Source organism: Parus major, chromosome 1, assembly GCF_001522545.3.
Source record: "Parus major isolate Abel chromosome 1, Parus_major1.1, whole genome shotgun sequence".
Taxonomy (NCBI): domain Eukaryota; kingdom Metazoa; phylum Chordata; class Aves; order Passeriformes; family Paridae; genus Parus; species Parus major.
This window is the reverse complement of record NC_031768.1, coordinates 58,190,243-58,262,331: the sequence shown is the minus strand read 5'-3', so window position 1 is coordinate 58,262,331 and position 72,089 is coordinate 58,190,243. Positions and strand designations below refer to the sequence as shown.

The following is a 72,089-nucleotide window of genomic DNA, read 5'->3' as shown; positions in this document are numbered from 1 at the left end:
CCATTAGTCATATTAACATCAATCATTCTTTCAGCTCACTGTGAGGATACAACCATGGAAATGTTTCTTTTACTGTGGGGGTTATTTTCCTTTGAAAATCCACTGGACTTTTGTATCTTGGATAACTTAAATATCCCTCTCTGCTGCTAGGTCAGGTATGACCCTGGCTAAACAAGGGCAGACTACAAAATATCAAAGGTCCCTTCCTCCACCTCTCTGAAGCAAACATCAGCAGATGTAGACAAGATTTTAATAGCTACAAAAAGAGAAATGCATGACAACCTCATTAAGGGAACTATAATAGGCTGTCAGAATATCTCCAAGAGGACAATATATCAATGTCTAGTTTGTTGCAGCATTGCTAACTATGGTAGTTTGCCCCTCTCATAATCTTTCATTCATCCTCTATTGGTCTGATTTCCAATAATACTTCACCACCACATGCATCCACTCTCCTTTTCAGCTGCCTCACAATTGCTGACATAACTCTTTAAGTACAGAAGAATCAGGACTGGTAAGTGACAGTAATAAAAAAGCAGTTAGTGGTCCACCCCACTGATAGCCCTGATACGGTACATTAGAAGGGTTTTCTTTTTCTTTCCCTTTCTACCATCCTGAGGACCATTTTGTCCCATCCCAACATCTGCAGGAGGTCAAGGTCCAAAGGGCCCAGGGATTTTACACCATCTGCCACCAAAAAAAAAAAAAAAGAAAAAAAAGAGGGAAAGGCAGGCCCTAAACATTGCTCTAAGTAGCTATTTAAAGTTATTTATCACTGTAATGGCAAACCAATCATTATTAATTGTATACGCCCATTGTCTTTCATGTATACTGCAAGGCCATGAGACATTATTAAAATAGATTTAAGCCACTGCAGTTGGAATTCTTCCCCCCTACCCTTTCACCTTCCCCGACCCTTTGGGAAGATAAAATGGAGTCTGGTGATTTTGTTTCTTTTCTTTCACAGTGAAGCTAGCTTTCCTGTTCTGTTGGGGATCCAGCATTCATCTGAACTAGGAGTTCTCTGTAAGGGTTGTGAGACATCTCACCCTAGTCTGTGGGAGTTGTTGAAACTGCTTCTGAAGCTGGACTGGAAACACAAGCAGAAACTCACACCAGAGACACCATAGCATTACTTTCTCCTGTATATTTAAAGGTTTTTTTCCCCTACCTGCCTAGGAAATGTCATTCCCAGTCAAAAGGCAAGAAGACAGCAATGGATTTTGTGGCTGTTCTGTTCGTGTGTCAGTAAACAGCACTTTTGGTGAACCTGGCTTTGTATACGTTAGGCAGCTGTGGTTACAATAATGTGTCTTGAATGAAATGTGCCAATTGGAGGAAATTGTCAACTCATTATTGTGGCTAACAACTGAGATACAAATGTTTCAGTCAGAGCAGGAGGCGATTTTGTAAACAAGGAGAATTCCTGAGGGGATTTTTTTTGCTAAAATCCATATGAAGTAGACCTGAAATAATTGTAGTGACAAAGGGTACAGCTCTGCTCCAGCTGGAGTTCATGACAAACCTCCATCTGATTTCCACAGGGCCAGGATCATGCCTTTTGGGGAAACACACCTAGCACTGGTTTGTGCTCTGCAGGGTTGCTGACATGTGCCCAGCATGAACCTGGAGTTCAGCTCAGCCAATTTAAACTAGCTGGTTAGATGGCCCAGTGCCCACATGGATGCTGCATTTCCTCTACTGGTCCAAACACACTTCCAGCAGCAACCCCCTACTGCTTGATGGCTGTGACAGCTCGAGGCACAGACCTGAACTCTGCTGTCCAGTTATCCCAGTGCTCAGACACTGCCTGACCTACTTTCAGACTCTACAGTGCTGTTTTAGAGATGCCTCTTCTTTTGGCTTCCATTATATTTGTGAGCACATGTGCATGACTCCCTGGAAAGCTACTCTGACACTGGTGTCCTTGTGCTGGCAAAGGAGACTGGGGTGTGTTTGTATGGGATGGTGAGAAGGAGAACAGGAGGAATGGGAAGTTTGAGTCACCAAGAGACTACAGTTGCCTCTGGAGAGAAGCTGAGAAAGGCCAGGCAGGAGGAAGGAGCTGTGGCAGCCCTGAGCACAGAGAAGGCCAACAGAGAGTTTAACACTGTCTGCATGCTGCTTGCCACAGTAAAAGGGACATTGATCTTTGTTATCTGAAGGCTTATATTCTCTTGGGTCTCTCATACAGCTGAAGAACCTTGGTCCAAAACAGGGGCAAAGGGTGGAGTGGGATTAGTCAGGGGCACAATGTCTTTGCAGGGGCTTCACTGTTGTCCTGGAAAGTGGTGGAAGAAGGGCTTCTCAAAGCACAAACCAACAAAAATCTTGCTGAAGCCAGAGAGTGAGAAGGAACAAAAATGAAATTGAGGCCTGTAATCTCTTTGCAGTTCAGCTGGGATAAAAAATATTATAGAATTGTAGAATCATAGGATGGCTTGGATTGGAAGCGACTTTAAAGATAATCTAGTTTCAAACCCTCAGTCATGGGCAGGGGCACCTTCCACTAAAGCAGGTTGCTGCTTTAGTGGAAAACCCCATCTGTCCTGGCTTTGCACATTTCTCTGGGTAACCTGTGCAAGTGCTTCATCAGAAAAAAAAATAAACTCTTGTCTGTTCCCTCAGAGCCCTTCTCCCTCTGTTTGGCCTTAAGAGAGTGACTGCATGTGTAATGATGCAGTAAGGAAGATAAAAGGTTCCTGGTTTATGATGAAATAATGTACATTTCATCATTTTACAAAACAAAAAATACTGGAATGAGTAACCTTGAGTTATCATAAATAACAGGTTTTCAAGTAAGGCAAGCAAAAAATTAATTTCTAGTTGCAAATCTCCATGTATAACACTCAAGAAGTACTTTGCATAAATACTGTTGCTTCAGAATTCATCCATAGCCTATGAAATATTTAAAGTAATCTTGGCCAGCAACCCAGTAACTGGTAATTAGTATTCCATGAGTTGCAGAACAACCCAAATGTAAACAGGTAAATGCTGGATACTTTGTTTTTACTTGTCCAAGGCCAAAATAGATCATTTGCACATTGGAAAGTTTGCAATTGGTACTTATCACAAAGTGAATCACGTTTCAGTGTTTGAGCACATAGGTTCCTCCACCCAACCTGTGCTGCTATTTGGGGAATGCACACGCAGCACTGGAGCTTTCAGGCACCCCTGCACTGAAGGGTGTTTTTCACTGGCTGCAGCAGCAGATGCTGAAGCTCCCCAAAAGCAGGAGAAATGTCACCAGGGACAGTGCACTATCACATGTGGTATCCAAGCCTCTGCTAAGAGAGAGCTGGCAGAGACATTGAATCTTGGTAGCTGGACAAGCAAATTCTGGGATGTGCCTGGGGGCAGGGATAGTGATAGAGGGACGTGACTGTGGAAAGTTGTCTCAGTGATGGCAGCTCCCAGAGAACAAGTCTGATCTCCCACAAAGTAGACATTACTGTCCCACTAAGCAACAAACATGCCAGGGAGTGACTTGGCACAGATCAATGAATCCTTTTGTGTAACAACTCAAACTGAGACCACAAGCTCTGATAAAGGTCACATGTGCCTTTTCTAGTGAAACAGCAATTTCAACCTGTCTGCATCAGCAGAATCTGTCCTCTGAGGTAGGAGTGAACGCACAATATTTCCAGTGGCACACCTAAGGGAAGACAGATTTGGGATTACAGCCATCATATTAACAAAAAATTTATGCCCTTCCCTCCACTGCCTTCTCCTTAGCAGTACAGATGACTATGTTCTTCCCTCACCTTTTGCACCCCCTTCCCTTTTAGTGGTCCACTTGCCCCAGAATATCCTGTCCATGCAGTGAGATATTTGCAGGATGCATACAAAGAAACTGAGGCTGTGGTATCATGTAACATACAATATTTTCACACAGCAGCTTGCTGTTGTCAAATGGTGAGCTTTCTGTAGCTCCTTTGCTCTCATGCCTGGTTTCTTTGTCTCTGCTCCTATTCACCAGACCCTTCCCATTGCCAGTCTAAATTGCTGAAATTATCAAAACTTCTTAATTTTATTTTGGATTTCTTCTCTGCCATTTTAATGAGTTAGTTCAGCTTCTACAGGGACCCTGCAAGTAACAAACTGGATAAGTGAGAAGGGACTTTTCTTATAGGGCTGAACAGTCACATTGACTGTCCAACCTTCTAAAAAATCATTTTGAAACAAAATGAATGTCAAAACTCAGTTGCCAAGATGTTGAGCAACTGGCATTCTTTGCTGAAGCCACTTGTGTTCTGGTGCTGGTTCTGTGGGAGATACTTCATGCAGCGAGTTCCCAGACCTTGGCACTGAGGGCAGGCAGTTGCATGCACACCATTTATAGAGAATCACAGAATGGAAAGCATCAGCAGACCTGACTTTTCCTTTTATAGAACTATACACACACCTGGATACACAATGGCTTGGTGAATGGCTCATAACAGGTGTTCTGAAATAAAATGGAGATGAGTGTTTTCAGCTCAGGCACCTGGCAAAAATAATGTGTGTGATGTGGGGAATAAACAGTAGCCCTCAAATCATGTGCAGTAGAGGTGGCTGTGAGTTCATAATTTGTTTTCATCCACAAAAGGATGAACAGCTACATCTGGGCAAAGTGAAAAAAATTGTGATGAAAAGCTTGACACCTAGCCAGTTGAAAAATCTGGTCTAACTTTTCAGGACAGGATTCATCTCTACCATGTGAATGTATACAAGCAAATACAGTAGTTCTCCTACTCCATAGGAGTTCATTCCATGTATGAACATAAAAATAGCAGAAAATGACTGCTTGTTTTGTACTTGTTTTCCCCCACCTAAATTACAACCTACCTTCTCTCCTTCTGGGCAGTTCAGTATTCCTGTTTCCTTCATGTGTACTTCTAGTTCAAAGGAAGACAGTACAGTCTTTGTGGTTATAAGCAGGCACATGTATGCTGAGATTGTACCTTCTTGCTTCCTGGAGGGCTCAAGCAGATGGTGCCTTACAGAGTAGGTGGAGGAGGCTGCTCTGACCAAGGTAGGGCTCTCTGCATTGTCCTGTGGTTCTCACCAATGAAGAGCTTCAAAAAGCCACAGATGTGGTTTACAGCCCTATTCTGACCCATATTTTTTGCCTCACTTATTCAAGACAAAGCACAGACCCTTATTTTCAGATATGATAAAATGCTCTATTTTAAAAAAATATTTCATTCTATTTGATCTGTCATTTTAAGGATGGAACTGTTTTTTTCCAGTTCAGGAACATTTTGTTCTTTTTTAAAGCTCAGTGTTATACTGAAACTATTTGAGAAGATGCACCAAAGAGAGAACTACAGACCTTGAGAGGAGATTCATTGTGTGAAAATATTGATTTTTATCTATCTCACCTGCAGTGAGTGAACAAAATTGTTCCACTTGTATAAAATGTAATTCCTATTGAAATCAGTCTTCTGGACCTGAACTGAACAATTAAAAATCTGAAATGAAATAACTTCCATTAATTTTAGTGGTTTTGCTGGTCAGCTTCATTATTTGTTTTTTGCAACTATCACTCTTCTATCAGGCCTCCCTTATTTCACATGGTATGAAGGGTGTTAAATATTTTCAGCTTAAAGGCTGTCAGTATTAGAAGAGTTTTTGGTTAATATGAGTATTTATTGCTCTTCACTAAAGACATAGGGTAATAAAGAAACCTATTTTCTTCAGATACTAATTATACAGGTGCATAATTAAACATCTTAAATAATGAAATAGATGCTCTGTTAAAGGCTAAAAATATGTGGCCATAAATTAGTAATTTAGACTATATTAATAAATAAGTCCTGGATGTCAGTTTACAAAGATTTCCTTTCTGTAATCTGACCACTGGTATGTGCATGGCAAACACATCAGACTCCCCATCTAGACACTGCTCAGTTGCATTTCTTTGTGTTCCTGGATCACTGCGCCTCACAGAGCTGGAGGGCTTTGTGTACATTTTGAGTCTGATGTGATTCTTGTACGGACAATGGTTTTGTGCAGAGGGGTAGGGTGGCTGTGTCTGTGGAGGATGCATATGAGGCTGTGCAGAAAACCCTTCCAAGTGCTGACCTGCCTGGGTGTCAGTGAGTGGGATTTTGTCCCCAAAGCCATCTGAGAAATCTCCGTGCTTGCCTGCCATTGCATTAATTCTTAAGGAGCTAATTCCCTTTGCTTCTTCATTCACCTTTGCAGAGTGAAGATTATGTGTACATAAACTACCCAAATGAGCTGCTCTGTGGACTCAAAAACTGATATTCATACAGGACCAGGAAGAGTTCACGCTCCAAAGAAATGCTAGTGGTTACTCTTAGCCAGGCTTCCTAAGGAAATTATATATAGTTTATAGTTTATAGTCAATGTTTACCTTACTGTTGTATTCTCTTTAACAACAATTGAAACGTCCATTTTAAGCAAATCCAACACAGCAGTAAAGGCTCTAGGACATTGTGGCACTGCAACTTCTGTGAAAACAAGTAGGTAAGTAGAGGAAAGACAAACAGGTTAGTGCTGCTACCAAAGGAAAACCTGTAGAGAGAACAGAGCCAAGTAGCAGGCACTAGAGAATCCACTTAGAAAAGAGAACATGGCCACTGGAAAAGCTGTGGAATAGGATCACAGTTTATAAAACAAAGAAGTCACTCAAACTGTAAGCACCCTTGCATGGGAAGGTACTTGTTTAATTTGGTTAACTGAAATGATAGGGAAAGGGCAAATTGTTTTTGGAAGAGAAAAATCCACCCCACTTCTTCACTGGCCATTTTCCCTTTTCTAAATCCTTGCTCAAACTGAATCTTTGTGAAGGGTCTGAAATATTTAGTTACTCCCTATCCTTATTTTTCACATTTTTTTTCTTGTGTATTTCTGGACTGTGGCCAGAATGGAAACAGATTGCTGAATACAGCAAAAAAAAGCTGTTCTCAAGGTACTCCCATGCCATCTGAAAGCTAGAAATGCCGTAAATCTTGAGCTAACCTGCACTTGAAACCTTGAAACTTGCTGACAGTGCACTTCATCTGACTGTTCTCATATTAGCAGGTCTCATCTTACCAGGGCTGGCCTGCAGGTATCAAGGTAATACTGCTGTTCTGTGTGGTACCAGACAACTGTAACATCATTCAGTGCTGCTACATTGCAATGCACACTCCTAGCGTCAGCCAGGCTCTCTGCTGCATTGCCTGTGCTCTGCTCTTGTCTCTGTCCATTTTATCCTCTGCTGTCTTAGAGCTGAAATGGCACTTGCCTGCAGGCTCCTATAAAATCCACTTTGAGAACAGGAGATGGACTCCTTCTCCTACTTCTCTGTATCCCGTCTCAGAGCAAAGAGGCGCAGAAAAGCAGAGCTGCTCTGTCTGTGAAACTAGTGCAGGACTATGTCTGTGTTCAGGACATGGTTGGAAGAGTGTCTTATAAACCCCTGCAGAGGCATGGAAGTTCCTGTGATGCTACTCTGTGTTGCAAGCTCTATCACTGTGTCCTAGAGACTGGTCTTTGCTTCTGTTGTCCAGCAGGATCAGGTGAGCTGAGGTAGAAAGAATTGTTCTGCAAATGTCCCAGCAAACTCTTCATCTTCCCAGTGCTAGCAATATGTCATTGTACTACATTACAGTACTTGGTGATATTGCATTGCTTTTTCTTGAGTGTTATGAAACTTCCAATCAATACTGCCTAAAGTCTCTTATTCCTTCTGCTTGTTTGGTATGGCTTTGTCTTGCTTTGATTTAAACATTCAAGATACAGGCTGTGCCTTTGCTAGGTTATTCATCCTCAGAATAACATATCCCTGATGACTCTCAGGATCTCAAGAAACTTGTATAAGACAGACAAGGAACAATGTTTTTATTAAAACTTCAGATTTTCTAGTCAGCTTTCAAGATCATGCAAATAAAAATACCTTAGATAACTCTCAGAAAGTTCCAGTTTCATCATACCCTAAATAGGCATATTTTCCATAAGTATTTGATTTGTTTGTTTTGTTTTGTTTTGTTTTTTTGCAAGCATAACCAAATTCAGCAAAGAAAAATGATTAATGTTTTTGCATCTATTTAATGAAAAATAGTGAACTACTAGAGAGTGCAAATTGATTCCAAACATGTTTGCTAAGAAAAGCACTTAGCAAGTTCTAAGAAAGTTATTTTGTTCTGGATTTTATTCTCCTGGACATTTAGTCTCATAAGAGACAGTCTTTACTTGCACAGATAAGTATTCACATGAGAACTCCATTGCTTTCCTGGAAAACAGCCTAGGGAAGTAAGTCCTGCCACTTCTGCTGAGCACTTAGCAGATGTGTAAATGGCAATAAACATAAGTAAGGTATGTTCTACTCAGGTCTGTATCATCTATTCGTTTGGAGTGCCACTTGTCGATGTGAGTGTCAGCAGATCTCAGAGAGCATGTGAAAACATGACACAGAAAACTCTAAAGAGACCTTTTTTCTCTTTGATTATGAAGGAGGAACAAACCATTTATTTCATTTGATGGTTGGTAGAGACAGAGGAAGAAGAAAGGGCTGTTCAGACACCTTGAGAAAGCCACTCATGAAGAGTCCAGTTTAGTTATTCGGTCTAAGGTTGATTGGTATTTGTACCTTTGCTGAGCCCAGTGTACCTTCTTAACAGCCACAGACCCTTCATAGGCTGACAAAGCATTTGATATTCTTGTATTTGATCATTTCTGCAACTATGATTCTGAAGATCAATGCCCTGCTGATGAAGCACCCTGCACATGAAGCACTTCCTGTCCCAAGTAATTATCTCTTCTAGAGAAGCAGACAAAGGATAGGTTTGGGTCACTTTATTTTTCCCTGAGGTGAGGAACTGGACATAAGAGAGATAGCTGGCTTTCAAAGCTTAAAAAGGAAGTCTGTGTCCAAGCCAGGAACTGGTTTTGTGTTTCCTGAATCCCAAACTGCAGTTTTAATTATCCTTTCCTCTCAAGTAAATGGAAACATTTATGAATTAGTGATGCTGGTGACGTTATATAGCTGTATTATGGGCACAGGCCAGTGAGTGAGTGAGTGAGGATTTATAAGGAAGGGCACCAACATAAACTATACTTATGACTGAATAATCTTTATCCATATATCAAAATTGTGTTCTTCCTGACAAGAAAAGATGTATGCCTGATTTTTTTCTTTACAGTCTTTCAGTAAATATGGTTTGAAAGTTTATTTCTCATCTTTAAGGTATATGTGTTAATATCTACAGTCCAATCATGTATCTTTTTGAGTTGAAATAATGTTGGGGGAATTATATGAATTCAGGTGAAATCTCAAATTCTTAAGAGTAAAATTTGTTACCATCTGTTGCCTGTCCCTGAACTTTGTGAGAAGAAAGGTTTCAAAGGAGGGACGACACAGTGGAGATCTTCTCAGTATAGAAATTTTATGGATGGAATAATTATGGATGGAAAAAAAACCAGAAAAGACATCACTTGTGCCAAACATACTGCAAATTTTCGCATGATTTCGGTAAATGAATTACATTAGAAGACACAACCATTTAAAGTTATGCAAAATCAATATGCTGTGGATATGAACATGTCTCAAGGACAATTTCATTTCCACAGAGGAGGTTGATGGTAGTTGGGAAGTACATGTTGGAGTTAACCCAGAAGAGCATAGTACCTATGAATAGCATTGAAGTCCAGTAGGTGAAAGATGTTCATAGGGGTAATCTAGGAGTAATAGAGGTTTTCCTCCACATCCATGAATTTTCACATAGCCTTGTTTCTTTTCTTTTTAACAAAATAGCATCACGTTAATCTGAGAACCCTCACAAACATTTAATTATCTTTACATTTCATGCCAATACAATGTGAAGCATTCCATGTGGTAAGGTCATCCTGATCTGGTGGTTATGTTTCAAAGCTGCAAGGTATTCAGAGGAGCTGAATTTTCATAGGCATGGAATGATTGGAAATCAGGGCTGGCTCAACCTCTGCTGTAAATGTGTGCCACTGTCTCTTACTGCTCACAGGGTAATACAGGTTCTTACCAACAACAAGGCTGGAATATATGGTGCCTGCTCACTGTTTGCATTTCCACCTGGTGGAACAACACTTTTTTGAATCCCAAAATCAAACAAATCTGCATCTTAACATATCCTTTTATTGGTACAAAGCCTTTTTTTCTTTCTCATGAACAAAAGCCATCCCAAACCCACCTCAACAATCCTTGCATGAAGATATCCTAAGTAACATTGGATTTACTTCCTGAAGTGTTAAGTGGGAGTATAGACTATTTAAATTTCATTCATTGCCATTTTTTAAAGGAAAATGAGCGTCACAGAAAACAACATTGGAGAAAATGAGGTTCTGGCAGCTTGGCATCTCTTTCATACTATTGTGGTAAGTATCATGCCAAACATTTTCTTTGTCTAAGCCACAGTCTTATAAAGTAGAGACAAAACCTGATATTGGATGGAGATAGTAAAGCTGAGTTATGATGGAAAGGAATTTGGTAGATTCATAAGTTTGAGTATGTTTGAATAAAGGAACCTGGAATGTCAGGAATTTGGTAGGAAGCAGGAAAGAAAATGTCAATGTTCTTGATCATCTTGTCTCACCTGGCCTAATAAGAATGTTTTTCAAGGAAAATGAGGAGCCATATGCAAGCAAATCTTTGATCTCAGTGAATAATTGCCAGTTTTGTGAAAATGGGGTGACAGCATTTTGTATGATGACGTTGCTGCTCCACATTCCACATTCCCTTGCTGCTGTGTATATTTTTATGGGTTCTTCACAAAAGTAAAATTGATGGGGAAAGTCAGCCTTGTCCCACAAAAATTGCCATGTTAAACTATGACTTGGGTAGTCAGTGGATGGATTTTTCTTCCATTTTGAGTAAATCCTACTTGGTTGCTCTTTAATATGCAATAGATTTTTTTGTTTATATAAGTTTGTAGCTTTTTAGAACAGCAGCCCTGTGAATGGCTTACAGAAGCATCACAAAATTTTTCCAAATCAGAATCCCAGGCAGGAATTTCCAATTCAAGTCAGCAGTGCAGTTACATCCACAGTCCTTTTTGGTCATTGTCTAGTACCACCATGGTGGTCTGAGTGCAGGGAGGGTCTGCTATACAAGCAAAACATGCTCATAGAAATTCCTTCCTATTTGTATCTGTCAGTAGATTTCTAGCCTGTATCATGAACCAACAGTGATTTTTGGCCTCTTTCCTAATTCTGTCTGTTGTAATTGCAGGAGCTGGTACTATTTGGACAAGTCTAGGGTCGTTTAAAAATCATCCAACTACTGTCTTTGATAGCTGTCTTCTGATATGTAGTGGCTGTTTTAATTTAGGTGGACAATTAATTCACAATTTGTATTTCCCTGTATACTTTGGTGGTTTATATTTTTATATGGTGTCATTTCTTATTAATTTCCTTCCAGAATTAAACTTCCCTAACATTTTCTACTGGCTTTATACAGTTTTTTCCTCTACTTTAAATAGTCTTTGTGATATAGCAAAGCACTGACAAGGTTCTACAAGTCTCCTGTGAGACCTTATCTGGAGTACCTTGTGTAACTTCTGGTTGGGAACTGACAGACTTATGCACAAGTGGTTGGGGAAAGGGAGGAGATTATCATGTGAGAGAAAAATAGAATATCATAGCTTGTTTTCCTTCAAAAACTGAAGACTGAGGGAGGATATAACTGCTGTATGTGGAGCAGAGGGTAAAACACCATCAATGAAAAAAGAATTTTTAATGCAAAAGCTGATATTGGCATAAGAATCACATGGGTATAGACTTGCTGTGGATGTATTAAGCCTTGGAGTTATGAGAATGTTCCTAATGGTTGGCACAGTGAGATTCTGCAATGATCTTTCCATCAGAGGGGGAAGGGCTAACTGCTTCCAGGATGGCTATGAAGGAGTAAAGCACAATGTAGTGCCTGAGGTTATAAAGGATCAAAGTCAGTGAATTCACAGATTAATTCCAGTTTTTCTGTCTGGAATTCCCAGCTCCGAACAGTAGGTTTGGATTTCTAGAAGAGTCTTAAGTGTTTTGTCTCCCATTATATTCCACAGAGAATGGAGAACAATCCATTCAGCCAAATGTAAATATGAGCATTTGATCAGTCTCCACTTACTGTAATGAATAGGCACCTACTTTTAGATACCTCAATTTAGATGTTAGCACTGGAATTTCACTGTGCTCTGAGTTAATTAACTGCATAGCCCATGGGGGTTTGACTCAGATGGCTCAAAGAAGTGTCTTGTCCCATCTGAGAGGCCAGTGGGAAATCTGAAGAGACAGGCAGATATGGCATAGGAATGGCAGAAAACCTGTTCTCTTCTGAAGGAGCATCAGGGGCTTCAGCAGACATGAGGGTAACTTAGAAAGCACAAACTGCCTATATTTTGGCAACTGGATTTGATCTCACAGAGGGAACAGTGAATCCAAAGTCATTACCTTGATAACTTTCTCTCCTTTCCTCTACTTGTCCCCTCTTGCCTTCCTCTGATTTTCTGTTGTATTTGTTTAATTTGGTTACTGAAGCTACATATTTCAGAACAGACTCCAGAATCTTGAAAAGCAAAAAAGAATGATGCATATTCAAACTAAAAAGATATCAACTAAGAATGTAACTTTCTTTCCCAAGTAAAGGCTTCCCTGTGCAATGGGCATGTGGATTACCTTTGTTTTAGCCCCAAACCTTCTGCTGATTTTTCACTAATGTTTTCAGCACGGTAAACCGAGCATTTTAACATTTACTACCAGGTTTCTCAATGACACCAGTGAGTTTCTTCTTAGCCAGCAGAAGTCTTTTCATAATGTAGGGCAAAAAAGAACTTTAAGGAAGGGCAAACAGCACCAAAAGGTAAAGCGATGGTTCCCTGCAGGATCCTGGTTGCCAACCATTATTAATATGCTCATTTTTGGATTTGTCTTTGGGGCTTTCCTTGCACTGTGACATTAAAAGTCTTGGCAGATGTTTAAAGTAAACAAAATCTGCAGTGTTTTTTGCCTCACTGAATGGAAGGAAGGTGTGACTGATCACTGCCTTGCAACCCCTTGATAAGAACAATTGGTGTTACTGAGGCACGTGGAAGGAAAGAAATCCAAACCAGACTGTTGTGAGGGCTACATGAGGGAGCAAGAAGGGAAAGAGAATAAAACAGAAGATTTAAGAGGAGACAAGAGATTATGCAAATATGAGCTGTGAATAACATTCTGGCGGTACAACCCCTCCAGAGATAACTTGCCACCTGCATTTCTCTAACAGGCATCTCCAAGTCAGTGAGAAAAATAGAGCATCTTTTGAACAGAAAGGGAAGGGGTAGAAATCACAATCAGACTAAGTGCTCTTTAATTCTAGCCACGTTAAACTCTAAATGCTGCCAAAAAGCTGGTAATAAAATTTAATTCTTTCTGAGGACATGACGATCAGTCATCCGACCAAAAATCAAAGTCTCCTGGGAGTGTTTCTTCCATTGCAGGGCCTGAGTAGGCTTGACCCTCTCAGCATTTCATATTTCATAATTGAATTCAATGTCCCTCACACTTTTAACATCTACCTAGATTAAAAGAGAGCATTAATCACTCTCGCCTTGGAGCAGCTCTGAAGAGGGAAGTAGGACATCAAGGAGCAGTTTAGAGAGGCCTGGGGGATTAAGGTGATCAGCGTCTCTGTGCATGTGTTAGAGTGTGTCCATGTCTGTGTCACAAACAAACAACAAACTCTCCAATAATTGCTACAATATATATGATCTATCACCACCTCAATAGTTTTGCAAAATTGAGTACCATGCTTCTGTGGCTTATCTCTGGAGAAATATAAAAAAAAAAAAATTTAACAAGCGCTTTTTAACTGGGTGCTTTGTTATGATTTATACATTTCCTTTTTGAATAGCCGGGGTTTATCTCTTTCAGCTGCAGGAACTTAGAGCAAATGATAAACGAAAACATCAAGCCAGAGCCTGCGCTAATGTCTGACACAAACATGTCATTCGATATTTAAGTATTTATTTATTCATTTATGTTTTTGTAGTCTCTTTTTAGGCGCAGAACCTTTGTATTTATTGTAATAATGGTGACAAAATGTGGGAATGGGGCGGGGGTGGGGGGGGGGTGGGGGGAAGAATGAAGGGTAAAGGAAGGGAAAAAAAGGAACCAGCTACACCAGAGACAGAGGACCGGTCCCGCAGAGGTGGGTCAGCGGCTCCCCCTCCTTGTTTTTGGTTGAAGTGAGGAAAACCCAGCTGGGGAGCGGGCTGCACCCCACATCCGAGGGGGGAGCAAGGTCGAGAGGGCATTTCGGGTCCTGGCCAGGCGGGGAGACTGAGGGAGCGGGGCCGGCCCGAGGGCCCCGAGGCAGCGGCGGCCTCTGAGGGGGCGAGGCCGTGTCCCACGGCCCTGGAGGGGCCCGGGCCCCATGGCGGGGTGGTCCTGCCACCAGCACGGCTACAAATTGCCGTGGCTGCGGGCCCGGGAGACGGAGAGCGCGGGGCCCCGGGCACGGAGGGGCCCCTCACGCCTGGACGGTCTGCAGGGAAGCCACGGGGCCAGGGGTGCGGTGGAGCGAGGAGGGGACAAAAGAGGTGCCTGGGGCCGGTTGCCGGAGAGGGGTGCTCGGCTGAAATCCTTCACAGCTCCGGGACACAAAACCTCCTAAATCTTCATCAGAAAGTCATTAGAAATCTGTTGGCGGGGCCGGGCGCAGATTGCCAGGGGAGGGGACTCCAAAGCCCCTCCGGGCTCCACAATACCTGAAATGAACTGGAAGGGATGGGGTGGGGCTGGGAAGCAGATTTCCTGCCATAACTAAAGACCCCTTTCAGCCTGCTCTGCAACAGTTTTACGATGTGTTAGAATTTACATTCACGTGTTGTTAACCATTCTTTGGTGCAATGAAACGTTTTATCTGTCTGACCTCAACCTTTGCCATATGCTGGTGCAAACTGTTCAACTTAAGCCTGGACGAGTTCAAGAAAAGGAGGTGAAAAAAAAAAACAACAAAACCAAGAGGGGGAGAAAAAGGAGGCTCCAAAAAGCACATTGCTGGGTAGCCTGTGTTGTTGCTTGTGATAGCTGCCTTCCTCTCAGTTTTCCATGGAAACGTTTTGAAAGCCACCTCCAAAAAAAAAAGAAAAAAAAAAATCCATGCCAAATAATGAATAGGGGTTCAGAACATGCCAGCTCTTCACTAATTGTCCACTTTACTTATGCTACTTCATGTCTGGCAATTCTTTTTATATTGTGGAGAGATGACAATGAAACCTCATTGTGCTGGGTGGAGAGGTGTATGGAATACATTTGAAAATGATCAGAAAGAGTTTTGTAAGGTTTTTATGTATTTTATTCTAATTTCCTGTTTTCTTTCTCAACCCAGTTGTTTTGAAAGAATAGGAGATATAGACAGTGGAAGGAGAGTGATAGTTGTGTGAGATAGCCTGGTAATTCTGTAATGAAGGATCTCATTTTATGCTTTTGAAGATGTGCCTGGTTAACTTGTGAATTTGACCTTATTTTTCTCAGAGACCTGCACTGTGGCAATGCCTCAGGCTTGCAATTCTTTCCCTCTGAAACTGTGGGTATAGATTTGTCTCTACAGCTTACCTACAGTGTTTAGATGTGGTTAGGTATTTCTCACCTTATGTTTTGGATGTACTAAACAACCCAGGTGCACTCTCTAATATCTGGTGTGTTATAAATTTTTATTATGATATTGGCTTTCGCAGATGAATATTATATGTTAAATACTTTTTAGCTATGTATGTACCTTTTTCTTGCTAACAAGTTTTAAGTTTAAAGGAATTTCCTAGGTACAAGGCAAGGAAACCCCAGAGGGCAAGGACACTGGGGCCCAGGCTGTTATCAGGAGAACAATAGAAGCCAAACTGTTATCAGCAGAAGGTATGAAGACCCGCTACCCTCAGGAAAAGGTTGAGGGGCCCGGATAGTTATCTGCCCTGACCATCTGCAGAAGAAAGGAAACCAAACTCCAGAATAATGCTGACCAGCAAAATAAATGCTGACCAGCAGAAAATAAAAATTGTACAAAAACATGATCTAAGAGGGTGGAACCAGGGAGGGGATGCTTTGAATATTCATTGGACCTTCATAGCAGGGGGGAATAAAAGGGAGAGTTCCTGGGATACCAGGTGTGTTCCTGGCAACCCCACCAGGGGCACCCGGCCGTTTTAACCCTTTGCTTTATTTCTTTTGTCTCCTAATTGTCTTTTTATTTATATTAAATTCTTTTTATAATTTATTAAGTGAATCTCGTTTTTAAGATGGTGTGATAGATTTTCATGGTTATTTCTATTCTGAGAAACATCAGATTTCCTTCATCTCACAAATGCCTCCGGAATCTAGTAAGAATAGTCTTGGATAGGTCCCTCAGGAGGATGTCCACAAAGATGTTGTAATGTTGTCATGTTCAGCAGCAGGGGGACTTTGGGATCAAAAATCCTTGAGTTCAGCCATTAAGCTGTGAAGCCCATGCCTGCAGAAGGTTTGTTTGCACACATATGAAGTTGTTTATGACAAGGCTTTGAATACTTGAGGATATTAGATTATTTAGGAGTTAAGCAAGTCCTTAGTAACTCAACTGGTAGCACGTATGTTCCTGGAAGGCCCCTGTTGTTTTGTGAGCCTCCCTCTGTAAAACCATGTTGATGCTTGGGGGCATCCAGGTAAGAGAACTCATGGCTGGATAAGGCTCATATACTCACCATCATAATCCCCAAATGAATTTAATGAATCCCCAAATTCATTAAATTCAACCTAATTAGATGTGTTAGCATTGATACAGCCCATCAGTAATCCCAATCCTGGCCCAATCATTGCTGCAGTCTCTTGCAGTATATATTTTTGCATTTCTTGGTATGCGACAGGGTTCTCAGGGAAATAAAAATCATTGTTGCTTTCTGTGAAACCTTGCTACATTTTTATAAGTAATTTCCATTCTGTTATGGTCTATTACACATAATGTTTTGAAAGAGTGAGAAAGAGTTAAGCAAAATGAAGACCATTATCAATATTTCATTTGTCACAGCTGAAAAACTACATTTATAGGTCAGTCCTTTTCAATCCGTTCATTGATTTCAGTACTCAAAGCCCTTCAGGGAGTGTCTAAAATCCACTGATGTTTCAGAGTGCTAAGTTTTGTGTTTGGATTTCTGATAAAACTGAAAGATGTGTCAAAACCATGTAACAAGCTCTGGATCTGATTTACCATTGTACACTTTCAGTCTCTACTGGTGTTAACTCCAGTGATTTCATCGGAATGGAGCTGGTATTGATTTAATTCTTATGTCGATGTGACCCTCCTGAGACATACTTCTCTGCTCTTATTCCCACTGACTTCAGTTCAGAATATAATCAGGATCATAATTAGAAATGATGACCTGATTCAGTCAGGCATAAAAATACAAGTCAGTCTTCAAGTTTCTCAGTAATGCTACCTACTGCAGTGGCACTGCTTTCTTACTTAAAATCAAGTGTGTGCTTACATCCCTTGCAGATTGTAACCTATGTATTTAGGTTCTCTCGAATTCTCTGAAAGTGGAAGTCTTTTGACTGGCTATAACAAGCTTTGGAACAAGTCTATAAATAGAAGAAACTTGGTAAGAGATTTAAGGAGACTTGGGATCAAAACTGCAGTTGCTCCTGTATCCCCATCTATGCAATTCCATTTGCTTCAATTAGCTTTTATGTTTGCAACTGGAATGCTTGGAATTTGATCAAAATCCCTTTCAAAACATATTCATGGTATTGTCTACAAACTTATTCCTCTAAGAAAGCAAAGTAGGATAATGCATTTCTTTCTGCAGATTGTGCTGTCTATTCTAGGTACCATTTAAATATCTGGTGCCTCAACAAGCATACCCAGTAGGATTCAAATGCCTTTGTTTATATGTGTTTTTCAGTCAAAAAATTTGCCAAACTGCAGTCGCAGGCTTCTGGGGAGGGATCTTGGCTTGGAATTAAATACTCTGGAAGTGGACTGGATCCAAGAATAAATAAAATCATAGTTGAGGTGGAAACACCTAATTACAATCATTGTCCAAAAATTCAATGTAAAAATAATAAAAATATTACTCATCACATGAAAAGGTGAATTTTTCTAGTTCCATTAGGAGATTTTAAAATCAGCCAAAATATCAAAAACTAAACGATCTAAGTATCCATTATCAATATTTATATTCAAGTGAAAGAGAAGAGGACTGAGGCAATGAAATTTAGAAATGCACGTATTATAATTTGATTTGAACAGTCAACATTGGTAAAAAGCCTAACTGTTTACTAGAAGATTACTTTCTGATTCAGCATTTCCATGCAGATCTACATCTGTTACTCTTCATTTCAATACTTAAATTACCTCTAATCTAATTAAAAATAGAAGGCAAGCAGGAGCTTGCTGTCCTTTGAAAGTCCTCAAACTTGTTAAAGCTAAAAGTAATTCAACAATTTAAAGGAATTAATTGGATTAATTAATCAGGGGCTAGATTCTGGCTAGTGAGCTCCAGCTGGAAAGGTAGCTGTGAGGAATGAGATTTTTGATGCAATAAACACCAACAATGTACTTATTGCTTGTTGGCATCAAATAAATACCTGTTATATACCTAAGTTACCTTTGGAACCACTAAATTGACCTACATTGCCTTTAAAGTGGCTGATTTGTGTTGGTCTTTTGGCAGCAGCACCGGGCTCAGTGTGGCTTGGTTCATCTTATACTGCAGGAGACTGATTTCAGGTATAACTGTAGGCTGGCTTAGATCTACAGATTCTCTCTTGAAGAAGTAAGGGGTTAGGTGACAGGAAGAGAAGGCAAATTCAGGTAGGCTGGATTGTGTCTTGCCTGGTGTCACTTTCCTTTTCTTGCAGATCTTTAAACTGTGACCTAAAAAGAACTTGCGTTGGAATTTCCCCTCCAGTATAGTAAAAGCATTATTTCTCTTAAGTACATTAGATTGCCTCTAAAAAGTTAATATAGCATCCTAGCAGTAACCTTTTTTTTTTTTCCCTTGTAGTAATAATTTGCTTTGAAAAGCCTCCTGTTCCTGAATAGCTATGAAAACAAACACAGGCCAGGAACAGGGTAAGATTTTCTGAGTATTACATCTTATGATAAGTGACTAAGTAAAATAGGCAGAAACATAGTATTCATGTAACATTTTATATTCCTGTTCAAGGTCTCCACTTTCTGTAACTACAAGAGGACATTGTTTTGTCTTTTTTAATATGGAGATGAGAGTATAATGAATGTCTTATTTGTTCCTGGTCTTCTAGTAAGTCTTGCTGAATTGCTTTGCAAATTTCAGATGAGATTCATTTCACCCTATTTTAGCTCTTCACAAAAACCAGTGATCTTTAGTAAGCACCAAGAAATACTTCTTCACGGTGACTCTGGAGGAGGAAGCCCAGGGAGCAAGTGGCTTACATCAAATGCTTCATTCCTTGGCAGCTAGAGTTAGCTGAGATAAAGCTCTCCCATTATGGTGCTGTTGCATGTCTGTGAAAGGGAAAAACATTCCAGTTGGTGATTTTAGTAGACCAGATGTAGATTGTTAGATGGAGATTTGGTAAGGTGAATTCTCTCTCTGGCATTCCTGGAAGAAGATCTTAATTTCTTATTGCCCTTTTAGGGAGTGGTCATGGTGCATCACAGCAATTTGTTGTTCAGCATTCACGTATCCTAAGTTTCCCTCATTTGTCTCACGACCATTGCAAGATCCTGAAGACCCCTAGAGACATTGTACAGGGGTTCTGGCCTGGTTGAGGTGGATGCTGGCTAAGTGATTGTTTGCAGGGGTGCTTGCTGTGCTGCCACGGTACATTGCTTTCATTCCTGCTGGTGAGCAGGACTTGTGCAAAGCGGCCTGTTCTGTACCTTACACCTGCTTCCCAAAGCAATGAGTCTCATCACAATAGCCTATAAATCTCCCCACCTCTTGGCCAGCTGCCCCTTGCTTTTGAAACAGACTATAAAAGTGACTTTCTAAGTCACTTTCTTTGAGATCTCCCCACGGAAGAAGACCCCGGCGACCCTGTCTCATCCATTGGTAGCTATAACTCCCCCTTCTCTCTCTCTTTACTTTGTTTTCTTTATCTCTCTCTCTCTCTCCCTCTCCTCTATACCATAACCCCCGTTGTTGGCACTAAAATAAAGGTGCACTATTGCTGTGATTTAAACTGAAATCCCTTTGTGTCTTTTTGCACTCTGAGTTCAAATGAACCTCTCACGACTCCTGCTTTTATTAGTGGATTGTGACAATGTGTCATGTCTGGATGCCATATCACAAGTGGGGTCAGTGGGTGGTTGGCTGCTACAAGGAGCTGTAAACCTGTAAGTACAGCCTAGGGCACCTAAGGCACCCTACTGTCACAAGCAAGGAAGTGTGGTGTGCCATAGTGTTTGCCAAAGGTAGAGGCTTGCAGGATCTCTGAGAGAAGCCATTTGGGTAGGACTGATGTGGGACATACTGTAAATGTGGCTGCTCTGCAAATGTCTTTTTTTCAAAAATGTTGAGCACCTTGACCTAATTCCCCAGATAAATTATTTACCATTAATATTAGATTGTCCTTTTGGAAAGAGTCAAAACAGAAAGGTTTAATACTACAGGGGTAACTTTCAAAGGGTTCAGGCCCAATTATTTTAAAATATGGCATAGGATTCATCTCACCTGCCTCTAGAAGTCTGCAGTTTAAACGACGTCTATTTGTGAGCTTGTGCTACTAAAGGGCATGTTTTCAACACCTGCTCCATGAGAGATGACTTGCCCAACTACAAATGCTTAACTCTTACCATTGACTAGGCTAGCCTGGAGCAGTGAGCTCAGATGAGACACCTTGAGTTTCGACATTCAGCATTAAGAGGGATGAATCCCGTTCTTAGTCTGTAGGTACTGCTATTTAAAAATGACAGACAAAATTAATGGAAAAGTTGCTGCTGATTTGCATGGGAAATGTGACCTTCCAGCCCCATGGGACTTAATCATGTGAGTAAAACCCATGTGACTATTTAATTGCTTGCAGGATCTAAGCCATGCTTACTACTGTTTAAATAAAAATAAGTCTCAGTTTATTTTAACTGGTATCATGTTACAATCCCAGAATAGATCCTTCCTCAGTATAACCTATTGTGTACCAGTATGAGTTTTCTAGTTTGATACTGGTATTTCCAGAGCACTTACAGGAAGATTCCAAAGTCTCCATTGCAGACACGGAGTGCAGCTGTAGACAGCAGGTAGCCTTACAGTACCTGTGTGGCATCCTCTGGCAGGTGCTCTCTGTGCAGCTGGGGGCTGCCCTGCTGTGGCTGAAATTCGAGATCTGCTTCAACCCTACACACATGGGATGTGTTTCTTGCTGAGTCCTATTGCTGCCTGCTCCCGTCTGCTCTCCAGCAGTCCCTCTGGCTCCTGCTGCTGTGCAGGCAGCAGGCCAGGATGTCAGAGGTGGCTTCAGGTGCTGAGGATTGTGATGTGTGTATGATAAAGAAATGGTGCAAACTGTCTGTTGCTAACAGCCTCACCCTCTTCTCTGATATTACCCCTTGGCGTCCTGTTGCTTCTGCTGCTGCCTGCTTTGACCTGCCAGCAGTGATTGATCTGTGTGGCCAGAGGAACATGCAAGAAACCAAAGAGTGAAAAATACAGAAAGATGGCAGTATCAGAAGGCTAGAAGTCTTGTTACTCACACACAGCATGTCTCCTGCTTACACACCTGGTGTAAATATCTGTCTCTCACTGTCCTTGTGCTGCTGAGTCCAGAAGTTCGTTTGCACCAGTGGTCATACTATTTTTGTAATCTCTTTCATGAAGATTGGCAGAATACAATGAAGAAAGGGAATTGTTTTGCCATTTTGGGATTTCAGGGCATATGTCTCCCTTCATTCACCTCCTGATGTCCTTCAGGGAGTGTAGGGAAATTAACCCCATTCACAATAGAAGAGCTTGTAATTAGAATTCTCATTCACTCTTAATAATCACTAGTATCCATCAAAGGCTTGATTTCCAGGTCTGTTGCATAGTGCAGTGAAAAGGAAAAGAGCTGAAAGGTACTAAGCTTGTTGGCAGAATGAGGGGAGCTGCTCTATTGGCTCTGAGAGCAGACTTGAGAAGACCCAGCTATGCTTGACATACCCCAGGGTGCTGTGTGGTCTGGAAAAGACAGTCAGAGGAGTGAGAGTGGGGCTTTTAACAGCATTTTATTAGACACTAGGGGCAGGCCAGGAATGAGTTTATAATCTGTTGTCATGGCTCAGCTGACAGATGGCGGCTGGTGAGCAGGGCACTCTTGAATGCTTCATGGGACTGAGGTCTGTGCTAGCTACTCTAACCTGATGTTAAGATGATGAAAGTGCCTCTGTGCAAAGAAGGTGTGCTAGCTAAAGGCTGAGTCAATCTGAAAACCATTTTTAATTACAACAGTGCAAATTTTGTGAGGAAGCACACAATCACCTTGGCAGTAAGCAGAGAAATGTTGTTAGTGGTGTATGACTCTGGTCCATGCTTTCTAGACCTGGCTAGCACATCCTGGAAAGGGTATTAGACACAAGGTAATCACCATAATATAAAGGTTAAAAGTTCCCCTATATTATGATGATACATGTTAATCTGTCCCTTCATAACAGCATCTAACTGATGAAAAAGCTGTAATTCAGACCTCAAAACCAGGAAACTCCCACTAAATAGAGCTCTGTAAGGCGTAGGAACAGTGGATTAATAGAGTACAAGGAAGCCTGCCAGATTTGTGTTGTATCCTAAGCTCCACCATCCCGTTTGGCAATCTTCTCTTTGCAGCTCAACAAGTGTCATGAGCTGGCTGCACGCTGACACATCAGATCTGTGACCTCGCTTTTCAGCCCCGTGCAGCTGAACTGACCCCTGCAGCCAGGGATCAGATGGAAAGCCATTAGGGCTGATTCCTCACCAGCACCATGTCCAGACTCATGTCACTGCTGCTTCGAGTCATCCTGGGAGCAATCATCCATGCATTGATTTTATGGCAGTGCTGACACTTGCTTTCATTCTTTCAGAGCCGGGGAGAATTGCTCTTAACCATGCCCCCTGCTGCCTCGGGATATAATCTCAGGAGCATAGTTTAGGGGCACAGCCAGCTTCAAGGAGCATTACTTTGCTTCAGTGCATTTTTATATGTTTTTTTTTTTTCCCCTGCAGGCCTTTTTCTGCTAAGGGGGATGTTTGAACCAGCGAATGCACTTCTTTTTTCTTTTTCTCCTTAGTAAAGTGACAGTCAAAAAGTATGTGTGCTGTTGCCAAAAAATACAAACATTTGCCCCGTTTGCTCCTGGGTAGCGTCCTGGGTTTATGTCCTAGCATTTAGCTTGGTAATAATATCCTCCCTTAAAAAAGGACTTTGCAAGTAAATCAGTTCATCAGTGCAACAGCAATTCGAAGCCCGCATTTGCCAAATCCACAGTCCTGGGAATACGTTTTAAAGGATAAAGCTTCAGTAAGACTATTTATGCAAAGACTTATTTTTTTAGCATCAGGACCAAAATAAGATTTTTTTTTCATAGGTTATAAATCGTTTGAAGTACTTATTTGTTTTTTTGTTTTTTTCTTTTCTCCGTAATTCTCATTAGCTAAATTAATTGTTGCTCTCTTTTGAAATTAAGGATAACAAATTTTCTTGTGCTGAAAGGCACAAGCAAATAATTACCAACAGTCTTCTTGTACCTGAGTTTTTATTATATTTCTCTTGAATGGAATCTCAGAAAAAAAGGGAGGAAAACTGTTCCCAGAAAAAAAACCAACAAAACCCCAGTATATTAAAGAAAGAAATACATTTGTGTGATGATTTCTTGTGGATGCATACAGCATTGCAGTGTTCTGATAATGGAAACAATTAGTTTTAGAAACAGTATAAAGCTTGCTAATTTCCAAATAATGGGAAATGGTCTGCCTGACAGGCTTTTCTTTTTGCTATTTATGCTGCTTATATAGTAACAAAATAGCGGGAGCGGAGGCAAAGCTGGGCAGGCAGGGCAGGATCTCCAACAGCTGCATCGGACCCCTGCTGTGTCTCTGCCAAAGCCCGTGCAGTGGAACAGCGACAAGGAGACAGGCTTTTGGGGGTCCCCTTATGTGATTAGCCCTCTCCTTTTGGCCTGAAAAGGGAGAGAAATGTCAGGGTTTTTTAAGAGGAAAATGAAGGCCACACCTATGTGTGGCAGATGGGTTGTTTTCCACATTTTTCCATTCCATGAACAAATATCTCTGAAAAACAAGCATGATTTGGAAAGGTAACCTGGCTAAGGGTCTTTCAGAGCTACATTTTTGCTAAACCATTTTTCATTTTCCTATTTAATTTCCTGCATCTGAAACAAGGGAGGGAATCGTGCTGTACTTTTTGCTGTTGTATATAGCATATGGGGTTGGAGGTCTGTGGATTAATAGAACAGGAGGCGGCTTCCTGCCTTCTGTCAGTGGGAGATAAAGGTGCCTTCTCACTTCACAGGTCTTTCTGAAAGAATCCATGAAATTTGGTGTTCATAAAAAGAGTGGGTGAAGTGGGTGGAGATAAACCCTTTTCTGGAGTAGAATGCAAACTTCATACTGACCAATGGTCTCATTGCTCAGGCAATATTTGGGACAAAGGGCAGTAGGGGACTATTTAGGCAGCTAGAGGTGTTTTTTGGGAAGAAGGTTTAGCCCATTTAGCTGAAGAAAGGAAGGCCTGAAATAGGAAAGCATGAATAAAACCATCCATGCATACCCTCTTTACAAGATAGGAAGGTTGAAGAAGTTCTGTCATATCTACTGCCTTTTTCTGCTCATTTCTTCTCCTGTCTACATGAGAAAGTGTTCAGGAGGCAAAGAAGGATTGGTTCCCCATTGGTATGTAGTGAGAATATGTGGTGGCACTGTAAGTCACTGAAAAGCATCACATATTTTGTGAACCATCTACTCTGCTCTGTAGAGTTAAGGTCAAGTGTTCTGTCTCTTCAGTTTCCTACTGAATTCCTTACAGTAACATCTTTTTGAAATATTTTAGAAAGGCTAACAGTCTCTTAAGGATCCTATAAACTTCTAGACTCATAGCAATAGAAGATCTTCAAATTTACTGTATTTTGGGTTTTTATACCCCCTAAGTCCTAGAAAGCTTTACATGTGACCCAAACAGCAAATATATAGCAAGTAAAGGGTGGGACTCACAGGCCCAGAAAATGTCTATAGCAGGAAGATGCAAGGCTTCCCCTAGAGGGCTAGTTCAGTACCATCTGCTCAAGAGGGTCTAGAAAGCTACCTGGTCAAAAAAGGCTTAAAAGGATGAAGGAACAATGAAAAAAAAAATAAAAAAGTTAAAGGAGTATTATGAAATGCCCATGAGAAAAGGGGGAGAAAAGAAGACTCGTACAGTTGTGAGCTTTTAAGGCTCTGTGGAGCAAGGGCCAGTCATCTTACACACTGTTGGGGAGGTACAATATAGTGCTTTGTATATGGAAACACACATAACAAATCTTTTTATCACTTCTGATATGATTCCTTTGATTATTCAGTGTATCATGGATGAGAATGAGCAATTAAAATAAAATCTAAATGTAGATTTTATTTGCACAGATACTGAAAAGTATCTCTCTTTAGCAAAGCCTTTTGCTATTGCTCTTTGCACCCTAGGGAGTCTTCAGATGCCTGATCATTTCCCTTGGCTCCCCAGCTCTAGGGAAATCATATCTTTTTGTTGGTTCCCTTGGCTTCCCAGGCAATGCGAGGAGCTGGCTCAATGTGGGACATGAATGACAATTCATTGCCAGAAGGGAAGTAATTTTCAGGCCTCCTCCCCTTCTTTTCTTGCTGTGAATGTAATAATACACTTTGGAAACATTACTGTGGTAATCTGAAAACAGCAATGCTGTCAGAATTCAGAAAATGCCTGATAGAACTGATCATTCACATAGCTTAGCTATGATGTTTAGAATTGCTGTACATCATATTTCATTCTTCACTAACATCCTGATGGATTTTTCCCCAGTGAGTTGTCTTTGCAGTAAAGCAGTGCAAGAGCACTATTGTTTGGATGTTATTTTTCTTCTTCTTCCTTCCTGTCTACCTCTCATTTTTTCTTTTCTCTCTTTTTAAATTTTTTTTTCTTTTTTATCTTTTCCAAAAAGCTACTTCATGTTGCAAAGATCATCAGATGAAATGAATGCAGCCCAGCTGGGATTTTCTGGAAATGTGTTCAGCTTGGCAACACCTCTCACAGAGTAGCTTGGTCCCTAAAAGCTTTGTTTAAAACGACGAAATGAAAACAAAGGAGACATAATTAGCTGCTGTGTAATAATAGAAAAGGCTTGTATCCAGTTACTGTAAAAGTCATTTAATGAAGGGTAATCTGGACATAAGCCTGCACACTATAGCTGTAAAATATTTAAGCTTTTTAATGAGAGGGAAAATGGAGAGAAGGGTTTGCTAACGTGATTAGGAAAAATGCCTTTCATAACCATTTTTACAGGGGCTTGCAATTCCTAAACTGAGGTTTGAAGCTTTCTTCAAGCCAAAGCAGCAATAAAACTTTTATGCTGCACCAACACTTAAAAGCTACATACATCACATTGGTTTTATATGTCTGAGTGGGAACATCAGCGTAGTGCTTTTTATGTCTGCAAAGGGCTACACTGGCTATTGAGTAGCAGCTCCGGTTTCTTCCACTTACTTCAGATTGTAGAGTGCCTGTGGATGAGCAGTCATTAATCTTAAACTGCAGTAAAAGTTGCTTTCAGTGACGCTCTTTCTCATCTCCCCCTCCTTGTTCTGTTTTTGCTGTCTCTGTTCCCTATCCTCCCTGTCTTTCTCTTTCCTGCAAAGCTCCCTTTTCTCATACTCTCTCCACTATTGAAACCAAAACAGATGCTGCTTGGTCTGAGGTGGACCAGCTGCTCTGATGTGATGAATACATAGCATTATTTTTAGTCCATTGACAGGTTACTAGGCAAAATGCAGGAATCAGCTGGGGATTTTCTGTGATGGGACAGTCATAAATGATGTAATAAAACATTATTGTACCCCTGTGTAGTATTTAGAGGTGGGATCTACTATTACTATGGTATTTACCTAATCTGAGTGCAAATGTGTCAATGTTTTTTGCTACCTATACCTGGGAGGAAGGGATAACCCTGTCCCCCTGCAGGGGACACATTCTTTCTAATCAATGGAGAAAATGGACACCTGAGAAAGGTGGGCACATCTGTAAATCCCCTGGATTATAGATGTTCCTCTCTTTGTTCAAGAAAATGAATGGAGTCTCACAGTGTCAAACCAGATTTCCCAGCCGAAGATACAGGAATGGCTGAGAAGTGCCACATGAATCTAAGACAATGTGAAGGATTATCTGTAGCTATCTGACATCTAGGAGGGAAATAATGGAGACAGGATGGTTTCTACCCTAAACCTCTCCATGGAAAGTCTGATGGTTGTTGATAGCAGGATCTACACTGGTAGAGCCTTCCCTGTGGTCCTCAGGGCAGTGACTGGCAAGGGGGAAGGAGGGCTTGGAAATGAGGAGGAGCTGCTGGGCTCCTTCTCCTCCTCCTTCCTGTTGGAAGTTTTGCCACTGAAAATTTGAAGGGTGAAAAGGAGAAAGGACTGGGAGTTCTTGTGCCCTCACTGTGCCAAAATATTGCCTGGCTTATGTGCACTGCCATAGTTCAGCTGCCTTCAGCTGTGCTCTTCCCCTGGTTTCCTAGCTGCCTGTTTTCAAGGGCTCCATGAATTGTACTCATTGTCAGTACAGCCAATTAGAGTAATTGTTGCCATTATTTCAGTGATATCTCACAGAAATAACATGCTCACAGACACAGCTTTTTCACTCCTTCAAAGTCATTACCGTGCCATCAGAATTTTAGCTCAAAGGTTTTGCTTCAACATACAAAGAATATCTGTAGGTCTGCCCCTCATATTCTTGCAAATTCTTCATTTAAGCTTCCATATAGAAATGAAGATAATAAATATTCATGCATTTCTTCCTACCTTGATATGCTAATTCTGGTTTGAATGGTAATCTAGAAGCAGCTGAAAAGGATGACTTGATTCTGGTATTATTTATGAATCCTGCACTGAAGTATTGGTCCAGGGGTGTGACAATGCCAGCTAAGAGTGATTTAACAAGAATTGTTCTTTGGAGATACTGTCTTTTCTTTATCCATTGCATAAAATCTTTTAAGATTATTGAATTCCCTATTTATTACCTTATTACCTCAGTGAATTGTCTCAAATTAAGTGAAATAGATTATTTTTTCTCATCTCTTTCACAGCCTTCTAAATAAGGTGCTGAACTCAAGTGCTTCGAGGTGTGCACCTAATAGTCCCATTGACTTCAATGAGCTAGTTTAACAAAACCTAGATATTTGTAAGAGTGATGGATCTTTTATAGTTACCAGCTGTATAGTATAAAATGAAGAGTTTGTTTCTGAGCAAGATGAATGGATGTTCAAATTGACTCATTTACTGTTTGAAGCAGTCACAAAAATATTTTCATACTATTGGAGAATTAAAGATATGTCTCAAATGAATCTCAAGCTCTAAGACTCCCAGGCTTTGTTTTAAAAGCTTTGTATTTGAAAAATCTGGGACAGAAACCTGTGGTTTTTTTGGTTTTTTTTCCACTCATATCGAGCAGAGGTCCAAACAGTGGCACTATACTTAATATTGGTTAATATTAGGATGAAAATATAGAAACATGACTGTCAGCCAATTATTTGTAGTACAGACCTCAGGACTCTGCTATTGCCTTCAGTGGCAGCAGAGACCTACTTTCATCTGTGCCAGGACCTAATGGAGTTAGAAAAGCTGCAGTGGCTCAAACCAAACCAGTTGCTTCAAGCTAACCTCTATGATAGATGCTTGAAAGAAAGACAAAAGACTGCTGAAGCTACTTCGAAATTCTGATACTTCGTAGCTCTGATCAATGTGTAAACTCTGTCATGCACCATTGCATGTTTGCTAGAAGAGGTTCCATGCAAATGGACAGAATTACTTTTTTTTTTTTTTCATTTTTTACTTCTAGGATTTCAATGTAATTGCAAATAACAGGAGGACACATGGAAAACATATAACCTTGTGATAGTCAATTTTACATGTCACTAACTTGTCTCCATTTTTAATAAGTATGAAATGATTGTCATATCAGCAAGCCTTGACTGCTAAAAGATCAAATGACCTTTGAATATAAGGGGTTAAAAAGACCAGATGCTCAGAACTGAGCTAATTGTAGATTCAAATTGCATAAAGCTAAAAGCTGAAAGACTGAGCTTGTGTTTTCTCATTTGATGTTGCAGGTCAGTGGGGTTACATGCTCTTAACTATGTGAAGGCCTTGTAAGTATGAAGACTTCTTCTTTTTCATCCTAGTGGCTTGGCAGCAGAACAGCCCATTATGGTTATAAATTACAATTTCTTTTTTAAATGTCTGGAAAGGCAAGAAGGCCAAAATTTAAAACCCTGATTCAAATATGCCCAGTTTCAAGCTCTTTAGCATAGGAACTGTGAGGACTGTATTTAGCTGATGGTAGATTACACTCAATTAAATAATATCAGTTTGGCTCATGAGCTGCAGCATCAGCAGATGTAGCTATAAACATTCTCTTTATTTTGTTTTCCCATCAACACTGACTAGGTTAAAGAAGAATATTTGCCTTTGTAAGTGGTCAAAAATTTCCAAGTGCATAAAAATGACAAAAGTTGGTAAAAAGTTGTTTGAAACATATAGAATAATTAAGTTTTAGTTTGTGTTCTCTGTAACAGAGTTACTGTAAAATATCACTACAATTTTCAAACAATGCTTTCTGTTTGTAGGATCAGTTGTTTATCATATTGATTTTATCATGGAGAGGATGGTTTGCCTAATTAAACACAAAATATTTGACCTGGGCCTAGATTAGCTAGACCCAAATAATGATATTTATGGAGACTGCAGATGTAAAACTATTTTTTCTGTTTTCTCTGGACCTGTCCTAAGAAAAGTGATATTTGCTGCATCAGATTTATTCAGTCTCACTATTGCTATTTCACCCTGATGCAAGGAGGGCCTGAGTGGGAAGGACTCTGAGGATGTGAGAGGCTAATAATTCTCGTCAAAGATGTGCAAGACAATGGAGGGAAGAGTGGGACCTCTGCCAGAGGTGTCAGTTGGAGAAAGAGGGTCATTGATGCCTCCTATCAAAATGACAACTCCCAGTAGGAGTTCCTCATCAGTGACTGCTTGGGAGCACTGGAAAGGTAGTCAGTTTTGTTGGTGACAGGGGTGATCAGGAGCTGGCATTGTATCCATTGCACCCTCCCAACTGTACTGCTGTATGACCTGCTGGTGGGAAACACACCAGCAAAGACAGACCATACAAAGACAGGCTCTGCTGGCATGGGAGGCATCCTGCAGAAGTTGAGAGCTGTCTGGAAAGTACTGACAACTTGTGCTTTTCCGATTTGGTAACCAGCTGATGCATGGCTTGTTTAGCTGTGCTGTGAGGGTAGCAGGCCTTTACATGCTGTTTTGTGGTGGTGTGACAAGCGTGTGCTTCTCATCTATTGGTTTACTTGTGCTGCTTGAGGTTTGCTTGTGTTTGTATTACTTTCGGTGTTTTGGAAAGCAGATTATGCAAATTACTTTTGTTTCAGCAAAACATACTCTTAATCTACCCTAATCTTCAATTTAAAAATGCTGTAGGCTATTTCCTGCTTTAGTCTTGCCAAAATATTACTTTCTAAACATTAGGTGTCTAGCCTATTATTAGATAGCTTGCCTCCAGACTCCACTGCCAGTGGGGGGAGAGAGAGAGTCAATCAAGCTAGCCTGTTTTCGACAGACTTGACCCTCTCTGAACCAGCTCATGCTTCCCCCCTTTATGAAAGGAGTTGGTGGCTCCATCATTGATAGTTAACAGATTCCCGAGCCTCAGCTTTGCTATATGTACTGACTGGAAACATGTGCTGTCCAACACTGCAACACTCCACAAGAAATCAAGAAACAGTGACAAGTGTCACTGCTGAAGGTAGACTTAAGAGGTGGTTTGCTGCCATTGTCTTCTCAGGGACTGGTAACACAGGTGGACTTGAATCTGTAAACACTTCTTGTCTGTAATGCAGGTGTGCACATTTAAAGTGCCTTCCAGGTTCTGGCCTCATTACTGTCTTCATGGGAAATTTTTACACTGCAACTGTTTTGTCCCTAGACACAAAAGGAACGAGCTCGCTGTAACACACGGTGACACATTTTGCTAGAGGGATAGAAATGAGAGCTTTACTGACAAAAAGATCATGTTAAACAATATCCATCTTCCACTTTGCAAAATGAGCAGTTATTATTAAGTTATTTCTGTGAATGTCCCTGCTGTAATGCATTTTCTTTTGCATTTAAACTTGTTCAGTACCTCTTCATTAGTGCTGTTAGATCCTTAGGAAGAGTAATCCATTGTATAAACTGGCTGGAATACCAGACACAGAAGCTGGCACAGAGTGAGACTCAAATGGTCACTGTTTGCCTTCCAGGAGTGGGATTCACCAGGAATGTGAGCTGTTTAACATACCTTTAAAAAGGAGCACAACTTTTCTTGGTGTTCATACCTGTTCCCCTCTGTTCAAGTGAACACTTGCTTTTTGCTTTGTCAAGAGTGTGACTGCTTCCTTTGAAAAAGTTTCTTGACACTTACAAAGTCTACTAAAATACTTTTATTCTTGGCCTTGAGAGATCATGAATGTTTATACAAAGCCATAGGATTTTTGGGTACTGAATATTGCTAAATTTCAGCATCTAGAAATGCTGGGGTTTTTGAGTGCTTCTGTCCAAAAGAAGTAAATCTTTGTTAAAGAAAACCAACTTTGATGTAGGCACCAATAAAAGGACTTATTTCACTTCTGAAAGTCAAATGTCCAGTTGAAACTAGCTGCCTTTCTTCCTCTCTGATTAACAAAAGGAGAGTCATGTCATAAATCTTTCCAAGACGCTTGCCTCAGTGTGATGCATGTCATTCCTTGGAATTACTTTGCTGTTTACTTATTTTGAAGATGAATCCCCCCCCCGTTTCTCACTGTTTATCCCTTGATATCAATGTGAAGCTGAATGTTGACATAGAAATTAAGCATCTAAATATCTTTATGGATATAGGTTAAAGCTGGAAAATTTTGTTTTATGAAGTTTAAGTTCACAAGTATTATCTTACCTTTTCATAGGGCAGAGGAGAAAAATGTCTGTTTAAATCCTTTCCTTTGAAAAATACTACAATCAGCTGAACACCAGTAATTGTGTTCTAAATCTTTGTAGCCTTCGTTCTAGCATTTAAAGTATATATAGAATAAGATATTTAGCTGTATTTCTTCTCTTGCCTTTAGAATGCCAGGCACACCAATAGAACCATATGAATAATAAATTATAATACTGTTTATCATCCAAATTGTTATAGTTTAGAATTTTTCTCTCAAGTGTTTCTTCTAGAAATCTATTCAACCCTCCCTGATGACACATTTGGATGAACATTTTTCAACTGTGAATGCCTAAAGTTAATCATCTAGATCTAAATTTAGGCACCAAAATGAATGACCTGATTTTCAGAGTTGCTGATTACTTATTTTGACGCATTAGTATGAATTTAATAGCTTTGCTGTAGGTGCCAAAGTCTTAAAAATGTTGGGTTTTTTTCCCATGCACAACTTGTCTATCAAACTGCAGAACACATGCAGAATTAAATTACTAATGGACGATGACAATATGCCATATAGAAACAATGTTACATTGATTCATTTATTTGTTTACATGGTTGGGCAGGCTAATATTATGCAGAAAGTTCATGATGAAAGCTGATTTATAGTGATTTGAAAGAAAAGCATGCATTTCTCCCATTTCATATTGAGACAATGGTGAATTCTATGTGAAAAAAGCTCATCCTCTCTCTGTTCTTTGTTGTATGCCAAAAAGAAATATAATCTGGACACATTTTCTTCATTCTATAGAAAAGCAAACTTAGTTTTTCCTGATGACTTTCATTGTACTAAAAATTGTGGAAAACTGGATACTGCACAATAAATTGATGCATATTGCAAAACAAAAGCCTTTCAGAAAACATTAAAAGCCATATGCTCATTTTAGAGATGTGTTGTGCTGCTTTGAAATGTGGCTTCCTTGCTGTTTGAAGACCAAATCGTCAAAACTCTTGGCTACTTACATTAAGGGGTCATAAGTATTTGCTCAAAGACATTGCTGAATAGGAGTCTAATAATCTGCTTTGCTATACCTTATCTGGCTGAGTTTGAGATGGTCCCTAAACTACTTTGAGAATGCCCAGGACTCCAAGAAGAGTAAGCACTGTTGAAATGTAGTGTGAGTGGCAGAATCTAGACATCAAAGATAAGGGTAATAAATACCCTTTCTTCAGTGTGTTGTCTGTTTTTTCGTTGAATTATTTTTGATGCACACAAGGGTGTTTTGCAAAGAAATTGAAAGGAGGACCAGATGCTAATTTTCCTCTTCTTTAAGAATTGGTCTGTGGGTCCTGATCAAACCAGTGGGGAGATTCTTATGAGCCACAGGGAAAGTGGGTGCGGGATCCCATCTACTGCACTTAATTTGCTTGCAAAAGCTTTAAGGAGAATGTCTTGAATAGAAGCAAGCTTAGTGAGAGTGGCACAGCTCCACCTGATATTATATTGACAGCAGGTGGCAAATGTAGATGGAAGTGCCTGACTATCGCTGAATTAAGCTCACGGTCCCTTCAGCATCAGCAGCTGTGTGATCACTGGGGAGTTGTTTGGTTACATGTGTTTTTTTCACATCTGTCAATTTAACTAAATTGGTGGTCTAAATGAATAGTGTCATGCAGAGGAACATTACATGGATTTATGACAGCTGAAATGTATAGCACCTAGAGGATTTGGGGTCTGTGAAGCAGTGAATAGATTTCAGAAAAAGCTTGATTTTCATCTGTGGGAGACATAAACTTGATCCATTATTCAACATGCTATGCAAAACAGAATTGCTCATTGGGTTCACAGGGCAGTCTTCTGGCATTTCAAAAAGAAGAAGAAGGAATTTGAGAGAAAGATTTATATATTTATGTTCCTCTGTTTATGATGCTAGCAAAGGAAGTCCAATTTCCTCCTAATTAGATTATAACAGGTGCAAGCAAATCCAACGGAAGGGAAGCTGCTTGTATAATATCTCTAGTGCATTTGGTGTGAGTGTAGCAGGGAAACAGGAAGCATCTCTCAGCCCTGGTTTCCCCATGGTACTGAGACCTGTGATGACCTCTGCCATCAGCACTGTTACTGGGCTTGGAGAGATGGCTTCACTCTCAGGTCAGATGTCTGAGTTCAGCTGAAAGAACTGGGGAAGTGAGTCCCCTTCTGAGATTCATTTCACACTATGCTTTGTTCTTCTGAGAGCTGTGGTGCCACAGGTCCTCCTGTTCCATCTTGCATACCCCATTTCTTGGAAGCCTGGGGCTGTTGCTTTCAGACATGTGGGAGGCACTGCAGTCCTCATCAGTTCTTCACTGCTGATCCTGCCTCATGTTCTCCTTCCCCCCTCCAAACTAAAGAGGCAGCAAGAAAAGGGTAACACATCCTGCATGCAGACTTTTCCTCCTCCAGCCATTTAAGCTGAGGTATGAGCAGAGAAGGCTTGGAGAGGGTCACATTTTCTGCTGGGTTGCCATGTTGGGACTGCCAGCACAGTGGTGTGGGGGACAGCTGGAGGCAGAAACCCATAGAAGTGTCATGCCAAAAATGGCCACAACTTGCCTTTCAGAGATTTCAGGTTGTCTTGGTGTGTAAAGATGGCAGAGTTTTTCTCCTTTCACCTCAGACTTGCACTGAGGAATCTCTATTGACATGCCTCTGATAATGAGAACAGAATCCAGATGGGCAGAAGCTGAACAAGTGGTGTAAGAAGACGGATGGATGTTTCTCTCCTGTTTTTAAGCAACCAGGGAGCAATGATACTTCAATTAAAATGAAAACTATTGAGTTGAGAAACTTTAATTGCATTTTAAAGGAGGGGCAGACTTTCTACTTTAATTTTGAGTTTATAACTTAATATATAAGAAGGGTGAAGATCTACTTTTTAATTAAAAAACTGAAGAGATCAGAACTGAGATCCTAGTTGACTAGGATGCTAATGCTGCTCTTTAAAAACTGTTAACGAAAAATATAGAGGATTAATTTATGATTATTATAAAGGAATCTACAGAATCATTCATGATGGAGGATTTAATAATTTTCTTGTGGGCAAATTGAGCTATTCTGATACAATATTGTACCTTTTTAAGGAGACAAGGTAAAGTCTGTTTCTGTGTAAATACATTTTTCTATTGCTTCAGACTCCTGGTGAGATCATAATGGTAAAGCTGCATAAATACTGTCACAAACTGGTAGAAACCAACCTGGCAGGAAATTTCAAACCCAATGGCAAACTTCCACAGGCTATTGGAAATTAGTTGCTGTACTGCTACTTGGGAGTCTTATGGGAAGAGGACTGAGCTTTTAATACATAGACATGCAGATGGGTCCTTGTCAAGTTTATGGTGTGACACACATTTACCTTCAGGGAGAAGCTGAAATCCAGACTGTAAAGAAAAAACAGGTTCCAGAAGCTAGAAGTGTGAAAAAAAATCTAACTTTTTTTTTGCATGTTTTTTTCTTGACTATAGGTATTTGAAGAAGTGCATTTCCAGAAATTCATGAATTAATGGCTGAATAACTGAACATTATAAATTTATTTTTTTTTAAAACAAGTTGGATTTTCTCCCTACTTCTCTTTTCTTTTGGCCATGATTTCATCTGGGGCTACACTCTTACCTGTTTTTGATATATGTTTTGAGACATTTCTTCAGACTAGTCTATACAGGGATCTATTAACAGCAATGCATTCTCTCAGCAGATGCACAGTCCCACTGATTGAGTATCTTCTTTTTGAGTTAGCTTAACTCCAGTCGGCATGGGTATAAGCTATTTCAGACTAAACCTATTTTGAAAATAAGAGAACCTATCAAAAAATCGAGGAAAAACTTATTTTCCTTTAAAGCTGACACTATCTCACACTTTGTGGTGGAAACAAGCCCGTGAGTCCAGACCATGTGTTTTGAATTACATTTGCAAGCTCTTGTGAGTACTCCAACTCGTGTTCATGTGCAATCCAAACTACAGCAATTCAAGATTTTGTCACTTCCCAACCTTCTCTGCTATTTATCACAGTCGGTCTGTCAGAAGTTCCTGCCAGGGTGGCAGATAGCAGACTGGAACACCCGCTCATTCAGGTTCCAGTGAGGAATGTACTGTCGTAGAACAAACCTGGATTCACTCATGAGTTACACTGGACTGTGAACTGGAATGGGATTGAGGATGCAGGTCTGGTTTCTTGACTCTTGTTTTGGGGTTGCTGAATTGTTGCAGGGCAGCAGACAGATGCAACATAAGCACTTCTGGAGTGAGATTAACAAGGTGCAGCACTTTGTCTAGATGCCTGAGAGGTGGTGTGGCTCAGTACCTCACCTGGGGTCTGGGCATTATAGACTCATATTATTTCTCCCTTGTAGAAGTGATCTTTCATGGTGGTTTTGATATTTTTCCATAAAGGAATCAGGTTTTTCTTGGGGTCAACAAGCAAAGTTTTTCAGCCCCTGCTCTAGGTTCATTTGAATATTAGATTCCTCTGGATGCCAGTGAGGCTGTTCTGAATTCTGCCAAAAAAACAGCATTCAGAAGAACTGCCCGTTCTCCTTTAACCTTGTTCTCAAAAAACAGCAACAAAAAATTGTTCTGGTCCCCTGGAGTCTTAAAAAATCATTAAGGCAGGCACTAAGCTCAGATACTTGAAATTTGGCTGTATTACAAAGGACTGAAAATGAGACATTTGCCCTAGTAATATCTTAATGTCTTAATAGAGGGGTCATTACCTGTGCTCTCTCTGCGACTGGATTAAGCCCACTGCAGCTGAGGATGGATTGGACTAATAAACTCTGGAGCCCATAGAAAGTCAACAGTGGAGAAAGCAATCAGGGTGTGTGTTATAGTGTGAGCATTATTGGAGGAAAGCTTGCCTTGCTGCAGGATCCCCAGGGTTGCTTGGGTAACTGTTTCCTTCAGTTGTCTGAAAAGTTGAGAGCTGGTATGTTAATTTGTTCTGAGGAGCAGTCTGAGTTGCATAATAGCAGCTGCAGGTGACGCAGTGCCTATCCTATCCTGAGGTTTTCAGAAATCTGGCATGCCACTATATTTACAGTTCAGGTAAATCAGATGCAGAGAATATCTCTGAGCATGACTACCCTTTGTCCTGCCCAAGAAGCACGTTCTTGTGTGGTCCATCTACTTATTTCTGGGAGACCATGGCTGCTTTGGCATTGCTTGCAGTTACTGTTATACAGATTATGTATCTGGTCAGAATGGATCATTGCAAAGCCCAAAGCACACGTGTCCATGTCTACAGGTACTGCAAAATAGAAAATTTGAATAGCTTGTAAAACCAAATGATGACTTTCTTCTCCAGTGTCAAGTGTTATTTGGGTGTGACCTTCCTTTTCCCTGAGTGATGAATGTTGCTGAAATGAAGGGACAAGTCAAGAGAATAGCTGCTGGTCTGGTCTATTTGTACAGCCAAGCCCCTGTACAGCCTGTCTGACATGAATAGATCAGGTATGTGCCACAAAGTGTTGGGCACAGGATAGATACAATGGTCACACCTTGATCTTGGATGTAATAATACAGTGATGATGCAATGCTCCAAGGAGGCTGAGTGAGTAGGTGTAGGATTGGTTTAACTTTTGTGTGCCTGCCCCGGGAAAGGGATGAGAATATTCTCCTTGCCTGGGATCAATGAGGCCTTTGAAATACATGCTACAGGCCTCTTTAGGGATATCTAATTTAGGGATACCTAATTTAGCATTGTGAAAATATTCACAATGCTAAAGGCTAAATTAAGCTGTAGCTGTATCCAGCTGATAGTCTATAGGTTTCCTCATCTCTTATTGCAGCTCAGATATTTTCTATGTCCTCTTCATTGTGATAGCTGACTGACGATGAAAATCTGAAGGAGGACCTTTTTTTTGCAACCATGCCAAGCCCAGAAGATTTTGTCAATTGAAGAGAAAGTGTTCATTAATAGTTTTGGTGTGACTGAACACTTTACATTGTTTACCCTATAGAGAGGGAAGAGATTCTTTTTGCATCTGTAAGGAGGAAAGTATCCATAGAACTTCATATGAACTAGAATTCATATAATGAAAACACATTTCTCTCATTACCCCCTTAGGCTGGTCAAGACAACCCTGATCTGTGATTCAAAATGGGTAGGAAGTGTAAGAAGGAGTGACACAGCTTTCAGACATGGGATTATTGTGCAGAAGAAGATTCTTCTTTCTTGTCCCTTAACTCTGCACACAGAGGTGTGTGCAGTTTTAATCAAGGGGTTGCTAACACTTGCTACCTCCAAGCTGGGCTGGAGCCACATTCATTGTTTACAGAGCAGCCAGGGCTGCTGGTGCATAAGGCTGGTGCTGCTCTGCAACTTGACAGAGGCAGCAGTTTGTCTGCAATGTGCAAAGCCATAAAAAGCATCTGGGAGCCTTCTCCCTCTGGCCAAGTGACTGCATTTATATTCACCAGCCACAGGCAAGTGCAGGCATTAGAGAAATGGCTTTTTCTTTTTTAATAAAGATCTTATTTTTGTTGGGACTTGTAATTTGTTGGTATGTGGAACAGATGTTTCAAGGACTAAGGATGTTTCTGTACTTAGTCTTTATTAGATAGGTGCCAGTAAGTGTTTGGGTTCATATTAATGACTCAGATTACATCCAGGCCATGTTCCTGTGTTCCTTGGGACTGGGGAATATGTATGAAGGACAAGTTTTTCTGAGGAAGTAAGAATTCTCTTCACTGGATACACTTTAAGGGGGAATAGACAGAAATAAATGCAAGAATCTAAGAGTTTGGACTGTAGTGTAATGACATGCTAAACAAATAGCTGCTCAGATGAGAAAGCAACCAATATTAGTTTGAGATCTTTCCTAATTGTGTCAACTTTTACTTTTAAAAATTATTTATCCACAACATAATACCAAAGTAAATAATTTCTTTCAATGTCATGCTGGGTTTGTTGCCAAGATGCCTTTTGAAGGTGCAGTTTTCTGTTGTCAGCAGTAACATGTCCCCTGCCTTGTCATTGCCCCAGGTAGTTGTTAAGCAATTATTCCTTCTTCTTTAAATAAAATTTGCATGCAGGTTTCTCCTGCCTTTATGCATGTGGCTAGCTGTCCATGAAAATCTATCATAATCCCAAGGCAGCAGTATACTTCTTTCGTAACCAAAATGTCCTCTAACACTCCTTCTCCTGGATGTTTTCTTCTGCCTTCCTTTGCCATGCTGCATGAATATGCACTATTCTCTGGGTTTGCTCTTGTTTCTTTTAAGAAAGTAGTTATTTCTTCTTAAGTGTCCTTGAATGGGAGTTGGTTCTCACTCACCACCCCAGCATATTTTGATACTGCTGTCAGTGTTCCATGTATACACCCTTATACTCCTCTTCTAGATTTTGTTTTTCATGCATTTTGATGTTCTCTTACAAAATATGCCAGTTTTCATGTATGCTCTTACCATTTTGCCATCCACTCTCCCTTCTGCCTGTTTTCTTCCTGTTCTTCAAGACTAGGACTATGCTTCCTTGATACCTTTTGGCTTTGAACCCAGGTAGATTATGGTTAGACTCAATTCATTTATTCAAGAGTCTCTGGATTGCTTTGTTTCAGGGTAACAAGCTCTTTTGCCAAGCCACAGAATCTGTGGCTAATAGTCTCTCATCATCGTTCTGGCTGGTGGTACCTTAGCTGCTGTTGTCCTGATCTTGTCTTTTGTAGCGAAGGTCTTTCTCTTTTGATGTTATGGATAATTTTTTTCCTTTCTCTTTTTGGTGGATGAACCAGCCCAGTAGGTGTCCGTGGCCTTTTTAAAGGTGTAAAGGAAATTTCACCCTTTCTGCAAATTCTACTCAGTTTCTCATTCTGCTCCAGGAAGATGCCCCTTTCCTACAGTCTCTGAAAATTGAGGTTCACTCTTACTAACATAATTTTTAAACTAGGTGTTAATATTTCCCATACACTTTTTATTTTGAACATGGCCCAGAGGGATGTTTTTTAAAACACTAACCTGACATTCTAGTGATAAAGGAATTAAATGAAAGTATTTGCATAATGTCTTCCAAATAGATGAGCTTTATGATAGATGACACCAAAATATATTGCATAAAAATGTGAATCACTTGGAGAGGGAAAAAGTGCAAGCAATTTGTAAAGGGATTAGCAGAGTAAAACAGGCCTATGTTGAACACTGGTATAATGAAATAGATGGATTTCAGGATGACAATTGTTCCACAACACCTTACTGAAGAAAGTTGACCCCCCTAACCTCCTTATTTCACTACAGGATGATCCTACAATCAAAGAAGACCAGACTAATTATTTTCAGAAAGTGACACCTTCAGAAAATAAAAAGGAATATTAGCTGCTATGTTCTTGTATCATAGGATGAATTTGAATTAATATTTTCCCCATATTTTTGGCTTTACTTCAGGAATACATAGTTTGGTGGGAGGAGGGATTTAACAAGCTTTAGGCAAGCTTTGCTAAATCCACAGTATGGAGGGTACTGGACGACATGCACTGAAATGCTGATTCCACCAGGCTCGGAGTCTTATCGCGTCTGCAGGCAAACAGTAGAAATGCTTTTACATTAGACTTGCAAAATGTAATGTGCAGTGCAGTACTTTCTGTCTGAACCATTCTGGCAAGTTAGCACAGTGAGGTACTGTATCACACTTTGGACCCACTGATTTTCGTTTTCTTGTTTTAAGAAAGTGCAGGTCATACACCTGTCCTGGGAATGTTCCAAACAATTCAGACAGAATTTGAAATTCTGACGTCAGCTAGGATAAATATATGTGTGGATGCTTACTTCATAGATAGAACCACCCAGATACATAACCTACATTCAATTCATCCTGTTTTTGATGTAATAAACCGAGACAAGTTATATATTTTCTTGCTTGTGTTTTTGCATGTTTAATGTGGTTCCTGTTCTCTAATAGTTAAATGCCTCTTAGTCTTGTTAATGCTTATAATTGCAAAACATATCTCTGGGGCAGGGAAATACTATCTTTTCCAAATGTTGATGGGAAACTGAGATGTAAAAGGTTATGTTCATACCACCAAGCATGATCAAGTAATATATGACTCCCGTGACTTTGGATTGAGCTTTAGAGAGCAGATGATATGAATCGCCTATCTCTCTGTTGAATAATAATCATGATAATCTCTGCTGTAATAAAAGCAGTGATAAGTTAGGCTGGTTTGAGGAGGGGTCTGCTGAACAGGTGCCTGAGAGACATGAATGTGCCTTTTGAGAAGGCTGTTTTTCTATAGCTCCCACTGAAATCAAAGACAAGGTCTATTGCAAAAGAAAGGACTTTGCCCTGAATTGTCTACTAGGACTGTTGCAAACAAGGAAGTACTGGTGAGGGTGAGCTATACCAAGAGAAAATCATTGTGTTTTCCCAAGTGGAAATTCCTAAGTAAGTGCAACTTTCCTATATGACATATAAATAAAGATTCTCTCCTTTAAAATGTAGAAAATGAGCTAAGTTATTTTTTCAGATTAAGAGTTCTACATAGATCTAGAGAAAGTATTTTTACTCAGCATTAATTATGCTTCGATTAGGAATAAAAATGTAGATCCCCATTGTCTCTGCAAGGTCATGTGCAAACGCAAATACTGCAGAAAATGCCAAAGCAACTGATTAACTATATACTTAGCTAATATTTGCTTCTTATCTTGGAACTGCCTTTTAAACATAAAAGGAAAACTGTTGAGAAATTTTTTTGCCTTGTGGGTGGTTTTTAGTCCCAGCCTCTGGAATGAACAGAAACTCACTGTTATGCTCAGAAAACAGGTTTTTCTCCTGATTAGATATCAGGCTCCAAACTCTATGCTATGTCTATGCTGACAGCACAAAGCTGCCTACAAAATCTCACTTGCTTGCTACCAGTGGAGTGTGTGAGTCTGGCCATGTGTGCTGCAAAGTTGCCCTCTCTGTAGCCAGCAGGACTCATGGTGCCTTAGCAAGGCCAGTGAGGTTGTAGATGCAGTGGGCAGCTGCCTTCAGACAGTTTGCAAGCTGACAAGGAATTGTTGCATGCATGGGGCATGGAGCACGCTACTGATCTGGAGTCTTTATATATACAGATGCATCTATACTGTCAGCTCGATTTACCTGTGTCTCTGTGTTGTGCTTTCCCTTGCTGCTTCATCGGTTGTGCTAAATGCATTCACCCCTTGGAATAATGCCTGGGCCTGAGGAAAAGTGGCCTGTATGCTATTCAGAGCTTGTTCCCATACAATAGCCCATACAGGAAACCCAAGTGGTTTCCCTTGTGACATGATGAAACACCTGTCCTCTCAGATCTCTTCTGGGCCCTTTGGTGCTAAGATGTGACCATTACTTTTCTGTGTGGGTTTGTGTAGGTATTCTTGGTGTGGGTCTTTCTTTTTGTTTGGAGCATCAGAAAGAACTGGAGACATGGATTGAAGCTTACCAGGGTGGCATTTTCATAGCAAGTGATGTGATAGCAGAGCTTATGTCAGGAGTTAGAGGGCTGGTTAGGACCAGGCAAGGCCGATAAGGAACAAACCCTCATCCATAACACCTTTTGGGAGTGACCTGTTTCCAGAGTTTCCCTTGGTTTTCTATGGAGATCAGTTGGTTCACTCAAAAAAAAAAAACAAAAAACCAAAAAACTCTGTAAAGAAAGTAGTAATTCTGCAATATCAGGATATCACAACCTGAGAGAACTACCCCGGTGGACAACATAGGCTTACCATGTTGTCTGCAACATGTATGTCCTGGTTTGCACCTGAACTCTGCTTTGGTGCAGACAAAGAGTTTTCCTTATTGTGTAAAGGATATTTCACAGCCTTCAGCTGCTCAGACAGGGGCCAATCTGCTTCTTTTGGAGCTCAGAGCTTTAGTTCTGACTGTACTTACAGCATCATTCTCTCCATTCCCTTGACAGCATTGTGATTTACCCAGGAAAGCACACCACTGTAACCTGAGAGGAAGAAGCTTGAATTAATTTTCTTGCTCTACCAGCATGGCTCTGGTTCTTTTTGCTTACACATTATCACATGCCTTCCAGGTCTTGTCTATCTTACATTGAATTATTAGCCATGAAATCCTCCAGTAGAGATGCAGCTTCTGCTGTGAAAAAATGTCTTTGCAAGAAGTTATTATATCCTTACCCTGCAAGATGCTGCTGCCAGCCTCGTGAATTTGTCAGGAAGCTTATGCTTATGCAAAGCTGTGGTTAAAAAACATGTTACTCCAATGGACATGGCTTCTCTCGAGAGTTTTCTAGTATGGATTTGCCGTAAGCCTCAGCTTTCCCATTGCCACCTGGAGCTGATAGTGCTATGGTAATTCAAGGAAGCCTTAAGAGCCCCTCACCAGGGAGATGAGTTTCATATGAGGCAGCACTGCTGCTCAGAAGTGCCGCTGCTCCTGCCCTGACCTTTGCCCACCAATTTTGGAAAGGAATAAGGGTCTCCTAACCTCTTTCTTCACTTAGGCACAGCTACAGCCTTTTGTTGCTGACTCAGTAGAAGAACTAAGCCTGACAGAATGAAGGAAAAGGAAAGTGATGTTTTGGTCTAGAGACTTCTTGACTTTTACAAGTGCATAGATATAGCCATTCCCTTAGTCCTGACTAGAACCTTCCTTCCAAACACTGAGCTCATTTTCCTAGTGATCCAAAGCAAAGAACTCAGGAGAGAAATTTTAATTTCTTCTGTACCGAGGGCTTGCAGCTGACTCTGTCAAGGTAGTAGCTTGTTGGAAGTGGAGAATTCCCATGGTGGGTTGGGTGCTCTGGGAACTACAGGCAAATCACTGCCTCTCATAGGGTAGTGTGGCACAGCTGGGGGAGAGTGGGGGCCATGCTAATTGCGTGTGACCCTTCTTCATCTCTCTGGATCAGTGCTCTAGAGACAGGACAGTGAATCGTTGTGGTCAGGTGGAATGCAGCTCCATGAGAAGAGAGTAGGTGAGTAAGCATAGATGGGTACACAGTGTTAATGCACGAGTAAGCATTAATGGGCAGGGAGTGTTAATGTATGACACACAAATCTGCTGGGAACGAAATGGGAGGTAGTCTGTGTCCTGCCTGTGCTATGTGAGAATCGAGGGAACTGAAAAACTGTAGAGACCTCTGTGTATTTTACTTATTGGCAAAGGTCTGTTGCCTTTGGGAAAAGGGAAACTTGGTTCTGGTGTGTGAGCAGTCTAGCCTGACCTGCTCTTCTCTGTACATGTAAGAAGTAATAAATACCACAAAGATGTGTATTGTCTGCATAACTTTGAAGTTAAAAAAATCAGAGAATCTACAAGAATTTTTATGACTGAGTCACTGTAAGGGGAATGTCTGTTTATCTCTTGTAGCAAATAAGCACCTGATGTTCTTTAGAACCTAGATGGAGATCAGATACTGTACCCCACAGAAAAGGTTTCCTGTTAGAAAACTGGACATAGTTAATTTATGGTGGTAATTCACGTGTTCTTTATACATTACTAATTTGATTATTATATGAGTTTATGACATCACTTACCCAAAACCTTTAAAAATATCATACAAGTTCCTTAAGGTTTGGTTGGGGAAATCCCCAGACTGTACTATAAAAGACATCCTTTCTCCCTTTGCTGTTACATCTGCAGGCTGAGAAGATGAAACACACACTGGTGGCTGTGCTATTCCTTGTGCAGGGCATGAGTGCTCTGGCTGGGACGACACCAGCAGCAGGAGTGGTAAGATGGGGGTCTCATACCTGAGCTTTGGTGCCTTCTTTTCTTCTCACATAGTTTAGATTGCTGAAAATTCTTTTAAGGTTACTGAAAAATTATTAGACAAATGCTGAGGTCTCTGCATGGAGAAAGTTCAAAGTATTCCTCCATCCTCCCCCCAGCTAATGTATAGGGACTGGGTAATAAATGTAGAAGTGAGGCACAGGTTTAAAGTCAGAGTCAAATTCTGCCTTTGGTTAGATGAGTGCAACTCCCAGTGAGGATCTGAGTGGATATTAAATGCTCTGTGTAGCTTCTAATTAATTAGCAAGGGTTTATAGCAGAAACAGATCCACATCTTTGATGTGGAAGGAACTGGGAGGTGGGAGCTTTTCCAGTTGCATGATTGCTGTCACACTCTGTGACCAGGCACATGAAAGCCCTATTGTTCAGTTATTGTTGGGTGCTCTCCCCTAAAAAACTGTATCTGGTTGGGTCAGAGAGAAATTCAAAGCAGACCAAATCAATCAGAAGACCCCACAATAACCCTCAACCAAAAGCTACATCAAATTCAGGGGGGAAGGAGAAAACTTTGAGAAATACTTCTTTAAAGCAATAAATTATATTAGTGAAAGATAATTTTAATTTTGTACCTTTTTTTAAGAAAAAATTTAAAATGGAACTTCAGTTTTCAGAAAGAGTTTGTGAATATCTTAAGAACTTTTTCAAATGAAGAAAAGAATTTGGGGTTTTTTTGACTAAAAATGACTGCCTTTTTGATATTTATTAGTAAAAATTTGAAGGGGAAAAAAAAAATTCAGATCCTGATAATTCTTTCTAATTATCTGGTTTATTCACCAACCAGAAAATTCCTGTGTGGCCCTAGTTGCATTTTTTTAAGTTTGGGAGTGTTGTGGATGCAGGCAGTGAAGTTAGCACCTCCTGGGAAGGTGCTTTTATCTGCTCAAGGAATGAAAAGTTGCAAAATTCAAGATGGAGGTGTAAATATATGTTGATAAGCTGAGGGTAGAAAGCTTAATAGGGGAGAAAGTCTTCCTTAGTCTGCTTAACTTTAAACTAGTCCTCAGTTTGTGTAATTTGCACAATTTGTGATGCTCTCTGCCCTAACACTGTTAATTGCTACCAGCTGCCCATCATGTTCAATGTAATTGTATGAGCACACAAGTGCCTGTTCAAGAGAGTTTATTTGACAAATTGTCCCCCAAAGCTTGTTTACACTGTGCCACTTGATAGACCTGCCCTTTGCCGGCCATTTGGATTTCCCCACTATCCCCTGGCTCAGGAACAGGGTTCCAGCTGGGATTTGGGAAATGCAGAAAGACGCAGCAGTGAGTGTCCTGTTGCAGGAGAAGCCCATTTGATGCTCCATCTGTTACACCATTTGACGTTGAGGGTGTCTTGCTCCAATTCCCAGTTTGACCCAGGTTTTGGTGAGATCCCATTACAGTGTGCTGCATCACGGGAATGCACCGTGCTCTTCACACTATGTGGGGCCATGGTAACCCCCAGTATGGTGCCAGGGTGACAGCTGCTGTCCTTGCTGCAGCAGGAAGGCAGGCATTAGCCACAGATGGAAGTTATAGGGAATATATATGTGTCCTTATTGCATAAAAGGCTCCCAAGGTGGATCTGGCTGTATCCTTGGCAGTCTTCTTCCAGTGCTCTCCACGGTAGGATGCTGCCAGCTCCATGGTGCAAGTAGCAGAGTGGGACAAGTTTCCCAACCATTGCAGCTCACAGTCTGAAAACTTGGTGTGAAAGGGGCAGTCCTCTGCTTAGAGGCTGGGGCATGAGCTGGGTGGTGAGGGGGGGACATTCCTTCTGGGAGGACAGTATTCTCTGGATTTAGGGCAGAGGCACATGGCACTGTCCTTTTAAACTGCCACGCAATCTGCTGCAGCTGTGCAGCTGCTTGTCATGTCTTCAGCTCACACCTCCTGGACAGGCTGAGCTTGCTCTGGTCACACAGAGCCTTTCTTCAAGAAGAGGTGTCTGTGAAGTGACATTGTGCCCAGGGAAACTGTCTCCTCAGCAGCAGATCAGAAATTTTACAGTTGCTCAGAATATCTCCCATAATAAAATCAAAGTGCTTTGGAGCTGCAGGATGGGGGCTGACTGGTGGGGATGGGATGATGCCTTATGCAGGAAATCACACTAAAAAAATCTTTCCTTTGCTTTTCAGAGTGCTCATCTCAGTACAATATATCTGACTCAGCCTAGGAATGTGATTGGCAAATCGCACACTTCCCCAAAGGTATAACCATTACTATTCTTCAATATAGTCCAGAAAAGACCAAATTTAGGAACCTATGTCCTTTTCTTTAAATGCTACATGGTCACTTAGTGACTTAACTCTGATACAGGTAAGCCAGTTATACTGCCTGGAAAAAGCATTTATGTGTTGTGTATCCAGTACTTTAGGAAATAGTGAATCTCCACAATCATCGCTCCTGTTACCATGTCATTCAGTGCCTTGAGTCAGATCCAAAACCTTGGCATGAACCAGTGACTACTGAACTGGACCACAGACATGAAACAGATGGGGCCCTGGGGATTTAATGGCAATGTGGCAAACAGTTTGGTGATTACAGTCTCCCTGAGGAAGTCTTCCCTCATAAACTAGAACAGGGCCTTGAAATTATCTTTTGAAGAGTGCCCATTGTGGATGCTGGGAGTGAGAAAAGCTTGATTCTCTCTGCTCTACCTAGTTAAAATATTATCAGCTATTTGGTAATAGAGGGACCTGAATCTTTTTTCTGTGCCTTGTGATACAGTGCTTAAGTCCACTGCCTGCAGATTTCAGAGTTTGGTTTCTTTCCCTCTATCAGTGGCTGTTTAATAACATGTTCACTTTGGAGCAGATTCAATGGGTCACACCTGCTCTGTATGGTCCTGCAAATTGTTGTCAAAAAATGTTCATCCAAAGCACAGGTTCATTTCACAGCAGGTCTTTTGTATGTCCATTCAAGCCCAGTGTGGCATATGGGGTGTGTGGAGGGACCTCTTCCGAGGCAGAGTTGAGTCTCTGACTCCAGTAGAGCATTTATAAAGTTAAATAGAGACAGGGTTCTCTTTCAGAGTGTGATTAGCAGGATGCAAACTTTATCCATCTCCTTGCCCAGCTGAGGTGGCTTCTGTCCCTAATGTGGCCCTACTATCTGCTTTCTTGGATCCCATTCTTTGTCTTAGGATGCACAAATAGCCAATTTAGAGCTGTGAATGTCACTAGGCTACAGTGAAAAATACCCTGATTTTCAGAAAATTGAGCAACTGCTTGTTCCTACTCCCTTTGTTAATTTGAAGGGATGTGGAAAAGGAACATTTCTCATAGCTTCAAATATGTATATATAACAGCTTAATTTTGCAGAGTGAAATGTTGCTGTCAAGTCCTTGCTGTAGGCTAGGACAGTTTTCTCTCTTTAAGCATTCTGCATAAATTATTAAAGTTTAAAAACCATACAACTCCATCAAAAGTAGCAGTCTATCTCATGTATTTTTCTACAGGATGACGGAAGACATTTTTCTTACATGGTTGTCATTTGGCTGGTATTTTGATTGAAGCACTTATTGACCCAAGGGGCTTTTAACTAAACAATGCTTCTTGCTCTTGTCAACATCATGATCCTGGTGTTTGTAATGTCAATGGAAGAATGGAAGCAGTTCTGCCCAAGCTGTTTCCATTCTTTTGGAGAAACGGTTGGCTCCAATATAAGCTGTACTTACTGCAGTGAAGCTCTGCCTTCAACTCAAAGCTCCTTCCTAACTCAAATGTTAAAATATAATGGTTGTTTTTCACAGGGACATTAAAAGCATGAGTTTGAGGTTTTTTGGGAGATATCTGAATACATTTATGAATTTTTTTTTTAGCACATCGAATAGGCAGGGTAAGTCTAGAAAACCGATTGGTATAATACAGCTGAGACTAGTTTACAGCAGCGTGTATAATGCATACAAAGGTATAGTACACGCTATTGCTGTACAATATATAGCATCCTCTCTCTTGTATGCATGTAGTCATACTTGTGTTACACACAGAAGGAACAGGACACAATACCTTCCACACAAAAATTAGCATGCTAATGTGCAACAGTCTCAGAGGAGCTCCCATATATAAGCCACGTTTACTTCTTCTTTTGGTCTCTCCCATCTGTTTCTTTTTTTTATTGCTGAGCAACTTGCCTACCATCCCAACCATGCCAATGCACTGAGGACTTGAAGGTGTAGAAACACCTAAGTGACTTAGGAACTAATTTTTTATAGTAATTTACATACTGATAGCCATATATTCAGAAATACTTGGAAACTTAGACATTTTCAGAAGTGTTTTGGTAACTTGCCTGGTAGAGAAATCAATGGAAGTTATGGGCTGGGACATTCTGGAATTCCATAAGATACTTTTCTGCTTCCTTTCATGTTAAATGTCTTCAGCAGTCTGAGTGAAGTTTTGAGGCCCATGGTGCTTGAATAACACAGATAAAACAACTTTCCACACTTTCTTTCAAAATGAGATGCATGCTGTTTGTTGTGGCTGCAGTAAAGAGGTTGCCAGAAATGTGAACTGGGAGCATTCCTGCTTGCTGCTCTTCTCTTTTTGGGCTCACAGATCAAGACAACTTTGCTGATAGTCATCACTGTGTGTTCTGGGCTGGTTTTTTAGCAAGAACATTAGTTGAAACCACTGTGAAAAAGCAAGCGAAGAAATGCTGAAATGTCAGCTCTCAGGACATAGTTTTGTTGTTTGCTTTTTTTATGTTTAAGAGGGAAAGAAAAAGAAAAAACACAGGAATAACAGTGTGATTTCTGCAGGGCAGGAGAAGAGATTATAGAAAAGTGTTTTTAAAGAGCAAGTTTGTAGCTTTAAAATATGCAGCTGCATTGAAGTGTGTGCCAGAATATTTTAAAGTAACATCAAATATCTTTATTAATAAATTCGTGATAGGTTTATGAATTGGAAACATTTTGTGTACAAACAAAAAAGAGCTGCTCCAAACACACTCAGTATTCAGCCTGGTGTCTATAGACTACAGTGTGCCTTGGCTGTAAATTATGGCAAGATCAGGAGGTGCCAGCCCTGACCTTTCTGTCCCTCCTGCACATTGCTCAGTGATGATGCTGTGAGCCTGCAGACAACTGGGACAAGGCAATTCATGGGCAAGAGCTTTGCCAACTCTCCACAAGGATGGATGTGCGGGCTGTGATGTGTGGGTGTTATGAGCAATATTTTGTAGGAAAATAAGAATCTCTACCCTAGGCCAAAACTGCATATTTAATTCATCACCTTTCAGTGGTGTATAATTTAATGCATATGTCTGTTTGCTGTGGCAGGCTGCAAATCTTCAAATGAAGTTTTTTCTTTTCAAAACATTCTGTGTTACTAGTTCTATTTCAGTGCTTTCCTCTCTATGATGTAAATGACTAAATGTTTTGTCCAATTTAGATGAACAGAATAGTAGCTGTAAGACCTAACTTACTACATTATTATTTTCCTGCTTTTATTTTGCTGCCTGCTTTTCTATCTACTGGAAAAGTTATTTCATTATCTTAGGAACATTGTCCACAATATTGGGAAAGTAAGGACTACTATCTATCTCCATTTTTCCAATGGTAAAATCTTTAAAGCAACATTTAACTATTTTTAGAGAGATTTGTAAGGATGAGTCATAAAAATTGCTAGATATTTTGAGTTCCTTGGAAGAAAAAGGTGAAAGATGACTAGTAAAGAAATTGTAGATCTCTTTGGCACAACTCATGTTATTGCCAGACATGATTAGGTAATGATTCTAGAGAAGAATGCTAACACTTTTTTTTCTTACCAATTTGTTTTTGCAGCTCTTTGCCAATGTGTCCGGCTCTGTGAATGATGAGGGAACCTGTCAGTGCTCTGTGTACTTGCCGGATACCACCTTTCCAGTGCAGAAGGCTGAGCAACTGGAAATCATAGCCACAACGCTCTCGGAGAAGTTTGAGGCAGAGCTTTCTAAAGTAAGATGTTATTTTGTCTTAAAAGTAACAGTTGCATCTTTTCTGAAGAATGGTTGCCTACGAAAAAGTACAGGAGTCAGCATTTTTCTGTGGTGTGTCTTTCAAACAGTGGGAAAGAGGGCTCCATAAGAACAAGGAGAAAGGTGATTAAATCTCTAATCTTTGACATTGTAACATGTCATACATTTGAATATTCTCAGGTTCTAGGCCTTTTCAGCTAGAGACATATGGTATGTTTTGGAAGAGTGGTTATGTTTTTTCCTTTTAGCTCAGTTTTATTAGGTTGTGATTGCTCCACGATGCTATAGGAAGCCAGCCTCCTGCTCTTTCATGTGTTATTATTTGTATCAAGCCAGCCAGATTGTGAGAAGGCAGTGAAGGGAAAGAGGAGAAAGGTCACCACAGCCCATAGTGAAGAAGTAGGTGAATAATTGCCCCTTCACTGCTTCTGCTCTCACAGGGAAAAATAAATAAATTTTAAAAAAAATCTTTCTTGTCAACATCTGAAGATGTGGCAGTGAGAGTGCTGAATTATGCATTTCTGCTGAAGATAAACACATACTGCTTTGACTGCTTGTTGCATGAATTGAGTTCCATTTTTTGAGGAACTCGGGCAAACTTACACATGCTGAGGTGCACTCGGTGAAGCTGCTTGTGAAGAAATCTGCCTTTGACTTTTTATGGTGGATAAATATTCAGGATTCAGATTGGATGTCCAGCAGAAAGTGTTTTCTTTGGAAAGCAAGCATCTTAAGAAATGAAGTGTCCTTGAATTAATCAGCAGAAAAGGCAAAGCATTAAATTATAAATTCTCATCATAAATATTCATAACCCTCCTCTGGTATAATCAAGAACAGATAAGAAGTTGTGCATAAAACCCACAACAACAGGCGTAGGATCCTGTGGTAAGATCTTTCAGTTCAAATAGTTTGTTTTGAAAGAGCTGGAGCTAACAGTGAAACACATTCAGCTGTCAGCAGGTATATGAAGGACAAACTCTCATAAGTCCTGCTGCCTCCAAGCACAGGGGTTACCTGATCCCTTGGAGCATGGAAGTGCAGTTCAGGGCTAATGAGCCATGAAAATCCCTGAGATTTCAGGCCCCCATACTGTTCCCACTGTGGTCAGTGCCAGCATTTGAAGGTAACTGTGCTGGGACAGGATGGCTGGCATGATTCCCAGCCAAAAATTGGCATGATTCTTCAAGGTGCTTGTGTACCACATTTCCCAGTCTCTTGCACTGTTGTAACCTCTCTTGTACTGGTATTTTCCTCAGAATGGTGCATGTTGCCTTTAAGCTAGTGCCAGGTAGATATGGGAGCATCTCAAGTGCTGCTTGACCTCTCTGTGTGGACAACCTCAGATCTCTAATGAGTTCAGACATCTTGCTCATACAAAGACACATGTTACTACTATAAATAGCTAAAATTAGGTGTCCATATTTGTACCTGAAACTCACCTCTAAGTTCTGGCTGAGCTTGCACCCTAGACTTTATCTAATCTCTAGGCTGCCAGCTAGTGCTGGCTGCTGTGAGTGTTCTCTGTGCTCAGCAGTGTGCCACAGTGTAGACGCTGACCTCGACTTGCAGTTCTTGCTGCAGACAGTGAAAATTCTTGTCCTAACTCGGGCTTCACTGAGTTTCATCCTGTCGAGACCAATCAGCCAAGCAGTGTTACAATACATCTAGTTGAAGTGTGACATATATTTTGGTGTGATATGTGTAAAGAGACACTTTAGGTCAGAAACTGAAATGAACAGATTGAATTTTGATGTAAATTGATGTGTGTAAGATTTCTCAGTCATAATGTCCTATTTTTTTTTTTTGTAGAAAGAAGAGAGTTTTTGAGCATTACCCTATTCATATTTGAACTTAAGTATTCTGAGATCCTGTCATATATAAACCTCCATGCTCAAAAAATTCTTTATCTTTCCAATTGTAGAAGAAATGCTTCTTATGCAATCCTGCATATTACTTCTATTGTGATAATACTCATAGAGACCATAGGAAATGATGAAATGGAGGAAACCCAAGCTTTCAGTATTGATCATTATTAGAAATGATCCTGAGAAAATTCCTAGGGAATTGCATTCAGATGTAATGTAGCCTCCCCACAGAAGTGGGGATTTCTAGTGGATGCTTATTTTTTTGACTCTGAGAATCCATGCTTTTGTTGCTCTTCTAAAACACCCTTTGAAGCTCATGGGAACTTTTCCTGGATAAGAGCTGCAGGATTGGACCCTCTTAAGAATGCTTTCCATGTGCTAAAAGTCCCAGATAAACAACCTGATTGAATCATTAACCTTTTGCCTGATTGTTGGCTAATTCAAAAAGCAAGGGGGTCCTTTTATAGAATCAGCAGGCAAGGAAGCTTGCAGATAAAGAGATGCTCTCATGTGCCAAGTGAGTACAAACCGTAGGCTGAAAATACCAGACTAATTTTTCCTCTGTCACATCAACCTTTGCCAGCATAATTATGATTACAGAACAAAATTAACCTTTTAAAGCAAAGTGGGAATTGGCTGTTCCTCTCAATAGGAAAGGGGAGAGGACGCTTCTATAACAGGGGTGGATCAGCACATGATCACAAGGAGAGAAAGTGCCTTTCAGAACAACATGATGGCCACAACATTCTCACTTAACAGAAACAGGAGCAAAAAAGCCCCCTGCTTTTCAGAACAGGTTAACCTGCAATGGAATTCTTCTCCATCTCAGAAGGCAGACTGCCAGCCTTGCTCCATATGGATCTATAGAGGTCAAGCCTGCTTGAAGACAGTGTCCTGGTCTGAGTGATTTTAGAAAGTTGCTGGGTTTGTAATTTCTTTCTTATCTTCCCTCATTCCTCCCACATCTTTTCTTTTAAATCTTCATCTTGCACATTTTTTCCTCCTTCTATACTCTCCAAATGTGTGCTGGAGAAATGTCTGCTTGCATGCTACAAAACCTGTTTTGATAAATACCAGTTGCAGATAAATGACACACTAAATGAGCATTGCAGATTTTTCCTGCCCTTTTCATTAAACGAAAGTGACAATGCTTGGAATGAGGTAAAAACTGAAACTGAGGATTTTTTCCCCTTACCTATGCCTCACATGGGTCCCTTTTCTTCCCATAAAGGGCTAATCCAGGCCCTATGCACACACCATACCCTACTTTAGGCTTTTATGACAAATGCAGCAGCAATGAGTACTAGTTATTGGTCTGTATCCCTAAAAATAGGACATGCACAGAATTTCTGTGCCAGCTTGTCAAGAGACTACAGCCAGTCCATAGCAGGTAGATGCAGTAGAAGAGCAAGGATTACAAGCTGCTTAAATCTATCTGCCAATCAACAGAGCAATGTCGTGATCTTTTTTCATCTGATATTTCTAACCCATGGAAACTCCTAAACCAGATCTGAGCAGGTGGGAATCTCCACACAGAGCATTGCAGTGCTTAACATATGTGCTGGATTTATCTGCAAAAGCAGTATAGATCTGTCAGTGCAGCACTGCTGAGAAAATTTTATTTGTCCAATAATTCGCCAGGGGAGCTATTAGCTTAAGCTCTCTGCGACGCTGGTGTGGCTGTGCAGAGCACTGCAGAGTGATGGTGCTAGTTCAGGCTCAGCTATACTCTGCTGGATGGTGTTGACATGTCCTTAAATGACCTAGATGGTTGACTGAGTGAAAATCCTCTAATATGGGAGGAGAACTTCAAGTCTGCATTCTGCAGTCAGGGCTGAAATAACTATGTATGCCTTGTTCCAGCCCTCAGCATTTTGTCCAGGCTCTGAAAACCCTGGAGAAAACTTCAAATTCACAGGTTTCTCGCTAATGAGTAGCCATCACTAATTGCAGCAGCCTGTTTATTTCAGTGGTTAGCAGATTTGGTCTATATTGCATTATTATCACCAGTATTACTGTAAGAAAGGTTATTAATCATTACCAGTATTACTGTGAGAAAGGTTATTAGTACCTAGACAGATTTCTGGATGCCTCTGTGACAGATATAGCTTCACACAGCAGTGCAATTTTGCTCAAAAATAGACTTGCTTCATTCTACTTAGGCTGTAATAATATTTATTTTTTATTTATTTTTTTGTTTTTATCATTGAACAAACTCTCGACACACAGTTTGAACATTTGCCTTTGAATAATTTTTCCAGATGATTTTTTTTTTTGAGGCACTCTTTCAATGCCAAACTGATTTTGGTCATCAATGAAAGTCTGAGGTCCAGCTACTTCTGACTTTTCCAAAAGGATTGGTTCTTCCTGCTATTCCCTAACAGATGAGGGTGGCAGCCAGGGCAAATAATCCCAGCCATCACTGCTGCTAGCCAGTTACAAGGAACTAGGTATAAGTCTTTTAGGCTGTTATGTTTTGATTCTTAATTGTATAACTTGAATTGTATAACTTTTGACTCTTAATTGTATAACTTCAAGTTTTCCTGGCTTGGTCTGGGAGATCTAGAGCATCCAGTGCTGTGTGCCAGGGTGCTTCTGCTACAGCTTGTGGAAACTTGACAGTTTCGAGCAGCTCCAAGTATGGCTGCACACATTTAGAACAGAAGATCTGTTTCAAGCTCAGATTTAAATACAGGGAACTGAGCATCCTGGTTTTGGTGTATACTGTGTATGTCCATGCAGGGTTTTTGTAGTGGTTTAAGATTTGTAGTGTAGTTGTGCCATTATTGAGAACTATACTTCTGAAAAGAGGATCTACTCTTATGCTTCTACTCTTTAATCCACATCACTAAACTTATGTTAAGGATCTTAAAGGATAAGGATTTAAAAGATCCTCTTCACAAATTTCCATGCCATGAACTCCTATACCTCCTCTTTGGTACACAAGGGGTTCAATCAAGATTGAAAGGAATTATGTAATAAGTGTGGGGTTTTTCTGGGTCCCTGTCTCAAGTGCTGCTGCCAGAGCAGAAAAACAAGGAGTCCAAGGTCTTCACACCATGGCAGGGTTTCCAAGACAATGGGGAAAAAAGTACTGACTTTTATTTCATGTTGAGATAATGCAAGAATGCTTGAGAAGATGTAGGTTAAGTCTCTCAGCTGAAGAAATAATAGTAATGGAAATGACAGTGCTATAGATAGAGGCACAAATACCATCTGAGGGCATAAATATGAAGTTACTAGTGCAACAAACTATTTATATTTATTCCTACTTATCTTTTGTGATATAATGATATATGAAGGATATGGGAGGGAAATTATGCCCCTTTACCAAAGCATTAAATTTTAAGGAACTAACATTTCCAAGGGAAGTCCCAAGTCCATATAATATTCTTAACATTCTGCTTCACAATGTTGTGCTGTGACCTTTACCTCAGCAGATATGTGTGAAAATATATTTATCTGGACAACTATTTAACGATTCAAAGACTCAAAAGGCTGCTATATAAATTACTCCAGCTAACGCCTGCCATATATTTAACACTTTCATTTAAACCAGATTTGATTTCTAGCACTGTGTTTAAATATTTCCTCCCTGACCAAAGAAAAGCATCAAATCAGTTCTGCCAACATTTGACACAATTCAAATGTACACAGGGTAAAGTCCTACTTGGATTCAGAGTTAATAGGAAATGAAGTTGAAAAACTTGGGAATTCTTTATTGCATTTTGCAGCTTTCTCTGGTTGCTTTTGAGAGATAATTCTCTGCAGATTTCCTAATAAAATTTTCACCAATGTAAGTTCTTGGCATACTGAGGATAAAATTAGCTCACAGAGACAATATTGGCAATGAATTAAAAAAATTGAAGACTCTGAGTAAAATTCTGCCTTCAGTTATCCCCAGGCATTCCTGAGGGGATTTTGTGAAACTGCCAACAATAAATGAGGGTTAAATTTCATATTTTTTAATGTGTGTGATGAGAATTACATTTATGGAGTTTATGTGACGAATATATATGGCAAGTATGTGGAAGCTATGCATAGAGTTCTCAGAAATAGAATAAGGATGTCAAAGAGGCTTGTCTTATTTGTGAACCTGGACTTGAATATGTATCTCTTTTCTTTCTTTCAGGTCAAGGAGTACTCAAAACGAATTGAAGTCTATCAGCAGAAAATCCTCAATCTGACCATCAGAGTGCAGCAAATGGAGACGGGTGGTATATCTTACACAGAACTGGACTTCCAGTTGCTGAAAGTGGAAATCAGTGACCTAGAGAGACTGGTCACTCAGCTGAAACCCAGCCTTGTTGGAAGCACTGCCATTGTTGAGCAAATATATTTGGAGGTACTGCCAAGGTCTTTTAATCAGCCACAGAGGGTTCAAATACACAGATAGTCTATTCTCTCTTTAGTGTTTAGGTTGAAGAAATGCAGTCTGTCTCTACTGCAGATAGTGGAATTATTTTAGCATTTCATCAGCATAAATTAAAAGAAAGCTTGACCTTAAGTGTATTAACATCTTATTCCTTGATACAGAGCACAGAAAAGTAAAGAAACATCATAGCAAATGGATTTTACTCTGGTTTTGCCAAATATCTACCTGAAAGTTAAAAGTTTTGCATAGAGTTAAATGCACAAGCTGATTAAATTATTATAATAAATATTAATTTACAGACCGCCATGCTTGAAAGGCTCTGAGCTTTAATTTAGATAATTAAAAAATTAGCTGCTGGTTGCTAAGGCAGTGGCCCAATCAATATGAAATCAAGAAGTGGGAAAGACTATCACCTTCCTAGCAGACTATAAATCACATTTTCAAAATTGTAGTTAATCACTCACCTAGAGAGAATAATTACTTAAGATGGAAAGTGAAATCTCATTTGCTCCTTTGTCCTCTAGATCATCAAGCAGTTGATTAAAACCGCTATTTATCTTTGCAAATAAAATTTGCAGATACTTTTGTAAGGCTGGACAAAGTACTATTTTACTCTTAAGACTTACTGGATAGTTTTACACTACAAGTAAAATAATACTATTTTTGCATACTGTTATACAACTTAGTCTTAAAGCATATCCTTGTGGTTACATACTCTGCTGGAAATGTCAAGCTGAGGCTGTGAGGATAAGGCCTATTTCTTAGAACCTTTTTCTGTAGCGTCTTCTGTGATCAGCACTGCCTGCAAATATCTGTAAAATAATTCACAGAATGACTATGTTGGAAGAGACCTTCAAGATCAAGTCCAACCCATGCCCTAACACCTCAACTAGATCATGGCACTGAGTGTCATATCCACTCTTTTTTTAAACACATCCAGGGGTGGTGACTCCACCACCTCCCCGGGCAGGCCATTCCAATATTTATCATTCCTAATGTTATAATTTTTCATTTATAATGTTCACATTAAACTTGCTGTCTATTTTTCTTCTCTAGATCACCAATCTGACTATACTGGTAAGTGAACTAGAGTCACTGGACAAAAACAATGTCCTTGCAATTCGTCGACAAATTGCGTCTCTGCAGAAGCGATTGAAAGAGTGTGAAGAGAACGCAACCAAAACTACACCACCCCCTTATTTCCTACCAGGTAAGCATTTCTGTTGGATAACACATAAGAGATAATACAATACTGAATTAGAACTGTAAATGCAGAGACTTCCCTTTGTTAATATTAAATACAATATTGTAATGATACTCCTTAGCTCTTGAAAAATTGAGCAGACAGCTCCTAATGTTTCAGTCATGGTTCAAAAGGAAAATAAAGGCAGGAATCAAATTCTTACAAACACAGTAGCTAGAAGAACTTGTAGTCTTCCTCTTACCTGTAATGTGACAAGTGAATCTCTAGCCCTCTTCTCTTTTTTTTTTTTTTAGAACAATTGCCTGTGGGAAAGGATGTTTTTTTACTAACTCTCTTTGATTTTTAGTAGTTCCTGTGAAAGTGACCTATGTTCATTGCAGTATTGCTCTAATGCTGCTTGGAAAATGTATGAGCAACTCTTGATGTACTAAAGCTGTTGATATGCAAGCTCCAGAAGGGAATTTCGCATGAAGATTTCTTTTGCTTCACAGTCAAAAGATGCTTCTAAAACAGGTGGTCAAAGGACCTGGGGAAAAAATCTGGTCTCAGGAAGATAAGGAGGAGCTTTAATACGGATTTCAATGGAACTAAGATTGGAGCCTGGATCAGTGGATCCCAGAGTGCAGTCCATATAATAGTGTTAAGAGAAATCATGTGTGTGGTAATTAGTTTGCAACTGAAAGAACTTTTGTCTTGATGTGGTGCTCAGTTTGAAAAATCACATTGTGAGTGAATCGTAGTCTGAGAAATTTTGAGAGTCATATATGATGTACTGGAGCAAAACACTCAGGACACACTAGATTAGATATGCCAGGTCAAGAATCCCAGTTGCTAACAGACTGGAGGATTTCTAAAACCATGTTGGTCCCCTGAGTGTTTTATACACAGGGGGTTCCTTTAGCCAGTGTTGTAAGAGGAAAAGTGCTGTGTTGTATACAATACCCAGGGGAAAATTCGTGCTTTTTCACATAAGCGTATTAACAATCTGCTTGAGGAGCCCATAATAAAGGAGAAGTCATATCCTGCTTTCAAGGAGCACAAATTTGCACCTACCAGCATTTACCTCTCATCACCTTGAGGTCAGCTAACTTAAACATCTCACTGGAAAGGTGAGAGGCAGAAATACAAGCTTCCCTTAGGGTGAGCAGTCCCTCCTTAGGGCTTCATGGTGGTGAAAGCAGTTGCTGTGTTTCTCTGACAGAATGCATGACTAACACCTTGTCTGGAAATCAGACAGGAGAGAAATCTGAAACAAAAACCTGTGGTAAAAAATCTCAAGGCCTTTCTCTGGTCCTTAAGGAAGGGTTTAAAATGTTTCAATGAAAAAAACCCCACAATGTTTTAGAAGTACTTGAAGGGCATCTCACTGATTTATTGAGGGTGATGGCGTGTGGAAAGAAACAATCTCGTTCTCGTCAAACCTACAGCAAGCTTTTGTTTTGCTGAGAAAGTACTGAGTTCTGGAACAAGAATACTGTGTCCTTCCATGAGTGATGGAGGAGAGGGCTCCTTTTATCATCTGGGTGACTGACATATCTATGGGACATAGCAGTTTTCACCATGTAGGAAAGGGGAAATTACATTTGGAGTGCAGCTCCTTGCAGGGATAGGCAAGTCATGGTCTAGAGCAGAATGGTAGCTCTGGGATGGGTAAATGGAACTGCATGGAATGGTGATTGTGATAGATTTATTCAGCATTGTTTCTCAGGGCATGGTAGGGAGATGGATAGACTTTATCTGGTCCCAAAATGGTATTTGCTTTAGCATTGCCTTACTCCTGACTGGTCAGAAAGCTCAGGCACCTTTGCATATGGAAACACCGTGTAGTAGCAGAAAAGAATGAAGGAGGTCAAAACCCTATTTGGTATAACAACTTCCAGAGAGTTACCAGCACTGACATCCACTGAGGACAACCTCTAGTGCTGTCTGTGAGTTTTTCTGTCCAGGGTTAGGATCCTGGGAGGGGTTGGAGGATGTGTGTGAGTATATTATCACATGGCCTCCTTTAGGGTGAGTGTGGTCTCTGAGGATGGCACAAAGGACTGAGAAGAAAGAAGAAGGCAGAGAAACTGTTGTAGGCTGGCAAGTTTTCTTCATATTGGAAGATGCTCACTCTACAGATAACCCAGGTGTTATGTAGGCTCAGATCCCTGCTAATCCACACAGGACTAGCCTATTGTGACTTTATGTGGCTGGTGAGGAGAAACTATCATTTGTACAGAGGGCTTCATAGAGCAACTACATGTCCTACAGACTGTGTCTGAAAACACTTAGAAGCAGTAAGATATTTTTTCTTGGGAAGATGGAGTTAGTATGTGAGAGAGCTGCATCTCCTAGCTGGTCATTTTGGAAGTGCTGCATGGACTCTCACAGGTAGGTCTCTGGAGCTTTCTAGCCCCCGTTTGTGTGTTTGAATACAATTTCCGTATGTTTTTTCTGCAAGCTTCAATGCCTTGAATTCCTGCCAAACCTCTTGGCCTTGCCCCGATTTTAGTTCATATTATATTTATAATGTTTGTATTAAATGAACTCTTTGTCCTGTTTTCAGATTGCTTTTTCTTTTCCCCTTCATCCTCTCTCCTGCATAGTTTGGGTAGGCAGCATGAACTAGAGAGAGCTTGGCTAATCCCCAAGCTGTCTAAGATCATGAGTCTAAATGCAAGTTTAATTAAAGCTTCTTGCTTCACACTGCTGTAGTATGCAGCCCCTCTGACTCTGTCCCCCAAGGCTTTTGCTGCTGTATTTCTCTGAGTGAGCAGGCCTGTTCTCAAATAACATAGCAGAAAAAAATCACTGGTTTCCATCTGCCTTATCCTCTAACTGGAGAGGTGTGTGTCTGAGTGTCTGATATGTAGATAGTCATCCCCATCATTGTCACTGGCTTTCCTATCTGCAATGGTTCATAGCATCTCTCTCCTCACTACTCCAGCAGGAAGAAATATTTATCCATTTGTTTTCCTTTGGGCTGATCTCAGGTGACTGCATTGTGTAGATATAGAGAGAAAAGACCTCAGGATGGTCCTTTGAGGACTCTGCAGCAGATTCTCTGTTACACCTCACTGAAATGATCTGAGAAAGCAGGGAGAAGTGAGTCAGATGAAATTCAAAGGCAAAATGGAAAGAAAAGAAAAAAGGAGTAGTGTTGTTTTTTCTTTCTTGTTTTTTTTTTTCTTTTTTTTTTTTTTTTATTCCTGGATTTTATACACTCAGAAATTAAATATTTCAAGCTACTGGTGAGTAGGTCTCAGCAGGAGGAGTACCTGGAGTAACCTAATGGTGAAACTCAGGCAATCCTATTGGAGTCTTACAGTGATTTCACACTTAGCTTATGTTTTACCTCCTGTGGACCCAAGCTGTCTGTATTTTTTTAATATTTTGGGTTGTGTTTTGAACTGAATGCATCCATACACAAAGATAGAGGTATGCCTAGAGGCACCTGAAAAGAACTGGCCAGTTGTCCTCCCTAGGGCTTCCTGAGCTGTCCCTGGATACATATGCATTTATGCACTAGCACTGGGGGGAGCTGAGTTGGAGGAACTTAGGTGCTTATTTGCCTTAAGGCACGTCAGATGAAACCCAGCTCTCCTTTCACCTCATCCCCTGTTAGATGTTGCCACCACAGGTCTTCTTTTACACAGCTGCAAGCCTGTGTCTGTCCCCCATGATACTGATGGAAGATTGGAGTGCCTTTGTGGGTCTTCCTGTGCCAGTGAGACAGTAAGAGCCAGGATGAGCCTTTCCTTTAGAGTTCTGGTTTTGGTATCTCAAGCCCCACTAAGGCTGGTAACAGCTCCCACATCTGGATGTGGTGGTTCATCTGATGGGAGGGGAAGGTGCACATCTGGTGCTTGAGAACATGTATGAGAATGTAGCACCAGCCTGCTCCTGGTGTCTGTGTCCCTTGTGGGAGTTCCTTCCAGTGTGGGTCCCACCTTGTCTCGTGGCCTTTGGCTGCATAGGCCAAGAGTGGTCCCTTCTCCTCTGCAATCAGATGCAGCTGCTTGGTGGGAGGAGGCTGCTGGAATGTTTTCTTGTATTGTTGGAGTTAAGAAGCTGATGTGCTCTGCCAGTGCTTCAGAGTGAAGTGGGTAAAGCAGGACCCAGCAGTATGTGCCTCCTGCTCAGTTCTGCAGACTATTAGCCAAGCAAGTCAGGCTCCCTTCAGTCCTGACAATTAGGTGTCAGCTCTTTTTCTGATTAATCAGAAGGATTAGTATATAATTGAGTTGAAATACTGGTTCTTTATGTGGAGCCAAGTATGTGTGTATGTACCTGTGCTTGTCCTTCCCTTCTCTGTTTGCTACATAAGAAGGAGACAAAGGAAGGCAGAAATACCAGGATGTCATTTATCTGTGGCCCAAAACAATGGAGAAAGGAGTTAAAAACTTGAATAATGCATATGGATTTATTTCAAGTACCTTCTAATATTTACAAAATTACATGACATTTTGTTTCCTTTGTGCATTTTTTTCCCACAAGATGTAGACAGGGAGGCAAGTTTAGATTAAATAAACAACAATGAATTCTTCTGAACCTGTGTGAAAGACAGATCACCCCCAACTACCACAGAGGTTTTTCGTAAAAAAAAATAATAATTATGGGAGAATTTTCAAGGAAATAAAAATCAAGCACATACTCTATAGAAACCTCAGACAATTTTTGATGTCATTAAAACGGAACACACTTCTAACTTTATTTTAATAATTCATTCTTTCATAAATAAAAACCAAACAAGTGTTCAGCAGAGAGATCTCTTTAAGGGAAGAAATAATAATTTATTATTTCTTTTGTAAAAAAGGTCTCTCTGCTGAACACACGTTTGTTTTTTATTTATGAAACAATGTATAAATTATTAAAATAAATCTGGAATTGTGTTCTGCTTAATGATATGAAAAATTATTTGAGGTCGCATATAGATGAGCTTAGCAGTGCTTCAGTACCTGCAAGCTTTGGTGCTACATTTTTTTAAACAAATGAAGAGTTTTAGAGCATTTAATAACCATTTAATTCTGAGATAAGTTTATTGTGATTTAAGCACAGTAATATATTCAATATGTCACCAGCCCTAAAGAAGTCCTTATGCCGGAGGTAGCAATACATAATAGAGATATGAGGAAAAAACCAGTTCAAATTGATTTATGAAGTTGGCAGGCTGCAAGCCATTTTGCACTGGCTGCCTTAGCTTTCTTCCTTTGCATGAGCTGAGGTGTAAGCACCTCCAAATGCTGGTAGCTCTGCCAAGTGCTGAGGCCATGTTACTAGACATGCTACGTGCCATTTCCACAGATACAGCCTGGCCAGCCATACAGCAGTGCCTGCCTTGTGTGCTATATTTGGAAATGAGGTTTCTGCTCCAGGGCCTCGTCCTTTGTAAAGCACTTAAGTGCATGCTTAAATGCTCATCTGCTCCGAGCCAGGAATGCTGATTCGAACGGATTCTTGGTGGCACGAAGGAAAGTGGTGTTCAACTGGGGTCATGCCATGTTTCAGCTGCAAGAAACCCAGGACACAAAAGTGTCTGGGGGAGGAGATGGGAGTGTTTACAATTTGTACCACCTTCTCTGCCATCAGATGGAGACTCAGTGATGAGGAGCTGCTCCCATTGGCAATACTGACCCAAGGAAGTTGCCAACATGTAGCCTAGGGACACGAGGATTTATCTCATTATAGTGATTTATATTTAATATAAAACTGCTCCCCACCTTCCTCACAGATATTGAGAGGAGGCTGATGGTGAATCATATGTCACTCAGGTCACAGTCACTAGCATAAGACAGTACAAAACTGTGAGGAGTGGAGGTGCTATGTAGTAGAAGCAGAGAAATACATTTGAGTATACAAATGAGTACATTTTGAGAAAGGGGGAGACATGAAGAGCTTCACTGCCCAAACTGACTTTACACATTGGCACAAATGTCAGTGCTTGGACACTAGTAACATTCAGGACACAGGTTTTCCAGTCCCACTGGTAGAGCATCTTTCTCCTAGAAAAAGTAGATAAGAAAAAGATTTCTCTGCTTTTGCAGCTGTACATTTTTTTCACCAATTATCTTGTTTCCTAGTATTTTTCCAAGTAGAATACTTCAGATTGGTCTGCCTCTAATTTTCCTTCTTTCTGTGAGACAGACTTCAAAGCCTTTGAGAATAAAATGTCTCCTGGACTTTTACTGTCAATGGTTTCAGGAGTTCCCGTTTTATCTGCATAAGTATTGTCTGGCCGTGCTTAGGGATGGTCAGCTTTGAGGGCAAAAGATCTTTCTCTGTTATTCCTCTTTCTTCTTTGTGCGAAGACAGAAGTTATTTATATGCCAGACATCCTTTCATATGACTGAGCTTATGAGCCATTCTTGTAATAGAGTTGCAAGAAATCGTGACAAAGTTCCCACTCAAAGTATTAAAACCTCAAAAGATAATCTTGACTTTCATCAGCACCATAGCTGTCAGTCCACAGAGTTCCTGTTTTGAGGGAAGTATTATCAACACAAACATTTGTGGCCACTAATTTATTCACTAATTGATGTGTGAGACTTGTGTCTATTCATATTATACTCCATCTTTAATAAGGAAGTCTATCTAGGGCTAGAACCACCCTGGTGAACTGGGAAACACTGGAGTACTACTAGGCTTGTGAGCTGGTGCCAGCCACTTGATATCTCTGTCTCCATTACCTCAGGTGGAGATAACATTACAGAGAAAAATCTGGGACACTTTTGTGGCAGTAATACAAAAAGCTAATGTTAACACTTGGAAAAGTGCATGCTGGTTTTTGCCAGTGGCAGCTTCACACTCATCAGAAGCCCAGGGACATTTTTGAGTGGAGTTTTTTTCCTAGCAGTGACTTACAATATTGAGAATTTATCAGGAAACAGGAATGTCACTAATTCAGCATGAGTAAAAGGAAATTGTTCCTTGTATTAAAATTATTTTTTTCTATGATCCTAAAAATGGTTTTGCGGTTGATATGTATAAAACAGAGATGTTCTGGTTCAGCTTGAAGTCATATTTTCTTTAGAGTTGCCCCACATGGAAAGTCAGAGTAATATCAGTCTATGTTTCCTGGGCTGTGATTGTTACTGTCTGCAGAATTCTTTGAGGGCCTGAGGTGGAAGGCACCATGTGGCTGTGACACAGCTGTAAAGCTGTGATTCTGACAGCAGAATGCTAATCTGAAATGTGACTCTGGAATTACTGCTGCTGCTGCTCCTTTCTTCCCTTCCACAGTGAAATACACAGAAATCAGATGCTCCTCATTCTTTTTTCCTCCATCTCCCATGCTTTCAGTTCCACTGAGGTAGAAAATAACATAAAATGCTTCTGAAATTGTATTTTCCAAGGGATTTCCTAATGTAGCAGGCTGGCCTGCCTCAAATAGGTTGAAACAGAAATTTGTCCCTTGTATGGAACAGAACAGCGAGCACTTACTTTCTGTGAATTAATCCCCCACCTCCTCTTTCAAATAAATGTAATAATATGTACTCTATTTTTTTTTTCTGAGTTTTTCAGTCAACTTGGGACACTGGGTGCCATCCAGTTGCTGACCTTGGCCCAAAATGAGCCTTTTACACATGAAGCTGTGCATTTATGTCTGTGCTTAGTCACAAAGCTGTTCTCTGCTAAGCATGATCTAGAGACTGTGGTCTGCAAAACTTCTCTCCTAGTCATGACATTTGGAAAAACCTGTATGTTTTGTTTTTTTTCTCTTTACTTACAGGTACCTGTGTTCACCGTGGACTGATGAATGTTAGCCAGCCTTATGTTGTCAAGCTGAACTGGCGAGGATTTTCCTACAACTATGGTTCCTGGGGTAGAGATTACAATCCCTCTAACCCAGAGGAGGAAGTCTATTGGGTTGCACCACTGAACACCAATGGGAGATACTTAGAATACTTCAGAATTTATAGTTCCTTTGATGATTTGCTGCTCTTTAAATACACATATGAAAGAAGAATAACATATGGGGAAGGAAGTGGTGCTGCCCTTTATAAAAATCATTTGTACTATCATGCTTATTCTTCGAGATATATGGTGAAGTATGATATAAAAACAAACAGGGAGGTTTTGAGGAAGGAGCTTCCAGGTGCTGCTATTGGTAACCGCTTCTCTTATGCAGGCGTAGCATGGCAGGACATAGATTTTGCTGTGGATGAAAGTGGGTTATGGGTAATATATTCAACTGAAAATAACGTGGGCAACATTGTGATTAGCAAGCTCAATGAGACCACACTTGATGTGCTAAATACTTGGCAGACGAGACAGTATAAGCCATCTGTTTCCAATGCTTTCATGTTATGTGGTGTTCTTTACGCCACAAGGCCACTGAACACTAAGAAAGAGGAGATCTTTTACATGTATGACACAAGCACTGGCCAAGAAGGTAGAATTAGCATCATTATGGATAAAAAGTTAGATACAATCCAGAGTATTGATTATAGCCCCACAGATCAGAAACTGTATGTTTACAGTGATAGTTACCTTGTAAGATATGATGTCACTTTTCAGCCTTAGTACCTCAGGGATATATGCATATGACAAAACTGACAGCAGCCAATATGAGAGATCAAATGGACTTTTAGACAAGGCTACTGCCAGTTCAGAGTTCATCTGGTCTGAGGTACAGTATGTGGGGGTGTCATACAGGTACTTACACTCTTTAAAGGGATTGCCGGCTCTGAGCACTAATATTGCTGGCAGCAGTTGGCACTATGGGGCTTTTTAGGTTTTGCTTGGCATTTACTGGTGGTCAGTGTTTTACAGTCGTGTCTCTGGGGGTAGATTCAGTGCATAGATTTAGTGCTTTTTGTTTGCAGAAATAGCTGGGCTCAGACTATCTAGTGACTGAGTAGCTAATTACCCACTGATTTGCATTTGTCAGAGTAACACAGGCAAGGCACTCAGAAACAGAATGAATTTCCACTGATCTTTATCAGAGTGAAATGAGGCCTCAGAGAAATTAATTCAAGGATTAAAATAGATTAGGAAGTAGACTTGGTCGGAAGATAGCAATCCATTTGTAAGTTGAAATCAGTAGTATCTGGCTCAAGACTTTAGGAGGGAGGGTAAAAATGCACTGGGCTGTGTAAGTCCTACCACAGGAAGGGAAGAGAGGGCTTTGTGGAAGGGACTGGGCTCACTGCCCTGGACAGCAGTGATCCAGTGGGACAGTGGCCCCTGGGCCCCACCTATAGCTTCCTCCAAGCAGTTCAACACTCTCCCTGGCTGCCACCATAACAGGCTACCCTATTGGAGTGCTTGTGGAAGTAAAAGTGGCAATATGGTTTTCATCAAATTTCCCTTCTGTCCCGCTCTGCTTCCCTTACTAATTCTGTGTGTCTAAACCTGGCCCTACGAATGGTCTTACTACAGTCTAGCTACATACTCTGTTTTCCAGCCAGAGCAGTGCAAAGAACACAGTTTTCCTTTTCTTTAGGCTCTTCTAAGTTTATGCAAATCCTCCCATTGACTTTATTGGCCATGAGTGGCTCTTGGTGTATATAATGCATTGCCATAGAATAACAGACGTGCTATTTGATGTGCCTCTTTTCAACATTTTTGCCATTCTGTAATTAGATTCCTGAGAGCCTTGTTAACCTAGGCTCCAATTTGTTCCCTGGCAATTCTGTCTTACAGCAAAGTAAGAGGTCTTGTGGAAATCATGAGTCTGGTCAAACTAGTTGAATATATGATATGGTTTTAATTTTTTTCTAATTGGTATTGTGTGATAGTTTCCGAATATGTGCATTGTAGCTATGTCTTATTTTCATCATGTCAGAAAGCAAGCTAAAACACTGAAATTCAGAGCTCTGAAATGACAAAGAAAGCAGTTCATGTGGTTAATTTTCTTTTACATATGCAACTCTGTCTGTGTCCTCTGATAATCAAAACGAACATGTATGCAAATGATTGCTTTTGTTTTAATAAAGAACTGTTTAAAAGAATCTCAGCTGTTCTGTAGAGCCATTTAAAGCTATTTGTGACAAATAGGATGTCACAAATCTGCTGGGATGCAACGGCAACCCTGAGCACCAAATATTTGAAACAGGATCACTGCACTGACTTGGACTCTGTATGCTTAAGTAGGAACAACGCAAAGGTGCGAGTCTATGTGTCAACAAGTACAGAAGGGGAGCTTTATTTCCCTGCATGAAAATATGTTAGCTGGTTAGGGCAACACTTCTTCACCAAGCTGAGATGTTACTCAAGATATTGGAGGCAGATGAACTGATAACATGTTTTGAATCCAGGTGCTGCCACTTATCAGGTATGAGCATTCGTTTCTTGGAAACCTGTGAAATGAATTTGAAAGCCATGGAGGCGTTGGTGCAGTAATCAGATCAGGCACTACAGGCAGGGCCGCTGTGTGAATAATCTGCAACAGACCAAATAAGGATTTGGCTGAGAAAGGAAGAAGAAAATACTGCAAAAAAATATTTTTTCCCTCTTCATCTGTGTGTTTGTGTCAATGAAGGTGAATAGCTCTCCACTTATTATCAAGAAATGCTATCAGCATGGGCCTTGAGGCTCCTCAGCTTGCCTTTTAGGGAGGGAGTTGATGTTAGCATGCAAGTAATGGATTCTGGGGAATTGACTGTGGTTCTCAAGTCCTTCCTTCAATGTCTTTAATGCTTCAATGGCTTTCAGGTGAAGAAGTGTAAATTTTGGTTAGGTATTAGGAAGAAATTCTTCATGTAAATGTGGTGAGACACTAGCATAGGCTGCCCAGAGAAGCTGTGGATGCCCCATCCCTGGCAGTGTTCAAGGCCGGGTTGGATGGAGGTTTGAGCAACCTGGTCAAGTGGAAGGTGTCCTTACTCATGGCAGGGGGCTTGGAACTAGAAGATCTTTAAGGTCCCTTCCAACCCAAACAATTCTATGGTTCTATGATTCCTGGGGACAGTTTTCTCCCGTTTGGAAACCGCATTCGGCCATGGAGGCTTCTGTGGTGAGCTGGAGGTGGGGATGCTCTGGTTGCCCACCCTGCTCAATTGCAGTGTGGCCCAAACTGTGTGGCTTGGCACTAGGCTCCAACTGTGACTACTGAGGAAGAAAGATCATGACAGCAGCTATCTCTTCAGGATGCCACTCAATGTCACAGCAGAGTAGAAAGAGCATGACTGGGTTGGCCCTTGGTAGTTCAGTATGAGAAGGAAAGCAGAAACATCCCTGCACTTTCAAAACTTTAAAATATCTTATGTAGAGGGGCTGGGTTGGGATGTTTTGGTGCTGGCAAGGATGAGCTTGTCCTTTGGTTTTTATCCTGTGCTAATATTTCTCAGGTGGCAGGTGCCAGGGTGCAGTGGGGACTCCACATGGGTCTACCAGGGCAGGCCAGGCAGCCAGGGACCATCCCACTACCCTGCCAGGATCAGGGCAGCCCCAGGCACTGGGCACCTGTCTGGGTACAGTCCAAAGCTGGGCAGGGCTGTGGGGAGCTGGATGTGGCATCACTGGTTCGGGGCTGATGGCCCTGGCACCTGACATGGGGTTCTGGGCAGGATGGAGGGAGCCTCAGTGGGTGGGCATGGTGGAAAGTGAGGTACAGAAGTGCCCCTGGGGCACTGGCAGTGCTTCTCTTAATAATAAGAGGCTTTGCAGAGTTGTAGAAAGATCACTTTTAAAAGCAGAAAAAAATAAAAACACACAAAGATTCAGTCCTTAGCCTATTGACTTGGCATTTCCCCATGGAGGTTTTGGGGTCTATAAACAATATTGAACATAAATAGTTCCTGCCACAGAGGTAGGTGGAGAGGACATCTGTCTGCGTGGTGACACAGGGAACTGCAGTACAGGGACTTAGAGGCAATTTTGCTGATGAGTGGTTTTCACACCACCTATCTCAAGACACCTAAGGTGGGAGACTCGGCTCTGATCCATGCATTGATGACATGTAGGGAGAGGGGGATCTTCTGCAAAGGAGCTCTTCAAGAAGTGGGAGTAATACATCTTTTCACTTCCTCTCTTCGACTTGTCCTTTCAGGCCTTGGCTGAAGGTGGTTCAGTAGAGCTGGCTGTTAAAATTAAAGCGTGTTCCTGAGCTGGCCATGGCACACAGCCTCGGACAGGCCTCACTTGCTGTCTCTGTTGCCTCCTCATCTGTTGCCAGTGCTTACCTCTGCTTTGTTTGGGGTGTGTTCCCCCCTTTCATTCTTCCTTGGATGTGAAGACCCTACCCCATACTTCCCAGCATGGACTCTTATTGGTTTGGTGGCTCTACACTGTTTCTTGAGAAGGCTTTTCCCTGCAGTGACGTAAGCTGCAGTCTGACCCTTTTCACTCAGGCATTCCTACACTCACTGACCTTGTTCTGCCTGGTCTATTCAAAATGCAATGACATCCTCTTTTGCCTTTTGCAGTCCTCCTGGGTCCCACGATTTCTTTAGTAAGTTAGATATAAACTCTCTATTCTTTGATCCAGGACTTTCACATCCTTTCCTCTCAGCAACCAAGTTACCCAAGCCTTCTTACTTTTCTGCCTAAATAATGTAACAATGCCAACCTCCTTCATGCTTCTGCTCCCTTGTTACGTGCCCTTCTGTTTATCCCACCTGACACTTCTCTCTGGGATGCCCTTGCCTGGACTACTTCAAATTTCTCATTAATTTCTCTGTGAAGCTCCTGATAAATTGCTATCTGGCTACAGTTAGCTTATTATTTATCAGGCTTGTTGCCTTCAGTAGGAGACTGGTATTTATATGCATCGTGTATTCAATTAGCTGGCACATGAGCGCATAAAGCTGGCACACATAAACTCTTATTATTCATTCCCGTATGTCACTCTCTCACTCTCTGCTACATTTACTTCTTGTATCTTGTCTTAAACAGAGACTGCATGTTCCTCAAGTGAAATACCTGTCTTTGAGTTTGGGGTAGTACAGCACCCAGCATAATGGGTTTTTCTACCTTCCTCCTCTTTCCTGGGTACTTCTGAGAAACAAACAATGAGGAACAACAAGAGTTGGCCAGGGATTGTTGCATGCATCTGTGTTTTTGTCTGAATTTTCGTGCATGCTGCGATGTGTGCTGCATATAAATTGGCTTTGAAAAGTAGGCAAACAATATGCTTCCAGACAACAGTGTAAACATTCTGTTGGAAACTGTTTCAGTAGCTATAGGCACATGATGTAGCTACAATGCAGCCCTAAATTTGTACCATGTGGGGTAGAATCACTTTTTCTCCTGTAAATATTTGGTTTCTTTCCCTTCTTTCTTTGCGTTTTTGTCACTGCACGACAGTTGCTCCCTGAAAGCCACAGACCAATGGCACAAACGCGAGCCATGTGCAGAGTCTGCAGCCACAACCTGTTTCATACTGCCAAACAACCTGTCGTTTTGCAGGACTCGGAGTTTTCCTAATAGGACAAAATGCTCGCTTTGTTGGTGAGTTGGGTTTGGAGAGATGAGAATTAAGGACTTGCAACATGACGGTTTGTAAAAGTGAGCACGTGTGAGGGTGAATGCGTGTGTCTTCCCCTCTGCTTTCTGGGCTGCTGCCAGTTTGCAAGCTGTCAGCCATGTACAGGGAAGCAAATGGAGTGAGGGAGGATGCATGGGCAACCCTTCTTTCAGGCCTTCAGGGAATGGCTCCTGCCACTGGCCTGCATTCTCCAGTATGTTCGGCCAGGTTGGCTGTACTTGTCCTTGGAAAACATGTGAAGAAAAATCTGGCTTTAAACCATTGCTCTTCCTCAGCAATGAAGCCGGAAATCTGCAGCCCAGTTCCCAGCTCAGCAGCTCCTAAACTTCCTTAACTTCTGCCTGCTAAGTGTGATTCCTGTGGAGTAACTGGACACAGCCATCCCACATACACTTCTTTGCCTTAGGTCCATGTGTTACGCTGGAGAGAGGTGTTGGACAGCAATG

General features: G+C 40.8%; 1 protein-coding gene across 2 annotated transcripts; it reads left to right on the top strand.

The window, feature by feature from the left end:
• The first annotated feature begins 44,696 nt into the window (after positions 1–44,696).
• On the top strand, positions 44,697–67,486 carry OLFM4 (olfactomedin 4). 2 transcript variants are annotated; one of them, XM_015625526.2, is made up of 6 exons: positions 44,697–44,789; positions 46,969–47,040; positions 50,616–50,768; positions 56,786–56,998; positions 58,085–58,238; positions 65,944–67,486. In XM_015625526.2, the coding sequence occupies exons 1-6, from the start codon at positions 44,709–44,711 to the stop codon at positions 66,735–66,737; spliced, it is 1,467 nt and encodes a 488-aa protein (XP_015481012.1). In that variant the 5' UTR covers positions 44,697–44,708; the 3' UTR covers positions 66,738–67,486. The 2 variants fall into 2 exon arrangements, with proteins under 2 accessions (XP_015481012.1, XP_015481102.1); XM_015625616.2 differs by lacking the exon at positions 46,969–47,040.
• Positions 67,487–72,089: the final 4,603 nt, after the last annotated feature.

Bases quoted from the DNA above. Each gene is read 5' to 3' on its own strand.
- OLFM4 (XM_015625526.2), top strand. From the start codon at position 44,709: ATGAAACACACACTGGTGGCTGTGCTATTCCTTGTGCAGGGCATGAGT. The intron at 44,790-46,968 runs GTAAGATGGGGG...TTTGCTTTTCAG, and splicing joins CGACACCAGCAGCAGGAGTG to AGTGCTCATCTCAGTACAAT. The intron at 47,041-50,615 runs GTATAACCATTA...TTGTTTTTGCAG, and splicing joins AATCGCACACTTCCCCAAAG to CTCTTTGCCAATGTGTCCGG.